General features: G+C 36.6%; 4 protein-coding genes across 7 annotated transcripts; 1 reads left to right on the top strand and 3 right to left on the bottom strand.

The window, feature by feature from the left end:
• Window positions 1–3,671: 3,671 nt before the first annotated feature.
• On the bottom strand, window positions 3,672–20,239 carry LOC122300502 (probable uridine nucleosidase 2). 3 transcript variants are annotated; one of them, XR_006240034.1, is made up of 4 exons: window positions 20,124–20,239; window positions 19,339–19,468; window positions 13,174–13,278; window positions 3,672–3,707 (listed from the first exon to the last, which is right to left on the bottom strand). XR_006240034.1 is itself a non-coding variant. In XM_043111211.1 (3 exons), the coding sequence occupies exons 1-3, from the start codon at window positions 20,182–20,184 to the stop codon at window positions 19,138–19,140; spliced, it is 231 nt and encodes a 76-aa protein (XP_042967145.1). In that variant the 5' UTR covers window positions 20,185–20,239; the 3' UTR covers window positions 19,006–19,137. The 3 variants fall into 3 exon arrangements, 1 of the variants encoding a protein (XP_042967145.1); XR_006240033.1 differs by lacking the exon at window positions 3,672–3,707 and having other exon boundaries at window positions 13,360–19,468; XM_043111211.1 differs by lacking the exons at window positions 3,672–3,707; window positions 13,174–13,278 and adding an exon at window positions 19,006–19,177.
• LOC122300501 (pentatricopeptide repeat-containing protein At5g19020, mitochondrial) lies at window positions 20,021–23,139 on the top strand. Of its 2 annotated transcripts, none has more exons than XM_043111210.1 (2): window positions 20,021–20,221; window positions 20,645–23,139. In XM_043111210.1, the coding sequence occupies exon 2, from the start codon at window positions 20,670–20,672 to the stop codon at window positions 22,767–22,769; it is 2,100 nt and encodes a 699-aa protein (XP_042967144.1). In that variant the 5' UTR covers window positions 20,021–20,221; window positions 20,645–20,669; the 3' UTR covers window positions 22,770–23,139. The 2 variants fall into 2 exon arrangements, with proteins under 2 accessions (XP_042967144.1, XP_042967143.1); XM_043111209.1 differs by lacking the exon at window positions 20,021–20,221 and adding an exon at window positions 20,378–20,521.
• A 664-nt stretch (window positions 23,140–23,803) lies between these two features.
• On the bottom strand, window positions 23,804–36,466 carry LOC122300500 (mediator of RNA polymerase II transcription subunit 33A-like). Its single transcript, XM_043111208.1, has 12 exons — window positions 35,249–36,466; window positions 34,688–34,801; window positions 33,486–33,836; window positions 31,247–31,563; window positions 31,083–31,174; window positions 30,253–30,613; window positions 29,156–29,366; window positions 27,456–27,570; window positions 27,142–27,303; window positions 25,863–26,523; window positions 25,534–25,740; window positions 23,804–25,065 (listed from the first exon to the last, which is right to left on the bottom strand). Exons 1-12 carry the CDS (start codon window positions 35,527–35,529, stop codon window positions 23,969–23,971), a joined length of 3,969 nt encoding a protein of 1,322 aa, XP_042967142.1. The 5' UTR covers window positions 35,530–36,466; the 3' UTR covers window positions 23,804–23,968.
• Window positions 36,467–38,905: 2,439 nt separating this feature from the next.
• On the bottom strand, window positions 38,906–52,553 carry LOC122300499 (mediator of RNA polymerase II transcription subunit 33A-like). Its single transcript, XM_043111207.1, has 12 exons — window positions 52,138–52,553; window positions 51,382–51,492; window positions 49,596–49,943; window positions 48,931–49,250; window positions 48,726–48,817; window positions 47,811–48,168; window positions 46,947–47,157; window positions 42,816–42,930; window positions 42,472–42,633; window positions 41,191–41,851; window positions 40,634–40,840; window positions 38,906–40,163 (listed from the first exon to the last, which is right to left on the bottom strand). Exons 1-12 carry the CDS (start codon window positions 52,407–52,409, stop codon window positions 39,046–39,048), a joined length of 3,975 nt encoding a protein of 1,324 aa, XP_042967141.1. The 5' UTR covers window positions 52,410–52,553; the 3' UTR covers window positions 38,906–39,045.
• Between the last annotated feature and the right edge of the window lie 2,071 nt (window positions 52,554–54,624).

The raw sequence follows: 54,624 nt of genomic DNA, 5'->3' as shown, positions 1-54,624 counted from the left end.
AGCTCAGCGACAATGCCATTGAGAACACTTAAATGATTTGAAATAGTTGTACCTTCACTCATCCGCAGTGTTTGAAACTGCTCCTTCAGGTACACACAATTTGAGACGCCCTTCGTCTGATACAACTCTTCAAGTTTTTCCCAGAGTTCCATTGCCGTAGATATTCCATGCACATTTGCAAAAACATTTTTGGCCAGGCATAGACGTATCGCACTTCTTGTTCTCAAATCCAGATCCTCCCAATCTTCGTCGCTCATTTTAGATCTACTCCTTTCACCAGTCACACTAGTACCAGTGCTGACTTCAGGTGTTGGTCTGTCCTTCAATGCCTTGTGTAATCCTGATTGAATCAAGGCATCCTTGACTTGTACTTGCCACAAGCCAAAATTGATTCTCCCATTAAATTTCTCCACCTCAAATTTGACAAGATTTGAAGGCATACTTATTAATATTGCTTTGATGAATTTACTGTAGAAATGAATAGTACCTCACTAAGTCAGTTCTCAGGAAAGATTGGAGGGTCACAATGGACACACTTAAAATTTTCAATCTCCTAGACAGAACCTCCTTAGACTGTACGTATCCACACTACCACACCAAAGCTCCACCCCACAAAAAAAACCTAGTGGCTCTGATACCAATTGTTGAGAATTTGGACCTCCAAATTCACCCCCCTAGGATCTACTCTTTGCAGGAATAACAAGAAAAATAGAGAAATAATAACAATACAAGAAATTTACGTGGAAACTCCAAAACAGGAGAAAAACCACCAGACCCAGAGAAGAATTCACTATGTGAAAAATTGTTACAATCACACAATTTTTCTCCTCACCACACCTACAAAGCTACCACACTAGTAAAACTTTAATTTTACACCTCTTCCCCTTTTACAAAAGGTTAATAGAGGAATTTAACTAAAGTCAAAAGTTACTAGATAAACTTTCAACTGGTGCACTTAAACTAAGAGGCTAAGCCTCTTATTTATAACCTCAAAAAACTGCCCCTTTGTTATTTCCCACCGGTGTGGGACTAAAAGGAGCAAAAAACAACATGAAGGTGGTCCTCAATGGAGCTCTAGTCCTTTAGAATGCCATGGAGGTCTGATATGGTGGAGAGGAACGAAAAAGGTGGCTTGGGCGAAGGGTTTGGGTCCACTACCATATGTGATTTGGAAATGATTTTGTTGTAGTCTTGGTGTAGGGAATATGAATAGAAAGATAAGGTGTACTCTTCAACCATAAGAGGTGTCAAGAAGCACCATAGATTTTGGATGGGCTTCCACGAAGGATGCCACACCAAACGTGGCCCTTTGTTTGAAATCCTTGGGAAGATTGTTGTAGCAATAGCCGATACCTTGGTGAGGTTGGTATCTGATAGTGTTTTGATTTCAACACAGTCGCATTGCCACATGTTTGCGCAAGAATATGTGATGGTGAGATCCATCCCGAGCGCTGGATGTCCTCCTTTTCTGGCCATCGTGTGATTTTTATTAAGGGCGGCCATTGAAAGAGAAGTGAGATATGGAAGTAGGGAAATTAATTTCAGATTTTTGAGAACAAGGGAAGAGGAATCTCAGTGGTATCATCCTCCTTGGCTTGCTCTTCCTCTTCCGCTAATGCACAAAACTGTTCCTCCAAATTATTAAATTTTTCTTCAAAATCCTTCCTACCATCAATTACATGTTGATGGAGACTTTCGAGATTTTCTTGAATTCGTTCCATTGATTGTTTGATTTTATTAAGGGATATGAGAATTTCTTTCATGATAACACAAAGATCGGTGTCTATCTAATACTTGTAACATACCTCAAATACTTCTAATAATTTTCTAGAATCAAACTCTTTCGAGGGAAGCAACCTCTAGGAAAGATGAAGAAGAGGGAGAGAGGTAGGAAAGGAAAAGTAAATTCTTTGATTAAGATTCAGTATATCATTATGAGTTTTACTACATACAAGTATAGTTGCGTACTAATCTGTGTACCAATACTGATTTATTCATACTTAAAATTTAAATTAATACTGTTTTCAATAAAATCTACTTTTTGACCAATCACATCACATTGATACACAGATTAGTGCACAACTATACTTGCAACTATATTTTTCCTATCATTATAAAAGGGAAACCCACTACATATACTAACAACTTGTAGCTAACTAATGGCAATTGGCCAAACACTAAATTGGACTGAATGGCTTGCTTTATTTAAAGAACATAAAGACAATGGGCCAAGGCTCAACCCACAATTACTTAAGCAACAACTAATGAGGCCACAGCCGTTACAACCCAAAACAAAATCCTAAGAAATGTGACATGATTCATTTGTGCAGTTTTACTATAATATAGAATATTAATTACATAAATGGGGAGTGGCCAAGGACCAACTTATCACCGAAATCCTAAGAAATTTTCTAGAATTTTTGTCCAAACTCAAATATTAAGAGTTGGAAAGAGTCTTCCTATTTTTTTCCCCCTTTTTTTCTTTTTAATTTTTAAACCTAAATAAGCTAGGTTATAGATAAACTAAAGGTTACATGATACAAGATTTGATGGGATGGACTCCGCAACAATCATTTCAAAATAAACAAGTACAACAACAGAGAAAAAAAAAAGGATATGAAGCCAAAAAATGGTTCCCACCCATTTCCCACTAAGGGGAAGCTGCTTAAAACGGTTTTAAAATAGTCTAATAAATAGACTAACACACTGGAAAGAGTTAAATACATGTGATAGATTCTACAATAATTATTAAGAATTTAATTCTGCTAAAAACTCAGAGTCAATAATAGATATCATAACTTATAAGATCCATTATATATATATATATATATATATATATATATATATATATATATCACTCTCAAAATTCAAGCTCGGACATGAACCTTCAATACCAAGCATTTATGTACCAAAAATTGTCTCTGGATCACATTGGTTTCCCAGAAAAGTAGTTGCAGCCAAGACTTAAGTACTGTAGATTACGAGCTGAACTCACCCTATCATTCAGGTGTTTGAATTCTTCAGGAATCCATAAGCCGCTCCATGACCAGGTTGAGAATGGCAGGAGCATCAGCCGTGACCGCAACCTTCACTTTGGGTTTAGCAGTCCATTCGGTGACTTCACCAAACTGGTTCATTGCAAAGAAAGTAGAACATCCATTGCAAGAAACAATCTTAACTCTACACTGTATTAATAATCCATTTCAAGAAACAATCTTAACTCTACAATGTATTAACCATCCATTTCTTGATTATGGTCAGGACCCCATTGTTTGATAGAAGAATGGCATCTGGAATGGTATCATTTCAGCCATTTCGTTCAAAAAGACAGCAACCATTAAGCTGCTGATTCTTAGTGGACACTGGACAGACAGTCATCCTACCTTTTCTGTTTGTTGTATAATATTGTCAGTCCCCTTGTGATGCCACAGGTCTGGACTCTAACAACACGTTCTGTGTATGTGATAAGTGAAGGATCAACAGCTGCAAGAAGGGCTGTTGGATCATGAATGTAAATTCCAAGATGAAAGCTAGCATCAGCAAACTAAATCAACTACCAACTCTTGAAGCTCCATCAACCCATTTAAAACTGAACAAACGTTTTGTGCCTTATGCATCAGCATGATACGAGAAGTACGCCTCTAAGATTTTGCACAAGTACTGAGCAAATTTCCCATCTGACCTTGCCAACTTCTGTCTATGATCATCTATGATGTGTCAAAAGTGATTAAAATAAGATCACACTGAGAGAAAAAATACATATAGAATCATGCAAGCATTACAATTTTGAAGGCATGCAATAATTCTGATTGAAAACTCTACTAACATAATCAAAACGTTCGTCTGTGTTGACGGAGAACAGAAAGGTAAGGTCACAATTATTGGTTTGCAAGTTAAAAGGTGGTATCTACCAAGAACGGACTTGCCATTTTTTTTTTTTTTTAACGTCCTCATACCATCTAAAGAAACATTAAATAATTGGATTTTGGCTTCTAAAAGTCAATTGATTTGATATAATTCATTTGACAGGGTTAACGGAATATTCTTAACCTTTTTTATGACAGAGTTAACGGAATATTTTTAACTTTTTTTATGAGAGAGAGAAATTCTTTACCTTTAAGGTTAGTAAGATATAATAATAACAAAGAATTTGCGATTCTACAAAAGAACACCCTGAATGATAATAAAATTACAAAACTATGGTTTTTTTATTTTTTATTTTATTTTTGGAGAATAGAACCTTTATTAAAAAAACCTCACTGTGGTGGAAGAATAACCATATACATCCAATCAAGACTCAAAGACTTATCTATGTAAATAAGGCAATTCCAAACAATTCGTCCACAGAAGACCATGCAAATGCCTAGGGCCAACATGTCAAAAGCCATGCTCTTGCTTTTAGCACTTTCCTTGGCTAAAAAATCTGCTACCATGTTGGCTTCCCTGTAGATATAACAAATATTACAGTTCAACAGCTGAAACAAGGATTGAACTTCTTCCTTCACCATTTTCAAACCATCCAAAAAAGCACGACCCTTAGCTAGCATGTTAGTCAAGACACCATACGAGTGCGCAAAACCCACCAAGGCACGGTCAAGATCATCCCAAATAATGCCCCCACCACCAGCAGGGCCTGGATTACCATTCAAACCACCATCTACATTAAGCTTGAACCACCCACTCCTTGGCCTTGACCAAGCACTACTCTGGTGGGTTTGATAGTAATAGGCACAATAGGACAATTAAGCTCCTTCAATATACTTGCATCTCTACTAGTCAGTCTTGTAAAGCACCGAAGTTGAGAAGAAATATCCAATAAAAATCCTTTCACAACATAGACCACGGCCCCCCAATTTGACGCTACATCTTCCATACATGTTTCCCACCTTGAGCGCCAAAGAGCCCAAGTAATTAAAATGGGAGTAATGCCTCTACACAAACCATCTTGTGAAGGTAGGGACGCCTAGAACCACCAAACATTCACAACTCCCTGCCAAGATAGCATCTGAGGAATCCTGATACCAAAGATAGCAGCAAAATAGTCCCACACTTTTCGCGCGACCATGCCTTTACACAAGACATGATTAATAGTTTCAATCTGAGGAGAACAACAACAATTACATTTGGAAACTGTTGAAATGCCAAGCTTCATAATCAAATCATCCACAGCTAATGCTTCCTTCTGGGCTTTCCAACAAATAAAAGACATCTTTTTTGGAACATGCTTATGCCAAAGCCACTTCCTCCATGGACAAAAAATTTCTTTCTTGCAAATAATCTCCCATGCCGATTTAGTGCTAAAAACCCCTTCAGTTGTCGACATCTAGATGAGTATATCCCTACCAGCTCGCAGCTGTAACTGTGATGCTACAATTTTATTCACAAATTCTGGAAGTACAAGATCACATAACCTGTGTTTATCCCAACCAGAATTAGCAAGTACCAAATTAACTTTCAGATGAGGATCTCCCCTCACCTCAAGAGATGTTGCAAAAGCTCCATTCCCCATCCAATTATTATACCAAATATTGATATCCCCACGACAAACCAAATATTTTGTATTACTAATCACCAAAGGAAACACAGACATAATACCCTTCCAGAATCTAGTATCCCGCTGATTACTGAAGACTGATGCCAGATGTGCTTCCCCAACATATTTCTTTCTGAAAAATTCAGCCCATAAAGAATTTCCTACAAGCAATTTCCATGTAAATTTCATAAATAATGAAGATTGCACTTCTAAGAGATCCCTGATGCCCAGACCACCCTCTTCCATCGGCAAACAAATTTTACACCAAGCAACCCATTTTATTTTATTTTTGAATCCTCACCAAAACCCCAGAGAAACTTGGAAAAAATGGAAGATAAAGCTTTATACACCCCCTTTGGAAGATTCAACACTGATAAAATATGAATGGACATACTACTTAGCACATGTTTGATAAGACTAATTTTTCCCCCAAAAGACAAAATTTTACTCTTCCAACCCGCCAGTTTTTTCTGCATTTTGATAATCAATGGATCAAACAAACGAATTGTTAGCCTTCTCAAATGTAACAGAACTCTGAGATAATTACAAGGCCACTACCCCTCCACAAATCCTGTAACCCGAAGCACCTCAACTTTCCTATTGAGAGGAAATTTGTTTGAAAAGAAAATAGAGGATTTGGTAGGACTTACAAGTTGACTTGAAATAGCTTCATAAGAGTGCAACATGTTCATGATCTTTTGAATTGACCGCTTTCCACCATTAGCAAAAAGAAGGAGATCGTCCGCATAGAACAAATGACTGATCAGTGCTCCCCCAAGAAAATTGAACGGTTTAATAAAACCTTTGTTAAACTCTTCTAGAATCATGCAAGAAAGAATCTCTTCTGATAAAATAAAAAGGTACGGTAATAAAGGGTCGCCTTGTCGAAGACCCTGAGAAGGCTCAAAAAAACCTTTAACCATCCCATTCAACATTATAGAACACATAGGAGAAGAGATACAATTGAAAACAAGGTCCCTCTATTTTGCTGAGAAACACAATCGCCTCATAACTTCCATAAAAGATTTCCAATTAACCGGATCGTATGCTTTGGCCATATCAATGTTGATCATGATATTTCCCCCCCGAACTCGCCTATTTATACCATGAGCAATCCCTGTGCAATGGCAATATTATCAAATATACTACACCCTTTAAGGAATGTCGATTGCTCTTCAGAAATCAAATTCCCCATTAACAGTGCCAACCTTCTTACCATTATTTTCGTCAACACTTTATACACCACTGAGCACAAGCTTATGGGATGGAATTTAGCAAAACTATGGTTCAAGAACAGAATGAAAGGTGTTAACAATAAAAATAAAATTTTCTTTTAATGAGTATAAGTAGAAAAGTATTACAATCAGAGAATCCAGTCTCATTGAAGACATGGCTCTAAACTAACAGCAGAAAGAAATCCTTATCATTGACCATAAATATTAGCATATGACTTAGAAGACACTAACATGATATCAATTATACAAAATGGTTAATAAATATTAATTCACAAAAAAAATCATCAAGAATGAGTACCATGAATTTGCCTAGGTGTACCTGTCAATACAACTTGATGAGTAACATTTACGCCCACAACCAAAATATCTGCTCCACTTGTGAATACAATATCAGCTGATCACCAAAAATCTAATCATCCAATCCTTTTTTATTTTTTATTTTTTTTGGGGGAGGGGGGGGGGGGGGCCATGAGGGTGAAGGGAAGGAGATTAGTTAAAGATATGCTACAGTAAAAATTATACATATTGCTCCATAAACTTTAAACTTCAAATTAGATAATATGTTCAAGAAGAGAGCAAGTTATTAGAACAGGATTTGTAAGATTCTAAGGACAACGGTGTCTACTCTCTCTCTCTCTCTCTCTCTCTCTCTCTCTCTCTCAGTTAGTTAAGTTAGATCTACAGTGAAAATTTGGTCCATAAACTTCACTTGCTTCTGAGATAATAAGGTCAGGAATAAAGTAACTGATCAGAACAAAATTTCAGGGATCCTAATCTTTGCCCCTCTCTCGTTACATGCCTCTTACTATGCATGGGTGAGTGAAATTGCGCCATGTAAGAGTGGCACGACCATGGTTTCATAGGGAGTTGTGGGATAAGATCATAGAGGTTAAAAGAAATCTAACTATTTCATGCCACCATGTGTTCCGCGAGGTGAACCAAGTTGCAGACCATTTGGCCAAGTTGGGAGTGTTACAGAGATAGGTTACAGAGATACTTTTAGTAACTAGTAACTTTCTATATTTAGATAGTATATCAGATAAATAGGTTGGATGTAAATAAACTTAACGCGTAAATATGTCTGTGTACAGTAAAACCAACAACAATTAGGCACTGGAATCACGTTGAACATTCGGCGCTCTATGTAACTCTCTTCTACATAAATGAAGAAAACCAATGGAAAGAGGTATTCAGGCCAAAGTTGACATGGTATCAAAGCCCTTACTCTGTTTTCAGTCCCAGAGGTCTTAATCTCTAGTATGCGATTTCCATCGCTATTTGTGAGAAATTGTGAGTTGTCGGCGGGAGAAATTTTCCTTTTCTTTTCCACACATTTTTCTAGTTCATGGTTGAGAGTCAGAGCTCTCTATCGTGCTCATCCTTCTGAGTTTGCCATTTTGTTGGTTGTCGGATCTCTATTGGCATTATGAGCCTTGCCTCTTGGTTGTCGGTGCTTTCTATATGTGGTTGTGTGCCCTTTGGCATCATCTGCGACAGTCGGTTCCCTCTGTATGTGTTCTGGTTGATGTTGGTGTTAGGTGCACCTTCTTTTCCGCATTCCTTGGGTCTATAGGCAATTTGGTTTGCCGATTCTTTTGTGCTGGGCAGTTGTTTCAGTTGGGTTATGGTGGTTCTTTTCTGGACAGTGGCTTTCGGTATCTTCTGTGGGCTGTCGGCATTATTTTTTTTCTCTAGGTGGCTGGACAAGTAAATCCGTAACCTGGGTCTTATATTTTCATGGGCCTTCTATTTTCACCATGGGCTTATTTTGTTCGAGTGGGCCATTTAATATCGACTCGGATCTCTTTTTTTTGGGTTAGAGTTACTGCTTATTTGTTTGTGACAGCTTGAGCTTATTTTTAGTGGCTTTTCATCATGTCTATTGAAAATATCATTATTCGCTTTAGTGGAAAGAATTTTCCTACGTGGAAATTTCAGTTTAAAATGTTTTTAAAAGGAAAAGAATTATCAAATCATATTGATAATTCTTCTAAGATTCCCACTAATGAAAAAGAATTTGCTCAATAGGAGGTCAAGGATGCCAAGGTAATCTCTTGGCTATTGGGGAGCATTGAGTCTCACCTTATGACCAATCTTCGTTGTTTTACTATGGCTCAGACTATGTGGGATTATCTTCACCGTATTTACCACTAAGATTATAGTGCTCGAAAGTTCTAATTAGATTTAGAAATTATTAATTATAGTCAAGGCAATTTACCTATCGCATTGCTCATGCTAAGGTTCCCACTGAGGCTCTCACGGCTTTTCAAGCAGTTCATGTTGAGAGTCAATGTAATCAGTTTTTAATGAAACTTCGACCCGAATTTGAACCCGTTCGAGCTAGTTTATTGAACCATGATCTGGTTCCTTCTTTGGACATTTGTTTGGGAGATTTGTTGCGTGAAGAACAACGGTTATCCACTCAGATGAGTATGACTTCTGAGAAGGTCTTTTTCGAGATTGTGAATGTAGCCTATGCAGCACAAAAGAGAGGGAGGAACAAGCTGCAATGTTTCAGTTGCAAAGAATTTGGTCATATTGCTCGCAATTGTTTTAAGAAAGTTTGTAACTACTACAAGAAAGAGGGTCATATCATTAAAGACTATCGAATACGGCCTCAGAATCACCAATCCCAAGCTTTCCAGGCTGATGTTTAGTCCTTTGCTTCTTCTTATGCGCCACCTATTGTAAGCTCTGATTTATCTATTTTCACACCAGCAATGGTCCAACAGATAATTGTGTCTGCTTCTACAGCCTTAGGCCTGTAAGGTACAAGTACTAACTCAACTTCTTAGAGTGTTGATTCAGGCGCTTCTAATCATATGACAGGTAATATAACGAGTCTCCATGGTGTTCATAAGTATAGAGGCACGCAAAATATTCAGATCGCTAATAGAAATACTCTTCCTATTACTACTGTTGGTAATTTGGGCTCTTCATTTCGAGATGTCTTTGTCTCTCCTGGATTATCTACCAATTTAATTTATGTTGGATAATTGGTAGATAATAATTGTGATGTTCACTTTTCTCGTAGTGGTTGTCTTGTGCAGGATCAGGTGTCGATGATGATGATAGCAAATGGGTCTAAAGTAAGACGTTTATTTCCCTTACAATTTTCTATTCCTAATGTTGTTTCTCTTGTTTCTACGGCTACTGCCAATACTAATGAAGTCTGACATAAGAAATTAGGTCATCCTAATTTTGTTGTCTTGACTCATCTTATGAAACACAATTTTTTGGGCAATAAAGAATCCTTTTCTTCTTCTCCTGTATCTTTTGATTGTGCTACCTGTCGTCTTGGTAAAAGTAAAAATTTACATTTTCCTACGCATGGTAGTTGTGCTTCTAACTATTTTGAGATTGTGCATACTGACGTTTGGGGTGTGAGTCCTGTTATTTCTCATGGTCAGTATCATTATTTTGTGACATTTATCGATGATTATAGTCTATTCACCTGGATATATTTTCTCCGTTATAAAGCTAACGTATTTTCTATCTTTCAAAAATTTGTTGCACTTATCGAGACACAGTTCAGTACTTGTATCAAAACTTTATGCTCCGACTCAGGAGGGAGTACATGTCTCATTCTTTCCAAACTTTTCTTCAGCAAAAGGGGATCGTTTCCTAGCATTCTTGTCCTTATACTTCTTAACAAAATGGATCGCTGAGCATAAGAATCATCATCTCTTAGATGTCATTCATACGTTGTTGATTGATTCTTCTATACGATCTAAGTTTTGGGTAGAAGCTTTATCTATTGCTACCTATTTGATCAATCGTTTGCCTACTACCACTCTAGATTATGATTCTCCCTATTTTCGATTATTTGGCATATCTCCTGAGTATCAATCCTTTCATACATTTGGGTGTGTTTGTTTTGTTTATCTGCCACCTGCTGCACAGTCTGTCATGTGTGCTTTTATGGGATATAGTCCTATTCAGAAAGGATTTGTTTGTATGATGCTCATGCAAATAAATCTCGAATCTCACAGAATTTGATTTTCTTCGAAAATCAATATTTCTTTCAGTCTCAGGTTATTTCTAATCCTCCTATTACTCTTCTTCTCGTTTTTGATGATGTTAGATCCTCTATTAAGCTATTTCAACTAGGTATGGTGTATCATCGACGTCTTCCCCCTTCTTCAATATCCCTTCCAGACACTGATCCGTCATCTAATTCTGTAGTTCCTATACCTCAGCACTCCACTCGGGTTACACATCAACCAAATAGGTATGGTTTTCCTCACATCTCGCTTGCTGCCACTCTCGACACTATTTCTGTTCCTCACTCTTATACCCAAGCATGTTGGCAGCAGGCCATGCAAGAAGAAATCCAAACTCTTCAAGACAATCACACTTGGGACCTTGTCATTTGTCCCTCTGATGTCAAACCTATTGATTGTAAATGCGTATACTCAGTTAAGTTTCAAGCTAATAGCTCACTAAACAGATATACGACCCGTCTCGTGATTCTTGGGAACCGACAGGAGTATGGTATTGATTATGAAGAGACATTTACACCTGTTGCTAAAATGACTGCTGTGCAAACTATCTTGGCACTTGCGGCATCGCAAGGGTGGTCTCTCCAACAGATGGATGTGAAAAATGTTTTTCTACATGGGGACTTGAAGGAAGAAATCTATATGTCACCACCTCGCAGCATGTTTGCTACAGTTTCCTCAGAGGTTTGTCAACTACGCCGATCCTTGTATGGATTGAAACAGGCTTCGCGTGCATAGTTTGACAAATTTCTCTCTAACCTGCTCGCTTTTCATTTTACTCAAAGTCAGTTTGATTCCTCTATTTTTCTTTGCAAAACTTTTGCAAGAATCGTATTACTTCTCGTATATATCGATGACACTGTGATTACTGGCTCTGATACTAAGTTGATTAAGCAATTACAATAGCATCTCAAGGCCTCTTTTCACATGAAAGATCTTGGTCCCCTGCAGTACTTTCTTGGCCTTGAGGTGCAGCTTACTCCAACTGGTACATTGTTACACCAGCATAAATACACACACGATGTTATTTCATTGGGTGGTCTAAAATTGGGTAACTTTGTTGTTACTCCCTTTGAGGTAAATCTTAAGCTTCGTCAGGAAGAAAGGGACCTTCTATCAGATCCATCCTTATATCGGTAGCTTGTTGGCAGTTTGAACTATTTGACGATTACTCGTCTTGACATTTTGTTTGTCGTGCAGCAAGTTAGTCAATTTATGCAGGCTCCTCGACATCTTCATTTAGCTAATGTCCGCCGCATTATCCGATATCTGAAGGGCACCTCTACACGTGGGTTGTTCTTTCATAAAGAATCTTCCTTACAGTTGTTGGGGTATAGTGATGCTGATTGGGCCGGATGTGCGGACACTCGTCGTTCTGTTACTAGCCAGCGCATGTTCTTAGGCAATGCACTCATTTCTTCAAAGAGTAAGAAGCAAGACAGAGTTTCCAAGTCCTTTACTAAGTCTGAGTATCGCGCTTGTCTTCCGCTTGCTCTGAGATCACATGGCTTCGTGGGTTATTGGGGGAACTTGATTTTCCTCAACTGCATCTCACTCCTCTTCATGCTGATAATACTAATGCTATTCAAATCACCGCTAATCCTGTATTCCATGAGCATACAAAACATATCGAAATTGATTGCCATTCCATACGTGAATCTTTTAACAAACAAATGATTACTCTCCCTCACATTTCCACCGAATGTCAAATTGCCGACATATTCACTACATCTCTTTCTCGGCACCGGCATCAGTTCTTGGTTGACAAATTGATGCTTCTTGATCCACCAGCATCAATTTGAGGGGGGGTGTTACAAAGATAGGTTACAGAGATATTTTTAGTAACTAGTAACTTTCTATATTTAGATAGTATATCAGAAAAATAGGTTGGATGTAAATAGACTTAACTTGTAAATATGTCTGTGTACAGTAAAACCAGCAGCAATTAGACGCTAGGATCATGCTAAACATTCAGCGCTCTATGTAACTCTCTTCTATATAAATGAAGGAAACCAATAGAAATAGGTATTCAGACCAAAGTTGACAGGGAGCTACAAGGGATACAAAGATTTATAGTTTTTGGCCGGATATCCCACGGAAAGCACAAGGGGTAATAAAACTAGACAAAATAGGCATACCATATCTTCATTGTAAATGATCAGTTGGTGGGTAGAAAGTTTTCATAGTTTTGGTTGAGATGTAAACCTTAAGTAATATTTGTTACCACGAATTTCCTCCATCACAAGTGAGGTATTTTATATATATAATAAAAATAAAAATAAAAAGTGACACGACCATAACCTCATTTGCAGATTTGACAGGCTTGCAGGTTGGATAAATCGCCGAACAACATGCATTACAAGTTTATGAGTTGGAAATTGGAGTTTGAAAACATAGAACTTACATTTGTCTCTGCTGCTGGATGCACATGCCCATTTACTCCAAAAGCACCACCAAGAAGAACAATCTGCCCAATGATCTTAGAAAATGCAGGATCTTGTTGGAGAGCCTGTAAAATGTAAAATCTAATTTAAAACATAATAGGATACATTTCAACATTAAAACCACACTATTGATCAGGATATTTAACCAGTGCAATATTTGTAAGTGGGCCTAGCGCCACCACTGTAACTTTTCCAGGATAGAGGTTTGCTTGCTCAATGAGAAAAGGCAGCTGCAGACTGCTCAGTTGGCTTTCCTTTCACTGGAGGAAAATTTTGGTTGCCAAGTCCATCAGCACCATTGACAAAATTAGCGACTCGAAGTTTCATACCTTTTTGGAATACGAACAAAGATGCAATGAACTCGTGAACTGGAAAATGTATGGCAGTGTACGTGAGATTCAAAGTTGAAATTATGTGAGCGAAAATTTATAACCCATAATAGAAATCCCACAGGAACAAGTTTCGATGATATCATGTAAATTTGAAGTCGATTTCTTCAGTGAGGCAACCAGCCCAAAATGAGGTCTACAGTGGAAAATGATTTTTATTGCAACAAATGAAGCTGAAGCAAATCCTTCCAAAAATAAAAGACAAAAAGAACAAAGCTTCCTCTTTATTTTTCTTTCATATTATCTCTGTCAAAATTACAAAAGGAATCCTCAGGTTGCCCTTCCATTCATAGTGTAGGCAACTAGAATACAATCAAGACACTGATCACATATTAGAGCATGAGCAAGAAGAATAGATGCTTTCATTCATCATGAGGCCCATAAGTGAAATATGACGGGATACACATGCATTCCCAAAAGATTCCCTACTCGTTTTTCTCATGTAGGAACAAAATTGCAGTTCCTTCCATAGGATCTTATCTTTGAGTCAGTACTCGCGGTAATTGTTACATGAGATCCCTCAGCAACTGTTGGAGCTTGCAGAATCATATAGAAGCTTTGGAATTAAAGTCTCAAGAAGCTAAACAGAAACAAAAAGCTTGCATGTAATTGGTAGTTAAGTTAGTTATTCAATCATGAATATTAGTGGTCCAGATGGCAAGTTGTAAATAGTCCTTGTGTCTATTTAAATGACTTTGATTGTATAGCAATGTAATTCAGTATCGTACTATAATGAGAAGTACTGATTTTCTTCTCTGATTTCTCTATTTTCAATACAATTTTCTATACATTTTACATGGTATCATCGTGTATAATTCACTTTCCGCTGCCCTCTTAAATTCTTTCTTCAATCTTTCTTCAATCTTTCTATTTCTTTATCACTTCTATGGTGGATTCGGACTCTTCTGCACATTCTGAGTCTTCTGCACATTCAGGTTATATGGCAAATGCTGATACTTCTTCAAGAAACCCATCGGATGATTCTTCAAGTTTTTATTACTTGCATCCATCCGATAATCCTGGAGCACTCTTGGTTTCTGAGATCTTTACTGGTGAGAATTATATTGCATGGAGTAGATCCATCTCCATAGCACTTACAGTAAAGAACAAGATTGCATTCATAGATGGTACTTTGTCTCAACCCAATCTTGATGACTCTCGGACTCGAACTGCTTGGTTGAGAGCAAATAATCTTGTTCTATCTTGGCTAATGAATTCTATAGCCAAAGAGATTCGTGGGAGCTTGCTGTACTTCACAACTGCATATGATATTTGGGAAGAACTCAAGACAAGGTATCTTCGAAGTGATGGTCCAAGAGTCTTTACTCTAGAAAAGTCTCTTAGTTCAATCTCTCAAGGCTCAAGATCAATTACTGAATATTTCAATGAATTCAAGACCCTTTGGGATGAATACATCAGTTACAGACCAATTCCAAGTTGCAGATGTGGAATACTCGACAGATATTCTTGCAATCTTTTAAAGAACTTCACAGACAGGCAGCAATCAGATTATGTCATGAAATTTCTCATTGGCCTGCATGATTCTTATTCTATGATGCGAAGTCAATTGATTCTCCAATCACCTTTGCCTTCTATGAGCAAAGTATTTTCTTTACTAATGCAAGAAGAAAGCCAAAGATCATTATCAAATGCTGTTGGCATTTCTATAGACTCTCATGCAATGGTTGCTGCACAAACACAGAAACTTATTGCTACAAATGGTACTCGGTTCACAAAACCAAAAGCAAAAACAGATGTCACTTGTTCCCATTGTGGATATACTGGACATCTTGCAGACAAATGCTTCCAATTGATTGGATACCCACCTGGATGGAAAGGCCCACGAGGGAAGAGAATTTTTCCTGCTCAACATGGAAATGTAAACACAAGATTGCCCACTGCAAATATTGCCTCTTCTTTGGAGTCAAATTCAAGCATCTCAAACATATTTTCTCAAGAGCAAATTCAAAACTTGCTATCACTTGCAAATAGCTTATCTCATACACAAATAAATTCCAACTCCACAGCAAACACTGCTTCTACATCAGATATTATATCTTGTCACACTGTTTCTGTTGACAAAAATAATTCTCCATGGATCCTAGATACAGGAGCAACAGATCATATGATCTGTTCTCCCCATTTTTTCAATACAATTCATTTACCAAGTCAATCATCTATGGTCCATCTACCAAATGGCCAATCTGTTCCTATTATCTTTACTGGAGATGTAAATTTCTCAACTGATATCACCTTACATAATGCCCTTTATGTTCCTTCATTCAATGTTAATCTCATATCTGCTTCAAAACTCACTAAAGATAACTCTATTGGGTTGTTCTTCTTGCAATCCAAATGCATTTTGCAGAACCTAATCAACTGGAACATGATTGGTCTTGCTGAAGTAAAGTCTGGCCTATACCATCTGCAACAACCTTCTGTTCAAGCAAGGAGTAAACTAGATTCTAATTCTGTACCTTCTGTTTCTCTAGCAAATAATTGTAACATCAATGCTGATATTTGGCATCTTCGACTAGGACATATTCCATGTACCAGATTAAAAATCATTAGTGAAATAGATTCCAATGTATCAGCAAATCACAAAAATATATGTGAGATCTGTCCTTTAGCCAAACAGAAAAGGCTAGCATTCCCTATATCAAATAGTTGTTCTAATAAAGCTTTTCAGTTAGTCCATTGTGACATTTGGGGCCCTTTCTCAACTAGTTCATATTCTGGTTTTAATTACTTCCTAACAATTGTAGATGACTATACAAGATTCACTTGGCTTTATCTCATGAAAACTAAAACAGAAACTCGTACCATTCTTACAAAATTTGTATCTTACATTCATACTCAATTCAACACTACCATTCAAACTCTTAGGACTGATAATGGCCAAGAGTTTAATATGCCTAATTTCTACAATGATCATGGCATAATACACCAACTATCTTGTGTTGAAACACCCCAACAAAATGGTAGGGTTGAAAGAAAACATCAACATCTTCTTAATGTTGCTAGAGCTTTGCTTTTTCAATCAAAATTGCCACTTTCTTATTGGACAGAATGTGTGTTGACAGCCACACATCTTATAAATCGAACCCCTTCTTCCATTCTCAAGAATCAGACACCATATTTTCTTTTATTTCAAAAACATCCAAATTACAACTATCTTAAAGTCTTTGGGTGTTTGTGTTTTGCTAGCACACTCACAGCTCATAGAGGAAAATTTCAACCAAGAGCTTCTAAATGCCTTTTCTAGGTTACCCACCAAATATCAAAGGATATAAGCTTTTGGATCTTATTACCCTCAAGACATTTGTTTCCAGAAATGTAGTTTTTCATGAATCTATATTCCCTTCCATACCAAACACAGTTCATACACCCTTTGTCTTTCCCAACTTTCTTCAGTTTTTTGAGTCTCAAGAAGCTAAACCTTCTTCACTTCCTATCCTATCAAATATTCAGAATGAAAACACTCAAATTGACAACACTCAAACTGAAAACACTCTCAGAAGGTCTCAAAGGATCAGAAATCCTCCTGCATACTTACAGAATTTTTATTGTGGTCATATGGCACAGACAGCTTCAGTTACTCAATCATCTCCCAGCTGCAATCCAACTTCAAATGAAGGTAAGCCTCATTCTATATTTCCTTACCTTTCTACTTCTCAATTATCCCCAAAATATAAAGCTTTTGTTGCTGCCATTACTTCAACTTTCGAACCCAAAACCTTCAAACAAGCTATTTCTCATCCTCAATGGCAAGGTACCATGGCAGAAGAAATAAAAGCTCTTGAGTTAAACAAAACTTGGGATCTTGCTATTTTACCTCCAAATAAGATTGCAATAGGTTGTAAATGGATTTATCGTGTCAAGTTTAAGGCTGATGGTACAGTTGAAAGGTATAAAGCAAGGCTAGTGGCAAAAGGCTATACTCAACAAGAGGGGCTAGATTTTTTTGACACCTATTCTCTTATTGCTAAGATGACATCTGTGAGATTTTTACTTGCTGTTGCTGCAATAAAACAGTGGCATTTACATCAATTAGATGTAAATAATGCCTTCTTGCATGGAAATCTCAATGAAGAAGTGTATATGCAATTGCCACCAGGCTATTCCTCAACCAATGATCCTCGAGTATGCAAGCTCAAAAAGAGTCTCTATGGGCTGAAACAGGCATCAAGACAATGGTTTTCCAAATTGTCTCATTCTTTGATACAAATTGGCTTCACTCAGGGTAAATCAGATTCTTCCTTATTCATTAAACAAACTCCCTCAGCTTTTATAGCCCTACTCATTTATGTTGATGATGTAATCCTTGCATCTGATAGCATTGTTCAGATTAATATAGTGAAGAAATTTCCACATGATTCTTTTACCATCAAGGATCTTAGTGAACTCAAATACATCTTGGGTCTAGAAATAGCCAAATCAACTAAAGGCATTACTGTCTCTCAAAGAAAATATGCCCTGGATATTCTACAAGATAGTGGCTTTTCTGGTTGCAAACCAGTAGCTTTTCCTATGGAGTCCAATCTGAAACTAAGTGCAAATGATTCTTCACCTTCTCTTACTGATCCTGCATCTTATAGAAGGCTTGTTGGTCGACTATTGTACTTAACTATCACTCGACCTGACATAGCTTATTCTGTTCAAGCATTGAGTCAGTTCATGGCCAATCCAAGTACCTTACATCTTTAAGCTGCTGAAAGGGTACTTAGATACATTAAAGCTACACCAGGTCAGGGACTTTTCATGTCTGCAAACTCATCTCTACATCTAAAAGCATACTCAGATAGTGACTGGGGTGGCTGCTTGGACACTAGAAGAAGTGTAACTGGGTTCACAGTGTTTCTAGGAGATTCTCTTGTCTCATGGAAATCGAAGAAACAACCCACTGTTAGCAGATCATCTGCTGAATCTGAGTATAGGGCTTTAGCTACAACTACATGCGAAATTCAATGGCTCCTCTATCTGCTAGCTGATCTAAATGTTCAACATTCTCAAGCTGCCTTATTATATACTGATAGCAAACCAACATCTGAAATTGCTTCTAATCCTGTGCATCATGAAAGGACTAAGCACATTCAGCTGAATTGCCACTTAGTTCGAGAAAAACTACAAGAAGGCCTCATTAAAATCATACACATCCCCTCTAAACATCAGTTAGCTGATATATTAACCAAACCTCTTGGTTCACTTAATTTTCATCATCTTATACACAAGATGGGAATGATTAACATTCATTCTCATCTTGAGGGGGGGTGTTGGAGCTTGCAGAATCATATAGAAGCTTTGGAATTAAAGTCTCAAGAAGCTAAACAGAAACAAAAAGCTTGCATGTAATTGGTAGTTAAGTTAGTTATTCAATCATGAATATTAGTGGTCCAAATGGCAAGTTGTAAATAGTCCTTGTGTCTATTTAAATGACTTTGATTGTATAGCAATGTAATTCAGTATCGTACTATAATGAGAAATATTGATTTTCTTCTCTGATTTCTCTGTTTTCAATACAATTTTCTATACATTTTACAGCAACAAGGATATCAGTTCTCCCAGCAACTTCAAGCTACATCATAAACGTAAGGAAAGAGTCAACACAGTTAACCTCAAAAAACTGAAAAAATGCTAATTCTAACGGTGCACTTGAAACAAATTCAATTCAGCAAATGAAATGGTACCAAAAATTTAACGCATGCGCATTCAAAATGTCATAAATGAGGGAATAACCTCATCAACTGTACCAAATGTAAGGCATTTCTCGTGGCCAGGGTCGTATAAACATTCCCATATATAGTTGTAAGTCCAATCAGCTCCACCTCGGGTGATCTTAATGCCAGAAAGATCGCCATTGCATCATCTACATACATCACCGACTTACAGAATGCCAGAAAGATGATGAAAAAAGTAACATAAATTATAAATATAAAATTTTGAATCCATAGAGCCAATTGCTTAATTGTGTGAAGCTAATTTGTTTCGTGAGGCACCTTATCATTAAAAACTCCTAGATAACTCTGCGCTGGGTAGTACGATTACAAGAAATTAGAACCCTCCAATGGGTAACCAAGAAGACAAAGCTAAGGAAAAAAACGTATCATTTTGAACAGAACACACTAAGCCAATTGCAGAACAGAATGAAGCTAAACAGAATGAAGCTATTTGGTTCTCTGCTCTCTAGGGTCCCATACGATGAAAAGTCTGAGATTTAATTAGATTTCCAATTCATTTTCCTGCTGCTGGGTTCTCTAAGCAATCAAACAGAGCACGCATGTCTTCTTTGATCCGTTAGTGGTAAGAAGGCAGAATTCAAATTAGAAAAATAATAAGTTACGGTAAAATAATTTGAGGAATTCTACATGTTGGTGTTATTAAACTCAATCTGGTAATACAGATCATCATATCCATAGCAATCCATGACATACAGAAATCTTGGACAACCAGATAATGTTTCTACTGTCCAGCAAAGGTTCCGAGAAAACGGGATTTCAATTGGAAAAGAAAAGGTAGCTTACCAATGCCAGGATCGGTGTCGATGATGATCTTCTTTGGTCGGGCTGCCGTGGCGTCTGACATGAATTAGGAAAGCATTTGTACTGATTGATCGAATATGGTAAATGACGATTTGTCAAGTATACGAGAAAGAGAAAAAAAAAAAAAAAAAATTGTAAATTTATTAATTGGCACGCAAAAATTTTCACGTCTAGTATGGAAAAGTAATGGTATTTTTTTTTTTTTAAGATTAATTGTAAAATCAGAACATAAATTTTCACGACGAAAGAAATAATTTTCCATTATTGCAACAAATTTTAATTTAAAAAATTACAATTAAGTAGTTCCATTAAATGTCTGATTATATAAAAGGATCAGCAACTGCCAAACATTTATTTTGTTGTTTCTTTAGGCTGTGACTGTGAGCTCTCAATCTCTCACATTTACGATTCCTCTTTCTTTCCTTTAATTTGAGTTTAATCAGTAAAAAGTCTTCTTTTTTTCCACTCCAAAACTCACCAATTTTCAGAGAATTCTTTTGCAGGCAACGGGTCTCATGATATCGTCTCATGATCATTCCTCTCAGAACCAAGAAGTCACTTTCTTTGCCGATTCTTATCCAAAATCTCAAATGGGTGTCCACCATAACCTTCAACCCTCCTCAGCTACCCCAAGACCCAGAACACCATCTTCGTCTCTTCTTAGATGGCACAACCGATCACAACAACCCAGATTACGAGTTATCAGTGGTGTCGGCGCTGAAGTCTTGCTCGTCCCTTTTGGCCGTCTCTCAAGGCCAACAAATCCATTGTTTGATCTTGAAATCGGGGCTCGGTCCCAATACTTTCATCCGGAACAGTTTGATTAATATGTACGTGAAATGTGGGTTTTTCGATGATGCTCGATCGCTGTTTGATTCCTTTTCTATGCTGGATCCTGTGTCATGTAATATTATGATTGCCGGGTATGTGAAAATCGGCCAGTTGGAGAATGCTCGCCAGTTGTTTGAAATAATGCCCGGTAGAAGTTGTGTGTCGTACACCACTATGATAATGGGTCTGGCCCATAATGACTGTTGGCGCGAGGCTGTTGAGGTTTTTAAGGATATGAGGTCCGTAGGCGTGGTCCCAAATGAGGTTACACTGGCAAGTGTCATCTCAGCTTATGCGCATTTAGGTGGGATTTGGAATTGCCGAATGCTCCATGTGTTGGTAATTAAGCTGCAGCTTGAGAAGTTGGTTCTTATATCGACGAATTTGTTGCACATGTATTGCCTTTGTTCGAGCATACTAGAGGCAAGAAGTTTGTTCGAGGAGATGCCTGAGTGCAATATAGTGTCGTGGAATGTAATGTTAAATGGGTATGCAAAATCGGGCCACGTTGATTTGGCAAGAGAGTTGTTCGAGAGGATTCCTGAAAAAGACGTGGTTTCGTGGGGTACAATGATTGATGGCTATGTACGAGTAGAATGGTTGAATGAAGCTTTGACGAGTTATCGTGCCATGTTACATACTGGATTGAGACCCAATGATGTTATGATTGTGGATTTGGTTTCAGCATGTGGCCGATCAATGGCATTGCCAGAGGGTCAGCAGTTTCATGGTGTAACTATAAAGACAGGTTTCGACTGTTATGATTTTATTCAGGCAACGATTATTCATTTTTATGCAGCTTGTGGCAGGATGACACTTGCTCGTTTGCAGTTTGAATTGGGCATCAAAGATCATCTTGCATCTTGGAATGCCCTCATTGCTGGATTTATAAGAAATTATATGATTGATGAGGCAAGGCAGATATTTAATGAGATGCCAAAAAGAGACGTATTTTCATGGAGCACCATGATTTCTGGTTACACACACAGTGAACAACCTAGTGTGGCTCTAGAACTCTTCCATGGAATGGTTGCTTGTGGTATCCAGCCAAATGAAATTACCATGGTGAGCGTTTTCTCTGCTATCGCCACGTTAGGCACATTGAAAGAAGGAAGATGGGCCCATGAGTATATATGTAATAACTGCATCCCTCTTAATGACAACTTAAGTGCAGCTATCATTGACATGTATGCCAAATGTGGGAGCATCAGTACTGCCTTGAGTGTGTTCTATGAAATACAAGAAAAAGCCTCTAGTGTCTCCCCATGGAATGCAATTATATGTGGGTTGGCAATGCATGGACATTGCAATTTGTCTCTAAAAATATTTTCCAACTTGCAGAGCCGTCTTATTAAGCCTAATTCAATCACATTCATAGGAGTCCTAAGTGCATGTTGCCATGCTGGATTGGTAGAGCTAGGGAAGGGATATTTTAAGGTAATGAAGCATGTGTATAATATAGAACCAGATATCAAGCATTATGGATGTATGATTGATCTCCTGGGAAGAGCTGGGAAATTAGAAGCGGCTGAGAATATAATTAGAGGCATGCCCATGAAGGCAGATATGGTGATATGGGGCACATTATTGGCAGCATGTAGGACTCACGGGAATGTGGAAATTGGAGAGAGGGCTGCAGCGAGTTTGGCAAGGTTGGAACCATCTCATGGGGCTGGTAGAGTTCTTCTATCTAACATATATGCAGATGCAGGTAGATGGGAGGATGCATTTTTGATAAGGAGAGCAATGCAAATTAAGAGAATGAAGAAATCTCCAGGGAGTAGTGGTATCGTATGATAACGTAGCGGCAATGGAATATGGTTTTGTTGGATTGAAAATAATGAACACCGTTCAACTATCCAGAAAAAGAGGCTGCTTCCAATATCACTGTGAACAGTTCAAATAAACCTTGATTATGTATCAAGATTTGGTAACTTGTAAAAAGATAATATGACACTGTCTAACAGAGCCGTTCTGAGATTTGTTCCAAGTTTCTTACAATTGGTATATGGAATCAATCCCCTTTTAATATGTAATCGATGTCTGGGTGTTGTTTATTGGTGCATGATACATTCCAAAGTAGGTGCTCTCTCATATCCACAAAGTCATAAATACTTTATTTTTACTATTTAAGTTTGAAGAGGAAATTGGAAGTACTCACATTGCATGTTTCTGTATTTTACCTATCAAAAAAAAAAAATGTTTCTGTATTTTATATTTTTGATGATCAATAGACAGCGTTGCTCTCGCCAGCATTCTTTGCTCCGACTGCCTGTATTTTACAATGGAAATGTTATTGTTTTGATATTGGAAACTGGTCTGGAGCCAGATGTTTGTTCTTTTAGTTCTCTTAATTCATCTGCCGTATTTTGTTATTTTGTTTGCCTTCTTCTCTCATGACCAAATAGCTCTTCTTAAATTTCCAACCCCATATCTCAAATGGGTCTCAAGTACCTTAACCTCCTTTGGTTCCCCAAGACGAACACCATATTTACATCTTCTTCAATTGCACAATCAACCCATTGTTTGGTCTTGACATCCAGGATTAATTCCAACTCATTTATCCGAAACAGTTTGCTTTATAATACGCACACATACAAAAGGAAAATTATTTGTGCAAGCTCAGGGCTTGCAATTTTGTAAAACCTTAATCATGCCCGTATTGTCTTCAGATTTGTTGCTTCGAACACCAAAACAAGTAGGCAGAGTTCTTTCTACAGATCGTAGTTACAATGTAACAGATTCAGGTACAGGTTACACTTTTCAATCAACAATTAACGGTTTAAGTCCTTTTGCAACAAGTATTTTGAGCATTTTTTTCAAGAAAGATCTTTCCCATGCCCCATGAAAATTTCCATCTCAACATTATTCAGAACGTTCACAATTATGCTTATTACTGTACAACTTGTCTGCATGTAAACTGTATTCGTTACTATACGATTACCTTTCAAATTAGATGAAAGAGGGAAGAAAAACAGGCATAAAAAAGAAAGGACTTAACACTCTTTTTCAATTATCAGCTCAGCAACCGCACCCATAGTAGCAAAACCACCAATACCAAGCAAAGCCAGAGCAAGCTCTCCCTCATTCCACTGCATCAAACCCCTACTTAATCTCTTTAAGACGTCTACATCTGCCTCCAGCACCCAAGTTGGTGCGGAATCCATCATCAGGCTCAAAAACTGCAAAACATAGGCACGCCAAGTTGCCCCATCGCAACCAAGCGATATCTTCCCATCAAGTGCTCTTGCTATGAATTCCATGTGGCTCCCAAGGATTCTTCGACGCCAGTTTGGTGCCATTGATGTTGAGTCAATACCCCAAGCAAAAGCGCCACATGTGAATGCAAGGTGTGCCAAAGCAGATCCCCTTAGCATTTCAATCATCCCTTCTGACCTTCCTTCCAACCCTGAACTGTGAGCAGACACAAACCAAGAAGGCAGAACTTCTCTAAACAATGACTGAATCAGACCTATGCCTCCACATAACCACGACAAAGAAGCACCAACTGAAGCCACAAGTTTCACCCTAGTCAATGCGGCAGCAAGTGAAACCTGTCCTGATCTCATTGTATTCTTGGTCGTCTTCAACTTCTCTAATCTCTCTCTAGGAAGTCCACTACATGCTATTATTTTCACAGAATGCATCAATAGAGAAACAATCTTCTCTGTAATTAAGATAGTTTCTCTGATCTCTCGACAGACCAGTAGAAAGATAATCCAAGGAGACCATCCACAGAATTGGGGTTGAATTCCATGGCCAAGAAGGACCCCAACACCTCCCTCGCTTGAAACAGGGGAGGCATTTAAGTGAACTGTGGCAGTGAAGCAGCTTTCGAGAAGTTTAACTACATAATTGGGGTTTTGGAGAATGACAGTACGAGATGCACGGATTACAAAGAAGTCATGCCAACGTTTTGCCTTTTGGGTCCACAGAGAAGCTACAATTGGCATGCAAGGCCATGGGCAACCTGAAGAAACGGACTCCAGGGCTGGGCCAACCAAAAGGAGATAATGGTCACCAACTTTATAGGTTAAGGAAAGGCTTACCAGGGCAGCCAGGGGCAGTGGAAGGGTAGGCGTAGAGCTTCCATCTGTGAGAATTGCAGGGCAGTCAGAATATTGAAAAGCCAGTTTCTATTATAACTGAAGGAGAACCATTAAGACAAATACAACTGCTATGCTATCATTCACAAAATGAATTCTGATTGATAAAGTTTGAGGCCAAAGTCAAGGCCATGTCACCATAGATTTTAAACAGTTAATTGGTTTTGAAATGAGCATGAAGCATTGAATCTTGCTTAGGACTTGGACGCCATCAACCAGAACCACATCTTGTTAAATACTACTAATTAGGCCAGAAAATCTTTTTCTTTTTCAATTTCTTTTCCTTGCTTATACATGCACAGCACTCATGTAGAACATCCTAGGATCAAAAGGATATAAATGATTCAAGGTGGCGAAGTTCAATTGAAAGTAGGAGAGCTCAATGTGGACAACTGCTGTCTTTGGGCCAGATGCGCACAAACACACATGTAAAAGCATATAATGGTAAAATGAACCTGAGATAACGCTTGGGACATCAAGACCAGCAAATGCTACAATTTTCTTCGTCTCTTCCACAAAATTAGATAGATTTGCATCAGGGCTGGGCCAATCAGTTCCATTCATAGAAACTGATTTCCAAACACCCCTGGTTACTTCAGCTGATAAGTAGCTCGTAATGGATGCCAAAGATGCAGGAAGACAATCACATAAAATTCTAATCCCTGAACATCCATATACGCAGGTTATAACAGTACGTATTTGAGTCATGCTAAAATCATCCAACTCATTGACCTATACAAAATACTGAAATCACCAACAGATCAGGCAAGGATGCCACACTGACCTGTAGCTAGTTCGCGGGGAGAAATTTTTCCATGAGCACAAGCTTTTAAAGAAGCCTCTGCAACAAAAGGAATGGCTTCCAGTATATCCCATGCAGGATCGTTAAGTCTTGGAAAGGTATCTTCATTTTTAGGTCCAGAGAAACCACTACTCTCAGAAGTAACAGAATTCCGAGACTGGCTTCCTTCATAAGTATTACTGAACATAATTTTAAGAAGCTTATCAACAATCTGATGAACAGAGGTCCCTTGAACAAGCTCTGAGAGAGTCGAAACTATGCATGCAAAATGCTGCAAGAACCAAACTTCTAGTTTGGGAAATGACTTGAGAAATATGGGGTCTGCAGATGCTGAATTTGCAACTGCTGACAGTCTCCTTTTACTTTGAACCCAGTGGACATTTTCAGGAGATCCCAGGTGAGAATTACGTACCAGTAGGAGGTAGTCAGGAGTTAGTGGGGATTGAACTGGATAAGTATTGCCTACTCGATGTTCAATAGGAGGACGATTAAACCTCCACAACCTTAGAAAAAGAACAAACGCATTTGAAAACACGTCGTGGGCAGTGATTCTTTTCCCTTTTACAGCAGGCCACACCACATTGGGCACACATGACCCAAAGACCTCACAGATTGTCATCAGTGAACACGCGAGTTGGGGAACCTGTCAATGGAAGTGGAAAGGCAAAATAGTAACATTAGTTCTCAACACTTCCCTTCTCTTATTTAATAGAGCTGCTGGTTAGAGTTCAATGGAATCCGTATTCAACGGAATTCATTCCTCCATGCATGCGACCCATTCAGATTTACAAGAATGCTCTCCTCAGTACTTTAAAGATGCTTGCTTTACCGAAATGGAACAAAACAGAACATCAATCAACTGCAAGAACAACTTGCTCATTCTGCTTCACCAAAAGACTAGAATCATGTTAATGCATGAGCCATCATGTCTTATATTACTTGTTTCATCTATATTCTTTTGCTACCCCTAAAGCATCTACAAGCCATGACATAATATTGGAACAGAAATTCATACTCGTTGCACATTTCAAAGCATCTTATTAGCCAATTTAAGCATTCATGCAAGTCTTCTACATAGAGGGAATATTTGTAACATAAACTATGAAGTAATCATAATTAATAAATCTATTTTTTTTTTCAATAAGTAAGACGTCTGTTACTAAAACTAATCTCCATTCCATAGGATTCTGCTAAACTAATAATAATTTCTATTCTTATTCATCTAATGGAGACAGCTTGGTCAGAAGGAAGCAAAATTTACCAAGCCATGTTGTGAGAAAATCTGAAGACGGTCGAAGGATGATATGCCAACAATAAGTACATTCAGCAATGGAGCGTAACCTATCAAATGGCTGTCACTCCCTGAGTAATCTGCAGGAGCTGGAGGAGTCAATAATTTAATAATGAAGGCAGCAGCGTGTTCCTGCATGAAATGTACACCTATTTATAACAAGAGTCGTTTGTAATCCAGTGAAAAAAAACAAGAATTAATAAAGAAAACAGAATGGAATAATCAGGAAGAACCAACAAGTTGTAGGACCTAAATGTACTTGCTTAATGTGATTGTAAAGGTACCTGTATATTCCAACCCCAAGTTAGAGAGGCCCCACAAAGAATCATCGCAACTGATATCTTCTCATCATTCGATCCATTGACAGCTATCTCAAATATTTTTTCGAGCTCCTCTAATCTTCCACCAAATCCATGAAGTTAAATTCAGTTCCTTTACCCTGGATAGATCTACTAAAAAGAGCATTCGATATACCTGGCTTCAGGAAAGAAAATGGTGTAGCAGAATCCAGGCAATAGTTGGAGAAATTAGGCAATGTGGTAATTATGCATTCATACCAAGGGAACAACCATGGTGTTCTATCCTAGGATTAGGATCTTCTAGACATTTTATGCTATATCCATGGTGTTCTTGAAGTCCTAACTATTTACTTTTAGTTAAATGGTTTAGATTTTGTCATGTTAAGATTTAGCACGTATAAAGAATAATTAATATTTCTCTTAATTCATTTTATTACAATAAGTTGTATGTTTGGAATTTTATGAATTCTACCATGAACATATCATCGAGAATTTAGAGGACCATGATCCCATGTTCTCAAAGCAATAAGATTTTCCAATTTTCATCCTTTTCAATTTGTTTCACATGTTCAAAACCAAACAATTGAGTGGCCACTTTTTTGGGCCCAAATGTTAGATAAAAATTGGCTTTTTTAGATAACCCTATGCTCCTGACCTCTAGGCAGCTTTGGTGGAAAAATAAGATTCCAGAATCAAATAACATTGATACCACAGAAAAACAAATAGCAAGAATCAAACTAATTCTGATAGGGTCATTCTAATTGTCACTTGCCAAGAAATGGCAAACGAGTCAAGTGGTATAATTCTTGCTTTGGGTGTTAGAGGTTGCAAGTTCATTTCTTGATATGCCCTTGATACTAAAATCAGCTGAGTGAAATTTCAAACAGTTGGTCTAACCCTAGATAAAGGAGAGAGTTGCAGTAGGTTGACAGCCAGTGAAAGAGCTCCAAGTTCATTTCTTGGAGTGCCCTCAAATACTAAATCCCTCTAGGTGAGATTTTAAGCAGCCAGTTCTAAACCCAGATAAAGGAAAAGTAAGGATTGTAGTTAGTTGACAGCCAGCGAAAGATTTTGTCAAATCTTTTTTTTTTTGATAAATGCAGATTTTGTCAAAAAATTAGTGTAGTAACAGAAAACATTGGGTAGAAACAGAATCTTTCGCGTCAAAAGATTTGACAAAAGAATGCCCCAATCTTAGAAAAAATTTGTCAAAAGATTTTGTCAAATCTTTTTTTCTTTTGAGAACTGAATTAGGTAGAAACAGAAAATATTGGGGCATTCTCTACTTTTGTGTAGTAGATAGAAATTAGTTGGATAAAGGGCTCATGTATCTAATGTTTCATCATCATTTGTCCCAAAATGTTAAACAGATAGACAATGGTGAATTCAATATCTTAACTACAACTCTAATACTCGCTCTCACAAGTAGCCTTCTCCCTCCACGAGTGGGGCTCAACTTGTAATCTTTTGACTGTTTTAATGAGGTAGAGTGGAGGCAAGCTTCCAACTGGATCACCTATTCTGATTTCATATTAAAATATAACTTGTCCCAAACGTTTAAGTTGATATAAATAGTGACTCAAACAATTACATAATAATCTAAAAGTAATTGCAATTATTCATGGTAAAGACTTTAGCTTATTTGAATTTAATTCAGTTGAACAAAAGAATAAGCATGGGAATACCTTGAAGCAGGACTTGAAACCAATGCACTTATCATTACTTGAGTAAGTGATGCCCCCTGCATGAATGATGTCCAACCCGGCACTTTAGAAGACAAACCATGAGGCTTTTCACTGATGTTTCCATTCACGTATCCGGGCCAGAAATATGCTGATGTGTCCAGTAGATTTCTAGCTATACAAGCTTCAACTATTAGATGGCGCATGTTTCCAGCTAAAAACAAGGACACGTAACTGAAATTAGAGGCTATTAAAATACACTGCATAACTTAGACTAGAGAGCAATATTATCAATATATACAAACACAGACATAGGTCCCAGAGGAAAAGTAGAGTAGAGAACTAGGTTCAAGCCAAAATAGATTAGACTTCTATTTTTGGTCTGAGGATACCAAGCAATCAGCTGTTTTCTGTCCAACACATAACCACGTTCAGAATACATCAACTTTCTTTTCTAAGGTTGGGCAATGAGGGTTTTAATATACTTTATTACTTTTCTCAAAAAAAAAAAAAAAAAAGGTTGGGCAATGAGGGTCAGAGAAAAACAATCACTCATTCTTAAAACCAACATTCGAACCTCATTCTTCTGCAGTTGACATTACTGATCAGCCTAAATGAAGACTCCATAATAATATGCCACACATTGGGTGAGGTCTTCTTTTCTGTGAACAACCCCACCACTGAATGATGAACCACAAGCTTGCTTGGAAGTCAACTTCTAATTCATAACTTTGTCTTGGTTTTTGTGTAAACAAGTAACTTGAGAGAATCACATTTTCTCACTCTTGCTTCTAATGTGACAGGGCACGACTTCAAAGAAAAGCTCAACTGTCTTTCCTTTCTTCTTTTTTCCTTGGAAGCATCTTTCATCAAATCACCACACCCATCAAGGACATCATACAAGAATATAATAAAGCACGAGACATGGAATTATATCTTTCAGAAGGCTTTTCAGATAGATTACTTTCAAGAGGCACACTCAGTGAGTTAGTACCATGCCCCTAGACCACAACCATCGCAATACCATGCTAGTGTGAACTTTACCCTACAGAAAGCTTTCATTAAAATCATAGATGATGGATGATGATCTTATTACTTACAACAATTAGTAGGCATATCTTTCATAAGGACGCATTCTGAGTTTGCATTTCCAACATCGACACCTGAAATAAATAACATCCCTTTTGCAGCAGCCTGATTTGCAGCATAAACAGTGGACTGAGGTGGAATCAGCAAGCCCTGGAAATCACCCAGCATTTGTAAGCAGGAGACCAAACCATGGCGACACTTTCCTGGAACTCGTTTCTCTTTACATTGATTAGAGGAGCCATATTGTGTTTCATCACAAAGTGCACTTTCATCTTCCTCGATAAGATCGGCAACCACTAGAGTTGTAATAGACAGTAACAAGCATAAACGAGAATCTAGACGAGGCCTCGGGGACTCAATGGGATCCCTGTCCTAAGAAACAATGAAATATTAAAATGGAAACTAGAAATCATCATAGCACACAAAAATAAAACTATACAGCACCCATTAAAATGCGAAGATAAAACTCTGTTCACCGACTCAGGTGCTCCACTTAAATTATTCAGAAAAAGAAACTTTGACAGTGTGACAGTCATAGAGTTTAATTCAAACCAATAGCAAACTCAAACAACCAAGCATGAACTTCTTCCCCAAGAGTCAATACATCTACTATAGGAAGTTACACGTATTATTGTTACTATTATTTATAACTATTAAAGAAATTATTTATTACCAACAAAAGTTATTGAAGTACCCTTTGAAAGCCCCATGAACATCATAAGTTGCATGGAGCTCCAAAAATGAAGCCTTTAAGAAAGCATCATCCTTTTTTGTTCCAAAGAATTAAGGGGAATAAAATTATAGGCAAGAAAATTTTGAGTGCAGAGAAACAACTTCTAACCCTTTGAACAACACGAAGGGCTGCAATCCACAGGCCCAAAAAGGTGTCGTGCCAGGTGGTGTAATTTGTGGCTCGAGAGACCTTGACGAGACCTGCACAGAATGGCATGTCAATATTCTCATAGATACCAAGAACAAGTTTCTTTAGAAGAATGTATCTTTTACCAGTGATAGTTTCAATCGCACTTCTGCCAATGACCTCTGTTGTTTCCACAGCATCTTCTAGAAAAAGATCAAGAGGAAGCCACAGGGAAGAGCGACAGGCCTCATTGCACAGACCAACAGAAGAAGCCAGAGGTCCCATAGCCAGGGTGTCATGGAACTTTCGTCTTGACTTTAATTTGCAATCTAGAGAGACCATTTGAGTATTTGAAGTCAACTTCAGAAGTTCCTCAGGAGTTATAACTTTCATATTCCTCAATGCGGATGAGTTTGCACCAAGCAGCAGTAACCGCTGGGTAAAACTTTCCCAATGTGCAGACCTAGCTAAGTGGTAGTGAATGTTAAAGCAAAAGGTCAAGCATGCAAGACAAGCTCATGCAGGAAACATGCATGTTTTGAATTAGTAATTTGTGGAGAATTTAGCAGACAAGTTTGGAGAGTAGTTTTAGCGGGAGTTTTGTGAAAGTTCTGATAATTTTTTGAATGAAGAATTGTTGGGATATGATTTTTATTGAGTTGGTGATAAGTGTGTAGATGGATTTTAAAAATTGTTTGAATATAATGTTTTTTCTATTTTTGTAAAAGTTATTTTATTTTATCTTTGGCTGAGGTATGTTGAAAAATATTGTAACTTTTTACCTGAAATCTACTTGTGAACCGGCTTTAATTTTTTTTGGTTGTTGCTTGATAACTCTTTTCTGTACCCAATGGACTCGCCAGCTCAAGTTATGGGGTGAAGATACTATTATATGGCTTAAAAACCATTGGCACAATGTGATGGTGTAAGATCTAGTACCATTTCAATTGCTTTAGGGCTCCGTTGAGATGATTTTTGAATAATACTAATATATTTGAATTGAGACAAGATGAGTTAGAAATAGTTTGAATTAAAATGCTTTAGGGGGTTTTGGGAAATAAGAGAAAGAAAAGTTGAATAAAAATACTATAAAGTTAAAATATAATTTCTTAATATAATTTTTGTTTGGGATTTGAAAATGTTGAATTTTTTTTTTTGTATTTTGTTTAGAAGTTTAGGAAAGTAATAATTACATAATGATTAGATGAAAAAGTTAAAGATTTAAAATAAAAAAGTGTTTGTGTTTGTGGTATTTGAATATTGAAATTAGATGTGATGAGATGAGATAAGATTGGATGAAGAAGCATCTCTCTATCCAAACCAGACCTAACGTGATCGTTATTCTTTGTGAAAGAATATGGGCTTTTCTTAGAACTTGGATCTGTGAGAAAATCTATGCCTCCACAGGACTAAATGATAATATTCACTTGACTCTATTATTGGGTTTCTCACCATTGAGTTTTGTCAAGTTAAATATGGATGGGTGTAGTTTGGGAAATCCCGGTGAATGTGGTGGTGGAGTGTTCAGGATTCTGAAGGGGGTCTATTGGGTGGATTTATGGCCTATTATGGTTGCGGCTCTAACACCATGTTTGATATTAAGGCATTGCTTGATAGCCTGCGAATTTGCACTATGCTGCAGTAAACTAAAATTGTGGTCGAAACAGATTCCAAACTGTTGAGCAATTGGTGGAATGGTAAGGGTGAGTAACACTAGTCAATTCAAGAGGTCTGGGAGAAAATTTATGAATCTGCAAAGGATCTGAATCTAATAGTTAGGCATACATAGAGAGAGATAAACCAAGTTGGTGATTTTCTTGCCAAAGAAGGAGCTAAGGGGGGAATGGGGCAGGTTTTGAACTGGCCCCAAAGGAGATAACAAGTTTTTTGAGACTTGATAGGATATGATTGTCGATATTACGTCGTAAGTAACAGGTTATGACTTTATAACTATGAATAGTTCATGTTTAAGGGCTTTAGTTTTATTTTTTATTGGTTCTAGGGTATTCCTCCGCCATAAGTGATGGCATCAATAAAATTGGAGTTTCATCTTCTTCTTATTATTCAAAGAGGGATTTCAGATTTCAGATTTCAGATTGCAGAAAAACACTTCACTCAAGAAATCACTCTCGATAATACATACATGGGGTCAACTACAGGATTAAACCAACTCATGGGATTTTGAGATGGGATGGAATGGCCAAATACATGTAGCCGACATAAATGACCAGGAGAAAACTCTGTAAATGAAGATACAGAAGTCCAAGAGAAGTTCACTAATTAATACCAATTGGTCACATTTTAGTGTGCTTTCATCACTAGCACGAAATAGCAAAACAGAAACTGATGATGGAAAAGCAAATACTAAGAGTAGAAAGCACTTACATATTTTGGCGTGCCAAGTAAAGAATCTCGGAAGTTACTTTGTTTTTCAGAAATTGCCCAATTAGCTCAATAGCCATCACAGTATTAAATTTCTGCATTCTCTCAAGATGTTCAGTCTGCTTCTCATCATTGCTATCGTCATAAGCACCTACTTCCATGTCTTGAGGAGTATCTTCCCATCTAAACTTCTTTTCTGAGGTAAGTTCTAGCAACCCTTCATCATCTAATGATGCATCAAGCAACTGCCACATGATAGAAAAGATAAATTCCACCATAATAGTTCCAGCTTCGCTTCTTTGTAGACCAAATATCTGTGAAAGCCGAAGAACAGTATCTATTGATTGCATAATCCTGCACAAAGAACACTCTAGATCAAACTGTAAATGAAGCCAGCCAGCCAGCCGGCATGAATGGGAATACTAATTAATTGCAAACAAGTTTAATTGTTGAAGTAATATTTGGATTTGTAAACGTGACTGAAACTTGTGATTAATGCTGAAACATATGAAAGCTAGAAGAAAGTTCCAGGGAGATGATCTTATTGATGGTTGAGCACAATACACGGTCCTCAGGTGTAAAGTGCAATTCAGGCTCTGTTTCGTAAATTTGATATCCATGCCAATACCTATGATCGTTTCTGCTTCTCTTCAATTCTCATTTGGAAGATACATTCTATTTCCCTTTAAAATGGTTCAGCTTTATGTGGTGCCAATCGGAGCTAGCTAGCTGTTTACAAAACCAGTGTAGATATGACCACAAGAGCTAGCTGCATGCTCACGAAGCTAAAGATCGAGCACATGAAAAAAGGCCATTATACAGTGTTATTGTTGCCAATATATATATAGGGCCTTGGATGCAGGGGGAGATCATCTGGATTGTACGATCCAAACCTTTGAGTATTTCGCTTTTATAAGTCAAAAGAAATTTCATTAAAAGGTGCAAAATGCGCAAACCAATACACGGAATGCATGCATACAAAAAGGGTAAGACTTTTTACATAAGAAGGAAGAAAATATGAAGAAATATCATTAGCAGAACTCGAACGAAAATTCTTTCTTTGCATATTGGAAAATGGTTGTTGGTGTTTTGTGCTTAATTTCCTACGTACCTTCAGATCAATATATAGTTATATAAATTAAAGCCATATATTATACAAACTAATATCGCACGATATACAAAACAATAACCAATTAAAAACTTACCTTTGGTAATTCATTGCATGTAATTGAGATTTAAGAGAAGTAAAAGCGTGTCTCTTGAGGAGCTCCATGAAAAGCCCATACGCTGCTGGCTGGACACGTCGACTTGGAATAACCCTGTAAATGGATGACCACCACTTTGACATGAAACTAAGCAATCCACTGGGAAATTAACTTAGGAAATCGAAGAGAAAAAAAGGACGAGGTTTCGAAGCAAAAGCTTTTCATGAAATCATGCAGATGGAGTGAGAAGCACGGAAGAAAAAAGAGAGCAAATCTTTGTTTTTATCTTTTTTAAAGCGGTTCGGCTGCAGTGGCCGAAACCCACCGTCAAACTCTTGCCCTACCGTTTTGATTGCATGCATGTGGTCCTTCTATTTTATTTACAGATACAAGTGAGAAAAGAAAAACACTAGCCGTTTGGCTGAAGCAAGGAAATCTTAGCATTTTGATGGCCGTTCTGAAAATCTATCGAACATTAAGTTCCTTCCTTTTAAGATACGATTATAAACTTTATGTCAGCAAAAAGGGAACGGAAGGAAAGAAAAGTAAAAACCTACAGACCTGATGGAAAGCAGAGCAAGAACAAGCATGGGCGGCACGATGTTGAGCACGAGGGCCTTGTCTAGGAACTTCCACATGATGGGAACGTTGTTGTCCCAGCAAATGTAGGAGACCAACACATCCGACAGCTCTACAGAAGGCAGAGACACCGAAGCTTCAGCAGAGTTCAAGTATGAGGACAACTGCATTGCCCAGAGAAAAGGATCACTACCCCTTTCTTGGGCCTCTCTGGTCAGCACTATCACGCTGTCCCACACGCTTCTTTCCGGGGAGTCTGCCATTGTCGGTTTGTTTAATCAGGGTGATAGATTGTACTTAACGTTCTTTGTCTGTGAAGAGATATATATATATATAGAGAGAGAGAGAGAGAGAGAGAGAGCTCATAACAAGCCGAAGATCGACGAAAGAGTGGGAAAATTGCAGTAAAATCGGTCAGAGAAGAAATAGTCAAATGGGTGTGAAACTTCATTTATTTACCGGTTGACAAAGATCATATCTGTTTATTATGGATTCGTTTAACCATTTGATTAACTGATTTTAGTTTTTATTGGTTACGAAGCGTTCTCTCTCCTCTTTTCTCTCTACCAAGCGTTTGTCCAGCACTTCCAGGATTTTCTCCCCATCACTGGGTGGAGGGGCTTTCCAACCACCTCTACGGCTCTACCCTAGCAAGTCTCGATGGCTTTTTCAGTTTTTTGCTTTTCTATTTGTCTATTTTTCCTAGATTTTTTTTTTTTAAAAGTCCCTCCTTAGCGCCGACCCTTGCCGATCTTCTACTTTCTGGCAACCTGCCTTTCAATCTCTCCAATCGCCGATCTTCATGTTCGCAGAAGAAAATCGCGATTCTGCTCGACATGTTCGTTGCACGTACGTATTGTCTCTACCATGCGCGTTTTCCACTTGCAGTTGTGTCCTAGAGCGGCGTTTGAGGCCACGCGCAGCCCCTTCGGCTCTAGAGGCCTCAGATCCTTCGTATCTATCCATCCATTCACCACCTCAGGTGGTGCGTGTCTTGCACACGCCGCCACCGCCTGTGTTAGCCTTTCGCCGGCGATTCAGTTCAGATTCCAACTATCATCTTATGTTACCATTTTTCCTAACCCGTGATCTTGCAAGAGGGATCATAGACCTACCTAGAAATCATCTCACGACAATAAGTGACAGTGCATCTACCATCTTTACCACTACTAGCAAAGGCTCCGCCTCCACCAGTAGTAGTTCTATTGTTCACATTTTTGTAAACATTTTATTTCTGTCTTTTTATAAGACGGAACATGGGTAAGAACTAAAAACTTGATCCTAAATAAATTCTTTTTTTTTTTTATTCTTTCATCACTTTGTATTATTATTTATTATTTTGAATTATTTGTTGAGAGACCTCACTTCCTCTTCATATATCATCTTTTTTTATTTTAATGAAGTTAACTTGTTTAAAATAATAATAGTAATAATAATAATAACAAAACTATAATATAAAATTCTAAAATAGTCCTTGAAGTTTTGAGCTCTTTCATTTCTATACTCAGGTGGTTGTTTGGGAACTTAGACGAGGGGTGATGTTTTCTCTTACCCCAAAATTTCTTATTTAAACATAAAATATTTTTTAATTTTAAATTTTTAATATTTTCATCTAATTATTAATTAATTATTATAATTTTCTCCAACTTTCAAATAAAACACAAAAACAATACAAATTTTTCAAATTTCAAAATAAAAATTATATTCAATCAATTTTTTCATTTTTTAATATCTTATTTTAACTTTTTATCTCTCATTTTTTAAAACTAAATAAAACATCTTAATTCAAATTATTTTATTATTATTTACTAAATTATCATATTATCTCATTATTCAAATATGCCCTAAATGTCCTATAACTCGTTAGCGAATGTCCTTGTATCGAAAGAAAAAATTTAGGATTAAAAAAATAAATAAAAATTATACTGAAAAGGAAATATAGAGTGGGAGGCCAATCAAACGGGTGGCTTTCCTCTCCAAATTTTAAATATTTCTTACTTTTTATCATGACACGAGGCACATTTCTATTTCAGTAAATGACACGCTACTACATAAAGAAATTATTTAAAAATAAAGTTATAAAATAAAAAAATTTTATTTTATCTGTTATATTTATTTTATAATAAAAATAATTTTATAATTTAATGCAACACATTAAATTAAGTTAATTTATAAATTTACTTTTACATAATCTTTATATAGTTGAAATATTTCTCTTTGGTAAATATTACTATATCGCTTTATTTATACTGTTTATTTTGCCCCATTGACGTGGTGTATAATTATTTTTATATATTTTTTACGCATTCTATTAATGTGATTGGTCAAAAAAATTATTTTATATTAAAAAAGTGATATAATCAATCACATTAGTGAAGTAAACAAAAGAGTACAAAAAAATAACTATATATAAAATTTTTGTTAATAAAAAAATAATAACAATAATAATTATAGATTTCGTTAGCTAATTTTTCACCTCCAACATATTGTTATCTCGGCTTTAGTTCTTAGGTTTGCGAGACTCCCTTGCAAAAATTGCATATCCATGTAGATGATCATATTATAATAAGATATGAAAATGCAATAATATTTTATTTAATAAATTATGAAATGACTAAAATAATATACTAACATTAATTGATGGGAAAACGAAGTACCATATATTGGAGAGACAAAAATCCCAACCCTAATTAATTAAATTACTTATACGGTAGTTTTTGTTTTGTTTTTTCCCACCATTAATTGCTACATCAATGCACTTCATTTCTTCCTAAATAACAAAAAGTTGTGTTTCATCGAGATTAAGATCTTTCAATTTTTTTTAGGCTCATTATTAAAACAAAGACAAATCTCTATATGTTCTTTATGGAAGTTAAAAACAATATCTATATATATATATATATATCTCCATTGAGTTTTGTCATTGACAAAACGGTGTCATTTTGATATTGATTTTAAGCCTTTGGCCCCAACTCCCGCGACCCGTCATTCCTCATCTTTCTCTCTCATCTCTGATTCTCTCTAACCCACTGCCCAATACTCTCGACGCTGCTCTAACCCCACTCTGTTCATCTATGATCCGTCATCAACCTTGTCTCTCATCAAAGATAAGTTCCCATTCCCCGTGGTTCATTCCCAATTCACTTTTTTTTTTCTTTTTTTTTTTTGAGTTATGGAATATAGATTATAGAAGATAGGATTAAATTGAAGAGTTAGAAAATGGGATTGTAAATTGTGTGCTATGGTTTTTTTTTTTTTTTTTCTCTTTTTGTTTTTTGAGTTGTGGAATATAGATTATGGAAGATAGGATTAAATTAAAGAATTAGAAAATGGGATTGTAAATTGTGTGCTATGGAGGATTGGATTGTACATATGTTTTTATGATTGTAATTTGTAAATTGTTTGGTTTAAAATTCTCTAAAATTTCGGATTGAAACCCTAAACTTTTAGAATTGGAATCCTAAAGTTTAGGATTCCAATCTAAAACCCTAAATTAATTTAAGGGTTTCAAATTTAGGGTTTCGGAAAACCTCTTTAGGGTTTCAAATTGGACCCCTAAATTAGTTTATTGTTATAGGATTTAGTCCAAGAGAACTCCTAGAGCAAGATCAAATCCAGGATGCCCAACTAGGCTGCATCTTGTGGGGGTAATCTTCTCCATTAAACCCCATAACCTTTCCCATACAAAATGTTAGTTCATTTACTCCAAAAATTTCCTACGGGTATAAATGTACAATTGCATTCTTAAAAGAGTAAATCAGAAAAGGGGTAAAGCTTATTTACTCATCATTTTCTATTATCAGTTCAGCAGCCGAGCCCATTGTACCAACCCCACCAATCCCCAGCAAAGCCAAAGCAAGCTCCTCCTCATTCCACAGTCTCAGCCCATTACTTAGTCTCTTCAACACATCTGCATCTACCTCCAGCGCCCAACTTGGAGTGCAACCCACCATTAAGGTCACAAATCCTGAGACATAAGCACGCCACGTAGCCCAATCACAACCAAGTGATATTTTCCCATCAAGTGCACTAGCCAGAAATTCCAAATGGGTCCCAAGGATTTTTGGCCGGCGTTTTGATGCAGATGACGTTGAGTCAACACCCCAAGCAAAAGCTCCACAAAGCACGGCAAAGTAAGCAAGAGCATATCCCGCAAGCATTGCTACCATCCCTTCTGATCCTTCTTCCAGCTCAGATCTGTGAACAGATATAAACCAAGATGGCAACGTTTCTTTTATTAAAGATTGAACTAGACTTAAGCCACCTGATAACCATACTAAAGAAGCCGCAAGGGCAGCTGCCAGTTTCACCCGAGTCATTGATGCAGCAAGTGAAACTTGTCTGTATCGCATTCCAATCTTGCTTGTCCTCAAATTCTCTAATCTCTCTCTAGGAAGCCCACTGGATACAATATCTCTGACAGAATGCATCAAGAGCGAAACAACCTCTTCTGTTATGAACATGATATCTCTAATGGATCGATAAACTCGCAGATAAAGGATACCAGGGGCAACTGGAGAAATCCCACCGCAGAAATGGGATCCAAATCCATGGCCAAGAAGTGCTCCAACCCCACCGCTGCTTGAGATGGGAATAGCATTCAGACCGAGTGTTGCAGCGAAGCAGCTTTTAAGTAGCTGAACCACTGCATCACTGTTATGGAGAAAGACAGTTTGAGAGGCAGAAAAGACAAGGAAGTCACTCCAGCGCTTTGCCTTTTGTGTCCACAGAGAAGCCACGATTGGCATGCAAGGCCATGGACAACCTGCTGCAAGGGACTCCAAGGCTGGGCCAGCCAGATTTAGAAAACGTTCCGACGCTCTGTCAATTTTGTAAGTTATAGTAAGGCTTACAAAGGCAGCCAGAGGCAGTGGAAGTGTAGATGGAGAGCTTCCACCTGTGGGAACCATGTCAGAATATCTTATGAGAAATTACATCGACACTAATAACTATTTCAATATATAGAAAGAAAATCTAAACATAAGCTTCTCTCCATATGCGAAAAGAAAATCAATTCTAAAAGGCCAATTTCAATAGCTAATGACAGTACTATATGACTGTAAGACATGACATAAGTTTTTTTTTTTTTTTTTTTTTTTGGGGGGGGGGGGGGGGCGGAGCCAGGGGACCAAAAAGGGATGAATTCTGATTGACAAAGCTTGAACTCTATGTAGGTGGTCTTAAGTAAAGATATTAATCAGGTTTGATAACATCTTGCGTAGAGCTTCTGAATTTGGACGCCATTGATAACCATATGCATACAAATGACATGCAACAGAAGTAAAGGTCTTTCGCCCACCGTCTAGACATGCAAACCCCTTTAAATAAACCTACTTATTGAGAAGTGATGACATGTTAAGATAATACCTGCGGAAAGACTTGGGATATCAACACCAGTAGTAGCCAATATTTTTTTAATCTGTTCCTCAACATTAGAAAGATTTGCAGCAGGACTGGGCCAATCTGTTCCATTCATAAAAGCTGGTTTCCAAACACCTCTAGTTACTTCAGCAGAGAAGTAGCTCACAATGGTTGCCAAAGATGCAGGAAGAAAATCAGCTAAATCTTTAAGACCTGAAAACCATTAATGGTTATAAATTACAGAAGTACATATCTAAAAACATACTGTTCTCCACAACAGATAGAGGAGGATTTATTCTGGATGTACAATTCAAACAACTGGCTGATTTATCAACTCAAACAAAGAACTGCTTGTCATTTATTGATAAGCCAAGTCAATAATGGAAATTTGAGGATATCATATATGTTAGGTTAACCTCAGTCTGTCTTACAAGGAACATCTTATAGCCTGGGGTGTAATCTAATAGAATTGAAAATATAAAGATTGTTCGATTTATTCCATGGACTTTTCAGGTATAACTAGCAAAAGCCCAGAAAGAATCAAATACACACACAAGGCTAACCTGTGGCCAGTTCACGAGGAGAAAGTTTTCCATGAGCACAGGCAGTTAAAGCAGCATCAACCACAAAGGGAACAGCCTCCAGAATATCCCAGGAAGGTAATTTAGGTCTTAAAGAGGTATCTTCATTTCCAGGTCCAGAAGAACTACTACTTCCTGATGTAACAGAAGTTAAGGATTGGCCTCCTCTATTAATCTTCTTGAACATCATATTAAGAAGCCCATCAACAATCTTATGAACTGGGGTTCCATGAACAAGACCAGAGAGGGTTGAAGCTATACATGCTTGATGCTGCCGATGCCACGCTTTTAATTTCGGAAATGAGTCCACAAATACAGGATGTGGAGATAACAAACTTGCAACTGCTGAGAGCCTTCTCCTGTTCCGACTCTTATTGAAATTTCCAGAAGATATTAGGTGTGAGTTTCGTAATAATAGGAGGTATTCAGGAGTTAGTTGGGATCCAACTGTGGGTGTCTCTCCTACTCCATGTTCAAGAGGAGGATGATTGAACCTCCATAGCTTCAAAAGAAGAATAAATGCATTTGAAAACACAGCATGAGCAGAAATTTCTTCCCCATTTGTAAGAACCCATGGGACGTCAGGCACACATGAACCAAACACCTCACAGATTGGCATCAGTGAACATGCAAGTTGCGGAACCTGGAAATAAATTCAGAAAATAAATTAATTTTATTTTGTGGATGACATGAAAGTCTCAGTCAGTGACGCCCTCTGTTGAGTAGTCACTGAGTTTGAAAATATATCCAACTCCAAATCAATTTAATTGAAGGTTCAACACTTTAAATAGATATATTAATAACAAATAGAAACTGTAACAAATAGTCCACGAAAAGTAGAAGCTTCTGATTATTGACTCTGTTTCTTGAGCCTCTATCCCTGTTTCCTCAATTTAACAATTGTGCTCCATTTGGTAGCTGAAAAGGCACTCAACCGAATTCTTAGTTCAATGAAAACAACTGAATTCTTATTAAATCGCAGGCTAGTTATTGATCACATTCATTTGACCTTCCTTGTTCTACCATCTATTTAACTGATATCACTCACATTGTGGCAACCATTTTCTGGTTTTTCATTGCACCTGAAAAAACCATCTTAAAGCTAAGCAAAGCATTGAGGAAAGGGATCAGTTGGGCTGCAGATTGTGAAAAGATAAATGACAATCACAAAGTCTCATTGCTCATTCAAAAACTTTAGCCAAACCAACAAAAATATCATCTTCTTTCATATTCCACGTTGAATAGGTGAAAATAAAAACATACCAAGCCATGTAGAGAGAAAATCTGAATACAATCAATAGATGCTATTCCAACAATTAGTACATTCAGCATTGGAGCGTAACCGATCAAATGGCTGCCATTCCCACAACATTTTGGAGGAGCTGGGGGAGACAATAATCTAGCAATGAAATGAATGGTGTGTTCCTGCATGACATGTAGACATTGAAGTGATCAGAGCAGTTGGATGGTTTAGATATGACCAAAAAGAATAGGGAAAATAGGAAGAAAGGCTAGGTATCAATAGCGTGCAAGGGTAATGAAACTATTTGTGTTGCTATCGAGGAAAAAAAATTAATGCGATAATGTAATAATTTCACCTTCATTACCTGTATATTCCAACCCCGAATTAAGGAGGCCCCACAAAGTATTGTAGCAGCAGATATCTTCTCATCATCTGTTCCTTTGACTGCAATCTCAAATATTTTCTCGAGCTCTGCCAAGCTTCCATTGAATCCATGAGCTTAAATTCAGTGGATTTACCTTTGGCCAATTTCAATTTATTCCAAAAGAAAAAAGATCATTTGATATACCTGGCTTCAGAAAAGAAAGTGTAACTGAAGGCCAGGCTGCAGTTGCTTAAAAGGTACTCTATAACTTGAGCACATAGAGATCACTATTTTTCTTACACAGGATTTGCCATTTATAAAGTGAATAAATCATAATGTTATTATCTGAAGGAACAATCCATCACACAATCATATTTTGTAAAAGTTATGAACTTAGCAAATTAGAAAGTTAATTGGTCGCAGATGTGTTCTCTGAAGCAAATGGGTGGTTTGGGGACAAGGTTTGGCTCAGCTTAATAAAGTGTGATGAGGAAATGGTTATGGTGTCTAGGGGTGAACAACAGTCAGTCCGGACCGGAGAAACCGACCATGGGATCGGTCGGTCTCGGTCCAAGGTTTGTGGATTTTCAGTTTTCGGTCCAGTCCCGGGGTGGGGTTTTCCCGGACTGGACCTATCGAATAGGAAAATGTTTTTTTTTTTATTTTTAAATATATTTTATATATAATAATTGTATAATTAATTATGTAATTTTCATCTAAACTATTAGTACATTAACAATATAAAATTTTAAATATGTAATTACAAATTAATATTCTATTAATTAACTAATGTATATTATCAATTCACCATTAACTAATTAGCAATTACTAACATCTACATCTATGATCTAATTAAAGTTACTAGATAAATTTTTTGTAAAATACCTAAGGGCTAAGTTGTAACTTGTAAGTAAATATAAAGCAATTATAAATATTAATGTAAATTTTAATTAACCAATATATGATATCAATTAACTAACCTATCACCAATTCACCATTAACTAATTATTAACATCTACATCTATGATCTAATTGAAGTTACTAGATAAATTTTTTGTAAAATACCTAAGGGCTAAGTTGCATAAAATGTTAGTGGGCCGAATATTAAAAACTGACACTGTTGAGCTGAAAATTGTAGGATTTGGGATTGGCCATTGGCCCATTTGGTCCGAACCAGACCGGTACCAATGTCCATTCAGTCCGGTTCAAGGTGGGAAAATCCTGAACCGAATAGGTCTGATCCAGTCTGCAAAACCTTCTCGGACTAGACCGAATTCACCCCTAATGGTGTCACACTATAGAGAGGGAAGCTTTATCGAGACAGGTAGTGGAAACAAAGTACAATGTTGGAGTATAGAAACATATAAAATGCAGGAGGGGTGTTTTTTTAGTTTTTTTTTTTTTTTTTTGGTATGTGAATGGGGTATAGTACCAAGATACATTCTATGATGTCCCAAGGGAGGCCAAGCCACATATGACCTACGCCTTCAGAGGACTTGTCAATGGTACAATTGGAGTCCCATTAGAATCATTACAAAGAGTAAGCAGTTCTCCCTCATAAGCAATATGGGATCTCATGCATCAACGACACTCACTAATCATTGTGGGGTATCACAATTCCCCTTCCTTAAATTCCCAAAGTCTTCGTTAGGCCATTCCATCATAAGTGGCACAGCTCAGGTCCCACACTTCTGGCTGGAATAGGCCCTAATATCATAACACCCAAGGAAGGCCCAAGTCATATTGAGACCTATACTCCAAAACAACTAGTCAATATTACAATTGAAGCCCCAGTGAAATCATTATAAGGAACAATAACTTCTCCCTCCCAGGCAATGTGGGATCCCAGCTCTAATATCATTTATAATGTCCCGAGGGAGGCCCAAGCCACATCTGAGCCCATACTCCAAAAGATTAGTCAATGGAATAATTGGAGCCCATTAGAATCATTATAAAGAGCAAGAATTTCTCCCTCTCAAGTAATGTGGGATCCCATACACGCTCACTACTCAAAATGGCGTATCACACGTTTTAGCATGATCTATGGTATGGGGATCAACCATTAAAGGAATATTTTCTAGAGTTGTTCAATATTGCTTGCAGCAAAGAAGCTTGGGCAGCAGATGACATGCAGCATTCTAATGGTATTCTTAGCTAGAATCTCTCTTTTATTCAAGTTGTTTGGGATTGGGAGTTGGAATTGGTGACTACATTTTTTGAGTTAGTGTACTTCCCCAAATTGAGGAAAGGGGGTGATGATAATATTTGGTGGATCCTTCTAAAAAGTTTGAAGTTAAGGTGTACTACCAAGCATCATCTAATTTGAAAGAGCATATGGAAAGTCAATGTGCCTTTAAGAAGTTTCTTTGCGTTGACAGCCTCTTGGGAGGATTTTGACTTTTGACAACTTTTTGACAAGTACTTTGGACAACTTATGGAAGAGAAATGTCATGGTGGTGGATTGACGCTACATGTGCAAAAGGAGCATACATTTCTCATCACATTATACATGGAAAGGACCATATAACAATTTTTATTTTTTAATATTTCTAAACTTATATATTTTCATTCTTATTTTATCCATTAAAGGGATATCTCTTGTATACATCATGTGTACTAGGGTTGCATCCCTTTGTGCCTTTCAATGAAATGAATTTGTTGAACCCAAGGTTTCAAGTTTTGTGTAATTATATATCTACATATGGATTTGGATGATAACAAATGAATTCAAAGAATAAAGGAGTTTCAAACTCAAGTTGTCTACACAATGGAGTCAAGCACATCAAGGAAACAAGCATAAGCAAGAAGGGAATCAATTCACATTAAAGTCATAGAGTAATGTTGTAAATCTATCTTTCACATGTGCATGTTTTATTTGAATATTTTCAAAAGTGATTGATGCTTTTTTTTTACTTATGTAAAAGGTAGATGATTTTGTTTGAAATATTTGAAAACTAAAGTGTGCTCCTTTTGTCATATGTAAAAAGTAAAAGATTAGATTTGAATTTTTTGAAAAGTAAAATGTGCTCCTTTTATCATATGTCAAAAGTAAAAGATAAGGTTTGAAGTTTTTGAAAAATGAATGATGTTGTCTTTGACAATTAAAAAAGAAGAACCTTTTATTTGAATTTTTTGAAAAAGTGAATGATGTTTTTGACATATGAATCTTTTTAAATTTGAATATGAAGTCTCATATGCCTATAAACAGATCATTTGAGAGCTTCACATTGACAATACCAAGAGCATACAACATTCATTCAAAGTTTTCATTCTCTCTTCTCTAAGCATTGAGCCTTAATCATTATTCATTTTGAGAGATATAGTTTGCACTGTATTGTTCTTATTTCACTTATTAAGGAGTGTTTTCTGATAACCTACCCACTATCAGCTCTTGTATCAGTAAAAGGGTGTGTATAACCCTTGTGCATATAGAAATTGTTCTACACAGAGAATAGTTGAATCACCACGTGTAAGGTGATTGCAAGTGTAGAGGGTGTTCTACACGGATCCTTTGTAGCAGTGTTGTTCAAAGGTGTAACAGGTTTCTATCTCCACTTGAAGGAGGTTAAATAGTGAATTTGGGGATCTTCAAGAGGTAGCTTGAGGCGAGGACGTAGGCAGTGGGGCCGAACCTCGTTAACATACTGAGTTTGCTTCTCTCTTACCCTTACTCTTTATATTTATTATTGTTTCATATTTTGTTTATATTTTATATTGTATATTTGATTTATAATTGTTATTTTTTTTTAATACAACTCAATTCACCCCCTTCTTGTGTTAGTCATCTGGGCAACAGAATTTACTTACAAAAAAAAAAAAGGAATGTCCAACAACCCTTCAACTAGTGATTTAAGTATTTGTTTCAAGAACGAATACCGAATTTACCGTATAAAACACCAGTAGCTATTCAAAAGGTTGCCTAATATTTTCCTGGGTTTTTTATTAGCTTATCAAAAGAAAGGTTGCCAAATAAAATTGTATCAAGAGAGGACATTATATGTAAGTGTTGGCTTCAAAGCCAGCAAAGGAGCAACTCATGAATTAGAAAGTAGAAAACCTTGTTATGAAAAATTTTGAAGAGAAAAACATGAAACGGCTTCATCAACAACATTAATTTACAAGTAATTATACCTTGAAGCAGGAGTTGAAACCAAGGCATTTATCAACAAGGGAGTGAGTGGAGCGCCCTTCATAAATGATGACCAACTAGGTGCTTGAGCAGGCACACTATGAGGTATTTGATTGATTTGTCCATTCACATAGCCTGGCCAGAGATATGCAGAGGTGTCTAGTAGATTTCTGGCAATACAAGCCTCAACTATCAAATGGTGCATGTTTCCAGCTGAAATAAAGGTATAGGACGAAGATAAGAAAACCTAAAGAACATATCACGATTCACAATAACAGTAGTCCCATAAAAAGAACATAACAGAACTTGAAGATATATATATACAGATAGAAAAGAATACTGGGGTAAGGAAAAAGCTTGGCCAAAAACCAAAAAGTACCTAAATAATTTTTTTTTTTTTATAAGTAATAAGAAGTTTTTATTCATACGAATGAAATAGGCATAGCCCGTGTACACATTGGATGTTCAACTGGGTTGTTAGAGCAGACTAACAGATAGAACAATGGACGGAGGCAACCGAAACAGTTCCAAGGATCCAAGCATCCACCAAAGAAACATGTTTAGTTTTGTTCAAATAGTCTGCTATTTATTATTTTCCTAAGGAACATTTTCATTCAATCATCACAGCAGTTAGGTACATCGTGAATTCATTTTCCACAGTAAGAACATATGCTGAGAAAAGAGAAGTTTGCAGCCCCATTCAAAGTGAATTACAAGTAGTTTTGGTAGGCACCATGAGAAGACCTTCACAGTCACCACCATATGTAGGCAGACCATATTCAACATTGCTATATTGTTCCACACCTCTCCTCTAACTAAAAATTGCTCTTAAATTGTTGGTGGTTAATAAATCTAATGTTACTTACAACAGTCGATAGGCATATCTTTTAACCCAATGCAATCAAAGTATGCACTCCCCACATTGATGCCTGAAACAAAAAACATTGCCTTTGCAGCTGCCTGATTGGCTGCAGAAACAACAGATTGGGGTGGAGTCAGCAAGCCCTGATAGTCCCCAAGTATCTGTAGGCTAGAGACCAAATCATTGTGGCACTTCCCTGTAACCTTTTTGTCTTTCCATTGATTAGTAGAGCCGCATTCTGTTTCATCAACTGGTGCATTTTCCTCCTCAATTAGATCAGCAACCACAAGTGTTGTGATAGACAACAGAATGCATAATCGAGTATCAAGGCGAGGCACAGGGCCCTCAATGGGATCCCTTTCCTAACAAGTAAAAACACTATAAAAAACTTGGAGTAAGAAATAGAAATAAAATGTATGACATTTGTAATTATTATTTATATATTATCAAATGAAAACCTAGATGGTGATACTTGCTTATTTTATTTTTATTTTTATTGTTATTGTTATTTTGCTAGGTAAATAAAAACTTTATTTATAAAAGATAAATCGGCCTAGCCCAAGTACACAGGTATACAAGAGAATACTTACTTAATTCTAAAGATCAAATTGGGAACTTCACTCAACTGAGACACTTTTTTTCCCTTGGAAATGTAGCTTAGAGAGCAGAAAATTCTTATAAAAAACTTTTCAGATTGCCGACCGTCCAACAAGGGGAAGAAAAATCAAACATCAAGACAAGACACAAACTTACAAAACTATTACCTTTGATTCAGGCCTAATACCAAAGAGAACAAAGACAATTTAAAGGGTAGAAGCCGTAGTCAAATGCATAAGAAACATTGTAACTTATGACTAAAATATTTGACGTGTAGAAAGAAAGAGAAGAGAATTTCAGTACAGTTATAACGAATCCTGACCCTCTGAACAAGACGAAGAGATGCTATCCAAAGAGCTAAAAAAGTATCATGCCAGGACGTGCCATTTATTGCTTGAAGGGTTTTAATCAAACCTGCACACATGAAACCCCATTTTCATTTTTCTAGAAACTGGATTTGAAAGTGGGTCAAGCATCATTTCAATTAAAATTATATGTCAAGAACTTGGAACAAAATCTGGCTTCACCACTAATTATTTCAATAGCACTTGTTGCATTAACTAGACATCCATCCATGACATCTTCCAATAAAAGATCAAGCGGAAGCCAAAGAGCAGAATGGCTAGCTCCTTGGCATGGACCAGCTGAGGAAGATAGAGAACCAAAATCCATGACAGCGTGGAACTTTTGTGGTGAAGTTGTTTTGTAATCCCGAGACAAGACTGTTGGTGCATCTGAAGTCAACTGATGAAGAGCCTCAGGAGTTAGTGCATTTGAATTTCTTAGTGCTGATGAATTTGTTTCAAGTAACCGTAATCGCTGGATGAAATCGACCCAATGGGCAGGCCTGACAAAGTGACAGGCGTATTAATAAAAAAATTCCATTCAAGATACCAAATCTAAAAGTGATTTAAGGTAGTTGTGATCGGGCATCAAAGGCATGGATTAAATAATGCAACGTAGCAAGATTCATGAAACTAATAATGAAGAGGATAGCTCTTTTGGAAACTTCTGCAATAGTATATATAACCATCTCCAAAAGGAATCCCTCAAATATCAATGAAGAACAAACCCTATCCAATGTTTCATAAACCAAACATGATAGTCACCCAGCAAGATTTTACCTACACACAATTTATATAAAATGCATAAAGGTTGGGAAACAATTCATAAACGGGAACAGCACACATACATGTTCCGACGAGCCAAGAAAATTATTCTCGAAATTACTTTATTTTGCAGAAATTGCCCTATTAAATCGACGGACATCACAGTATTTTCATTCTGCAGTCTCTCCTGAAGTTCAGCCCTCTTCTCATCGTAATTATCATGGTAATCTAATTGCATTTCTTGAGATTTAGTTGCCCATATGGACCTCTTATCTGATGTAAGTTCTAGCAACCCTTCATCATCTAATGTTGCATCAAGCAGCTGCCACACAATTGAAAAGATAAACTGAACCACAAGAATCCCAGGTTCACTCGGGGTCATGCCAAATCTCTGTGAAAGAAGAAGAACATCATCTATTGATTCCATGACCCTGCATAAGAAAATAGGTTAGAAGCTACAAATGAAAAAATGACACTGATTTAGCTCAATCGCTATGTAGTTCAATAGTCAGCTTTAAATGAACTAACAAGCTTTATGATGGAAAAATTAGAGAGGAAGTAGAGTAGTATAAATAAAATGAAAACAAGTTCATTCATAGTTGAATGGTGAAGTTCTATTATTACATGAGTCATCTTAATCGAGTTTCTCTTGTATAATCCATGCGTACTTGTGCTGCACTTTGCGCTTTTGAAAAAAGATGACTTACTTATCAAAAACAAGTATAACAAGATTCATCCATAATGCATAAAAATAAGCATGCCATTGAAATTGTAATAAATTTAGAGATGGTAAATTTAATGCAGAGCAACTTCATTACACTTGAGTGGTGGAGTTATTATACTATTATGACTTCTTATTAGTAACCGAAGATTCCATTGACAATTGCCAAAGGCATAATCCAAGTACACAGAAACATTATAGTATTATAGCAAAATCCATGTGCAAAGAAAACATCATAACAACTTCGAAATATTTTATTTCTTTATTTTAAAATTATGAATCAATTGGATGTAATGACATAAAACCGAAATAAAATGTTGTGCATTGTGTAGCATCCAACACACCCCAAGAGTAGGTTTCAGTCCAACCTAACACTGGTTGCTCCAGTTTCATTTTTCCTCAACTCTTTCCATAGCAATTTCCAGTTATTTTCTGTATCTTAAACTCTATGTGCCAGAGACCAGAGCTGTTTACACGGCCCAAACACATATGAGGGGATGAAAACAATGAAGGCATCATTCGTGGTTGAGTCAATGAGATCAAGCAACAATTTAACAGCCTGATAATTACATTTATCCAGTCACAACAGCTAGCACTGTAAGGACATTCATGGCAGAGATACTATAGAATTTAGAATGGGGAAGAAAATGCTGGCAATATTGCCTAAGTGACGACAGTAGAAAATGAGTTTTTGCATCTCAAATAATTTTCTCCTTAACATGGCCATCTTTGGCAATGTTGTGATGCTAGGTAGCTTAGCAAGGCCAAGCAGTCGTTAGGTGTTGCCTAGTGACACTCTTAAAGTATTTCCATACAGTTCTAAATATCTGCTATATAGTTATCAAACAGGAGGCGCCGGTTTTTAGTCCTCGACTCCTCGAGGTGGAAACTGTATGACACTAAAATAAACTTGAGACCAACATGTGATATATCACAATAAACTTAAAAGTTTAAAAATATAAGATTAACATTTTCAAAGAATTTAGCTTTTCCTATCTTTGACTTTCTTATTTGTTGCAACATACACTCTTAACATTATCAGTCAGCACTTCCACAATTGTTCCAGGCCACACGGCAACAGAATACAATCAAATGATAGTGACAAGGTGAACCAAACAGAAATAAATGGCTCTGATAATATAACTCACTTCCGATAATTCAGATCATTTATCTGAAATTTAAGGGTAAAGGCATGTCTCTTAAGGAGTTCAAGATAAAGCCTATATGCCACCGGCCAAGATTGTCGATGCGGAATGACCCTGTACAAAAATTATCTCCGTGAATGTGACTGCCAAAAACAAGATAGTTGAACAAAAATGATAAGGTCACGCACACATATACCTATACAACACACACATAAATATATATATTGATAAGTGTAAATATATACATATGTGTGGTAAATATATACATATTACACACATATATGCGCGCGCGCGCGCGCGCAGAGAGAGAGAGAGAGAGGTAAAAAGAAAGGAAAACCGCCTTTTATAGTCTGATTTTCTATATGTTAAAACTTGATAATACAATAAATCCACAAAAGTCCCCTCAACAGATTATTTGGCTGAGTTGCTATTTTAGTTCTTGGCGAGCAAAACAACAATAAGAAAAAAAAAATGGATGCACTCTGAATTTAGTTGTTACTTTCTTTTCCTATATTTTCTGAGGAAAAAACGCACAGTGCATTGAAGAGAGCAAAAGCGCCGCTGACTGAAACTCATCGAGCAACAGGCGGTGAAAAGAATCGAACGGTTAAAAGAAAAAAGATTTAAGCAATCTCACATGATTTTGATAATACCCAACAAACAATATCCCAAAAACGGCCATCCCAAATCACCAAAACAGTCTCACCAAAAACAAAACAAAACAAGACCCGGAAAACCATTCAAAACAGAAACACAAACCTCGTGGAGAGCAGGGCAAGTACAAACATAGGCGGCACGATCTTCAGCACCAACGCCTTCTCCAGAAACTTCCAGAGAATAGGAAGGTTGTTGTCCCAGCAAATGTACGATACTAACACGTCGGCGAGCTCCACAGATGGCAGAGCCACTCCGGCGGAGTTTAAATTCGAACATACCTGTAACGCCCAGTGCAGAGGATCGCTACGCTTTCTCTGGGCCACTCTGGTTAGCTCTCTCACGCTGTCCCAGATACCAGTATGTACGGACACCATTCGGCCGATGTTTCATTCCTTCATAGATGGACAAGTGAACTCAGAGACATCCAAAGCCGCTCTATTTCTGTACCAGTTCCTTCAGCCGAATTTGAGGGTCGTATTATCTCGATTCTCGATTTCCAAAAATCATTTTCAGGTAATTCGATTAAAATTTGGTTAGTTAATATATATATATATATATATATATATATATATAAATGATCTTAACAAATCAAATAAATAAGTTCTGAACAGATTTTTGTAAATAAGTATACCACATGTTAAAAAATAGTAAACAAAATTATTATTCATGTGTGTATATATATAATACTCATCCATCATTAACTTAATTTTTATCCTTTAAAATAAAAAATTTAAAAATAAATAGATAATATATTATAAAAATAAAATAAAAATATATGTTATTTAATAACTCGGACGAGATTCCAAGTCTTGTTTATAAAAATTCAGCTCTGGCTAAAAATTATCTTTTACAAATTTAGTTTTGAAAGTTACAAATTCCAAATCGGAACACATTAAAAATAAGGAAACTATTATAAATATAATTAAATTTTATAAAAATAAATTTATAGTAAAACATAATTTTTTATAATAAATAATTTTATAATTTAACGTATCATATTAAATTATATTAATATAAAAATTTATTCGTATAAAATAATTTTGTAACCAAAACATTTAAGAAACCTACGGAAGAAAAGTAGTTACATTGCTTCAATGCTTAAAACATTTAGATGAGTAGTAGATGAAAAGAAACATTTAATATTAGCTGATCCAGACTTTGTTAGGCCACCAACTATTTGTCTAATTTTTCAAAAACATGGCGATTTAGGTTGTAAAATATCATCTCAAATATTATATATAATATTGTTGAGAGGATTGATCAGTCTCTCACAAAGCCAACTAAGAAGAAGTGGAGAATCAATTCATTTTCAACCAAAGCAATAACAACAATGTGCAATTGATAACGAAGTATAAGGCTAAATTTGAATGCTAATGGGGGGTTCAACCAAAAGCTGGCTCAGACCACCCCCCTTCAGTATCTCTCCCTCCCATATTTCACTCATTCAGTCCATCTTCTGATTGAGAGAGCCGACCCTAGTTTTAAAGAGAGAGACTCCTCCTTCTCTCTAGAAACCACCCACAAAGATAGAGACTCCCCCTTGGACTCCTCCCTCATCTCTCGTCTCTCTCTTCTCTAGTTTTTCTTTTCGTTTATTTCTTTGATATTTTTTAGTACAAAGTATGGCGAAAGATTGATCTAGTGCTCTTCATTGTCCAGCAACCATCACGCGCCCCACTACAAGACTCCTAAGATGCCGATCCTTTGGACGAGCGAAGAAGTTCGCCAAACAAAATCCTAAAGTTATAAGCTATAAGTGCATGTTTGGAATTGCGGTTGGAAATATAGTTTATAGCTTTAAGGCTTATAACTTAAGTAATAAGTTCTATTATTGAAAAGTTATTTATTGTTTGGTAAATATATGTTTAAAACACTTTTAAACATGTTACGTTTATTTAAAATAAATTTAAAAAATACTTTTTGATGTAGAAATAACTATTATTAAATTTTTTAAATATTATGATCATATTTTTGAAAATTTGAAAGTTATAATTATTTTAAAATTGTATGGATATTTTCATTTATTAACAATCTTTTTTAAAATTATAATTACATTTTGCATTATTCGAAAAAGTACGTCTGAGAAAATGATATTTTTCCTCAAATGTACTTTTTAGTTTATTTGAGATTAAGTGCATGTTTGGGATTGTGATGGGAAATATAGTTTATAATTTTAGGACTTATAACTTAAGTAATAAGTTCTACTATTAAAAAGTTATTTATTATTTGGTAACCATATGTTTAAAACACTTTTAAACATGTTATGTTTGTTTGGAAACAAATTAAAAAAATACCTTTTAAGGTAGAAATGACGATTATTTAAATTTGTAAGGATTATGATCATATATTTGAAAGTTTAAAAATTATAATTATATTAGAGTTGTATGGATATTTTTGTCTATTGATAATTTTTTTAAAATTTAAATTATGTTCCGTATTATCCAGAAAATCATGTTTGAGAAAAAGAATCAAAATGATACTTTTCTACGAACGTACTTTTTAGTTTATTTGAGATTAAAAATATTTTAATATGTAACACTTAAATAGTCTAATTTTTTTATTAAAAAGCTTTTAAAAATATTTAAATAT

Source organism: Carya illinoinensis, chromosome 2, assembly GCF_018687715.1.
Source record: "Carya illinoinensis cultivar Pawnee chromosome 2, C.illinoinensisPawnee_v1, whole genome shotgun sequence".
Classification (NCBI taxonomy): domain Eukaryota; kingdom Viridiplantae; phylum Streptophyta; class Magnoliopsida; order Fagales; family Juglandaceae; genus Carya; species Carya illinoinensis.
This window is presented reverse-complemented; position numbering and strand designations above follow the sequence as displayed.

Excerpts from the sequence above, each read along its gene's own strand:
- LOC122300502 (XM_043111211.1), bottom strand. The coding sequence starts at position 20,184 with ATGTCAGACGCCACGGCAGCCCGACCAAAGAAGATCATCATCGACACC. Across the intron at positions 19,469-20,123 it reads CGACACCGATCCTGGCATTG|ATGATGCAATGGCGATCTTT; the intron begins GTAAGCTACCTT and ends TGATGTATGTAG. Across the intron at positions 19,178-19,338 it reads CATTTGGTACAGTTGATGAG|CTTGAAGTTGCTGGGAGAAC; the intron begins GTTATTCCCTCA and ends TTTATGATGTAG.
- LOC122300501 (XM_043111210.1), top strand. The coding sequence starts at position 20,670 with ATGATCATTCCTCTCAGAACCAAGAAGTCACTTTCTTTGCCGATTCTT.
- LOC122300500 (XM_043111208.1), bottom strand. The coding sequence starts at position 35,529 with ATGGCAGACTCCCCGGAAAGAAGCGTGTGGGACAGCGTGATAGTGCTG. Across the intron at positions 31,175-31,246 it reads TGCGATTGAAACTATCACTG|GTCTCGTCAAGGTCTCTCGA; the intron begins GTAAAAGATACA and ends CATTCTGTGCAG. Across the intron at positions 29,367-30,252 it reads AGATATGCCTACTAATTGTT|CTGGAAACATGCGCCATCTA; the intron begins GTAAGTAATAAG and ends CCTTGTTTTTAG.
- LOC122300499 (XM_043111207.1), bottom strand. The coding sequence starts at position 52,409 with ATGGTGTCCGTACATACTGGTATCTGGGACAGCGTGAGAGAGCTAACC. Across the intron at positions 48,169-48,725 it reads CTCTTCGTCTTGTTCAGAGG|GAAAGGGATCCCATTGAGGG; the intron begins GTCAGGATTCGT and ends TTTACTTGTTAG. Across the intron at positions 47,158-47,810 it reads AGATATGCCTATCGACTGTT|CTGGAAACATGCACCATTTG; the intron begins GTAAGTAACATT and ends CCTTTATTTCAG.